The sequence below is a fragment of the Gymnodraco acuticeps genome, unplaced genomic scaffold, assembly GCF_902827175.1.
Source record: "Gymnodraco acuticeps unplaced genomic scaffold, fGymAcu1.1, whole genome shotgun sequence".
Classification (NCBI taxonomy): domain Eukaryota; kingdom Metazoa; phylum Chordata; class Actinopteri; order Perciformes; family Bathydraconidae; genus Gymnodraco; species Gymnodraco acuticeps.
Window position 1 is genome coordinate 2,337,743 of NW_022991187.1, and position 70,804 is coordinate 2,408,546.

Here is a 70,804-nt window from a genome sequence, read left to right on the forward strand (position 1 = left end):
ACAGTTTCACTTGTTTCTAATGAGGCAACACTTTTGTTTCAACACATTTACGCACCAAATGTTTATGTCTCAAATCCAATCCTCAAAAGTGTACGGTTTTTTCTTTCAAATTATTCCCAGTGCTTTAGTACTGAATAATCCGCCCTCCCCCCCGCCCCCTTTCTTTTTTAAAACAGGTTGATTATGAGACAGTTGTTTCTAATAATCTAGAAACGTCTTTTTCAACACATTTAAGCTCAACCATTCCTGTCAAAGTGTTTCAAATCCATGAAAAGGGTTAAATGTTGATTTTTTTTTAATATTCCCATTTAAAAATGTCATAGAGCAACACCTTCCCTACGACACTTTAACTGTTAAACAACATTTTAAACTAGTTGTAAAACTCCAAAAGTATTGGAAAAAGACAGACTGCAATATAAAACTCGTCAACTTACTTCAGAATTATCAATTTGTTTCACCTTTTCACAAAGTCTGGGTTATTTAAAAAAAATAGTTTGCAGGATTTTTCCTTTTTTGAATGTGTTCCTTCATGCTTGAATGTACCATAAGTTGCTTGAAATAGCAGGGTCAGATAAATGAAATGTAATAATGTGAGGTGTTCCTGTAAGGTGAGAAGAAAAGGAACTGTGCGCAGGGTGGGTGTTGTCCAGTGTTTTGGAGAGGTGACAGATCTATCTCTACCTTCCTCTTTAGCCGGACCCTTGAAAGATTTAAATCTCCCCATGGCCCTCACTCATCAGTCAGTGAAGAGATACCTCCGGCAGCATCACCAGCAGATATAGAGCACCGTGCGTAAAAACGACCTGACAGTCCTTCAGCCTGACACAATGGCATTGGTTGGGATGCATCTCAGTTTAACGACCACGACGCCTTTCTCAGTGAAGGATATTCTGAAGCTGGAGCACCACCACGATTTCGAAAATGATTTTTTGATTACTGATCAAGTTGTTCCGATGAATTATCAGCACGTGTCCCGGCCCAGGGACCTTTATGACTGCCAGGCTGAGCAGTGCGTCTCCGGGATGCAGAAGAAGCTCCATATTCACAACTCAGCAGCAGAAGAGGAGATACATGAGCAGGGTGAGATTACTCTACAAGTTATATAACAGTGTTTACATACATATATATATATATATATATATATATATAAAGTATCTACTCTCTGATGGTAGGCTACTCAGTGTTGTTCAGGCCGAGGGGCGTGCGCGGCCTTTAGTGCGTAATAGCAGGGATGAAACTACCTGTCACGTTTTTATTTTTCTTAAAACCTCTAAATGTATAAACAAAATTACTGAGAAGAATGTATCTTTTAACAAACACAGATTTACCTAAAAAAGACATTTACGTAGTTGCAATATTCGCCAAGAATATCAAGTGATCAACTCAATTTATGAGCAGGCAATGATTGATTTTATTATTACCTTTATTCATTGTAATCATGTATGACAAGCTTTATATTTAATCATGGATGAACCGTTTTAATAGAAAATGGGCACAGAAGTGTTGTTTTTTATAATTTTCACAGGTTCGTAATTAACTCATGAACAGTGTGATACATAAATATGTAATATGTATTGTTTTAAACTTAGTTTAACCATAAGATGTCGTCTTTGACACGTTCAAATAATCGAATTCACTTATTTACTAACGTTTACTTAATGCCATGTGTTGTTTTTGACTTTGCTGTGGCACAAGTAAATGTTTTTTTGGTTAAAATGTGGAAAGAATAAACATTATTATATACTGTAAAATATACTGCAGGTATCATGACGATGATGTGTACAGGGTCGTCTCTTGCAATAGTTTGTTATTGTGTAAAAAAAAACATGGACTTGAACAAAAAAAACATCTTGCTCCATCAACATATGTTCAATTTAAAAATAATAAAATTGGAAACATATTAAGTCTTTCAATATTTATATTTGATGATGAGATAACGTGTACTTTTTTTGGAAACAAAATGTTAAAGATATTTAGCATTTAGCTGTTTGTTTTTTCTTTAGCCTATTTGACTGTTTTATTTTCTCATATGCAGACATAAGCGGTCTTGACAGTTCACCTGAAAGTGAGAAAACCCTGAAGAACGGATCCCGGCCCCGCAGGAAGCCCCGGGTCCTCTTCTCCCAGTCCCAGGTGTCCGAGCTGGAGAGGCGCTTCCGGCAGCAGAGGTACCTGTCCGCCCCGGAGAGAGAGCACCTGAGCCTGGCCCTGAAGCTCACCTCCACACAGGTGAAGATCTGGTTCCAGAACAGGAGGTACAAGTGCAAGAGGCAAAGGCAGGACCTGTCTCTGGAGCTGGGGTTCCCCTCTGCAGGAAGGAGGGTGTCGGTGCCGGTGCTGGTGCGGGACGGGAAGCTCTGCAGCTCTGCACCGTATAACGTGACTCTGGGACATTATAACCCCGTGTTTGGATACGCAAACAGCGGCAGTGTGTACGGCTGCGGCTATCACAGCGTGTCACCCTCAGCCGCACAGATGTGCAATAATAATAATAATAATCAGATAGTGGATTTATCAGGTGAGGGGGGCTTCAACCACGGACACTTCCAGGCTTCATTACAGAGTGTAAGAGGCTGGTGATCAAAGCAGGGAAATGGCGTGTATTATGGCATAATCCAATGGAGAATTTGTATATATTGTTTATGTATCTTTAGGAATTGTTCTGTTGTTAAAAAAGCCTTATAATAATAAATAATGGGTGGATATTTACTGTCATCAAAAATATGATATCCTTTAATATTTTCCTACGATTATAAAAAGTGATACAATATTGGTTATACAATTCGTGTTATTTTCTAAACTAATCCACAACTTCGTTTTGCTATTAGATTATTTTAGTTATAATATTTAATTCGTGTTTTTATTTATTTATATTTATTATTCTACTGGCGCTTCATGGAACATAAGCCTGCATTTTTCGAAGGTGATACTGTCCAACTTTGACAAAAAACAACATTAAAACGTATTTTAAACGTCATTAATGTGTATATTTTAACTAAATAATACCTTAATTCAGTTAAAATGTGTAATCCTCTTAATTTCCAATTAAAGTGAACATACCTGATTAGAAGCCCTTTAATGGCCGGTTGCTGAGCTGTCCTCTGTGTGTTGTTATCAAAGAGAGCCATCACACAGCTAATGGATGAAGTGACATCTGACCTGCAGGGCTGCTCTATCAAACTGACCTCATTATTGTCCCATTCACAAATCCGCTGATAAGGCTGGAGAGCTTGTCCTGTCCCGGAGCTTTGCTTGGTAAACAAACCCGCAGACACAGTGGCTCTTTAACTTCTTCAAACTTTCAATCACACGGGAAACAGTTCCAGTCCGACCTGTCACTCACCCATGAGCCGCAGATAGGGAGGAATCCACTCGCAGTGCAAATAAGTAGTTCTTAGTTTTATTTTAATTCATGCTGTTTAACTTAGTCCTGCAAACTAGTGTATTATTTGGCACCTGTACAAAAAAAAAAGTTAAATCCACAATGTAATTTTAGGGGATTTAAATTAAACATCACACCAAAAGCACATTTTTAGTTTTGTTTTTCTAATCATGGATATATGGATTTTTACCAAGTCCATCAACCTTGCCTGATGGACTTGTGCTACACATGCCTGCCATTTGTATATATTATATAATTATATATGTGTCAAATGATATAATAAGTGAATAGACTATAAGAGTGTGTGTTGGTGTTCCACCCTTAATGGATTCTGACCTAAAGGGCCTGAGGAGGAGAATCAGCAGAGAGCAGCTGAAGGAGCTTCTCCACTCAGATAAGAGGAAGCTGCAGACAGAGAGGAGACCAGACACTTCAACCCATCAGATAGTGTGTGTGTGTGTGTGTGTGTGTGTGGTGTGTGTGTGTGTGTGTGTGTGTGTGTGTGTGTGTGTGTGTGGTGTGTGTGTGTGTGTGGGGTGTGTGTGTGTGTGTGTGTGTGTGTGTGTGTGTGTGGACTAGCATTACTATACTTGTGGGGACCTACATATGTTTACACAGTCACGTGTGGGGACTCGCCTCCCTTATGGGGACAAATTGGAGGTCCCCATGAGGGGAATCATTAATTTTAGGGTGAAGACTTGGTTAGGTTTAGGATTAGGGTTAGGGTTAGGGTTAGGCATGTTATGGTTAAGGTTAGGATAAGTCTCCAGGAAATGAATGTAAGTCAATGTAATGTCCCCTGAAGTGACGTATACATGGTATGTGTGTGTGTGTGTGTGTGTGTGTGTGTGTGTGTGTGTGTGTGTGTGTGTGTGTGTGTGTGTGTGTGTGTGTGTGTGTGTGTGTGTGTGTGTGTGTGTGTTAATGCTCTTATTCATGAACTATAGAAACATTCAATCAATCACATTCTGTCACAAAAACACAGATATGCAAAACATTTCTGAACAGAATCAAATCAAGGAAAAGTAATTACAATTAGGAACTTTAATCATTTTAGAACCAAAATCACAATCAGGTTTATTGCCAGAGTACATATGGAATTTGCTCTGGTGTACAACGGTGAATACACACAATAAGAGTCATTGAGTAGAAAATGAACCAATGTCTAACTATAAAACTATCTTAAAACGTATAAGAACAATAGTAAACAAGAATTTACAAGCTATATAAATATACAAAAAAGTAAGTACAATAAGAATATGACTGTATATTCTAAGAATGAAATATATGCCGTATACATTAAAGGGGACCTAACATGCAAAATGCACTTTTGTACGTCTTTTATACATGAATATGTGTCCCCGGTGTGTCAGGGAACTCACCAAGTGTCAGAAAACACAACCCTCTCTCTTTTCCTCCATACCCAAATCTCTAAATACGGGGCTGCAACGGAGCTGATACAGACTGATACAGATTTGATATTGTTCTGACGTCAGAAACAGGGTGTTCCGCCTATATGGGCAACTCTCCACCTATCAGGAGAATGAGAGGTTGCGTGGCATGGTAACAGCATGGTAACAGCATGGTAACAGCATGGTAACAGCATGGTAACAGCATGGTAACATGACGCTCGTGCCTCGCCCCCCCTCCTTTGCAAGGGGGCGTGGTCAGCTGCAGCTCATTTGCCACAGAATCAGCCCTAGTGAAGACAGGGCTGGAATAGAGCACATAGAGTGAAATGAGGCATGGCTAAAATGCATGATCTGTTTGGTATTTTGAAAAAAAGACTTCACAGACATGTTTTACATAGGTATAGCCCTACAATATATTATTCAAATATAGCATGATCGGTCCACTTTAAAGTGGCAAAGCTGTGCCGCTGATTTAAGAGAGGTAGCATTGAACAGAAATGTGCAAAGTTTCTGTTGCAACCTGCATGGAGAGGAGAGTCATGGAAATAGGCAATGTCGTCAAAAAATACTTTCACATATTTCCTGGATCATTGCCAACTCTAAAGGAGAAATGTAGAGAATAAGGTAGTTAATGTTCAGGTGTGTGATTTTAAATACACACCTTTAATGATATGCACACAGCGGGCATCTGATAGCTGAGAGATCAACAGCCCCCCCCTCTCTCTGTGTGTGTGTGTGTGTGTGTGTGTGTGTGTGTGTGTGTGTGTGTGTGTGTGTGTGTGTGTGTGTGGTGTGTGTGTGTGTGTGTGTGTGTGTGTGTGTGTGTGTGTGTGTGTGTGTGTGTGTGTGTGTGTGTGTGAGAGAGAGATAGAGACAGAGATTATGTATGAATGAAAGCAGGATAAATTCAGATGTTAGATCACACTGAGATGATGAGGGTCAGTTTGAATAAAGGATGACGTAAATCTGGCCATCAGTGAAACATCCATTATAGTTTACTCTAAAAAGTTTAAATCTTGCTGCATTACGTCAGCTTTAGGAAGTCAGATATGCCTCTGGTTGTGTGGTGGCATTCACTGTCTGATAATCTGGTGTTTATGATGGAGATGATTCACAGACTCAGGATCAGGTCCTCTGTCCAAAACATCCTGTGACCACTAAAGTTATGAACTCTTGACAGAGTATAATCAGACTCTGTTCACACTAATCCTCTGGTGAATTCTCTCATTGTGTGTTTGTCCCTGTGGTTTGAAGTGGCTGCTGGCCTGTGTGATGTTAGGCTTTAAAGCTCCCTCTTGTGGAAGACTCTTACATCACCTTCACGTGACAACAGGTTACTTTTAGTGGTGGAAAGTATCTAAGTACATTTACTGAATTACTGAACTTAAGTATTTGTTGAGGTAGTTTACTTAAGTATTAATATCTCATGTTACTTTATTCTTCTACTCCACTAACATTTGGAGGCACAAGTTGTATGTTTTACTCCATTACATTTATCTGACAGCTTTAAATTGTATTTATTTCTATGTTCATTGATGAAAAATGAAATCAACTAATGAATTAAGATGTATTATCTAACACCTGGCAGTAAAAAAGTTCAATAAAGTTAGCTCCTTTAGCTGCTACATTGAATTAAAACACATCATTGAGTCACTCCATGTCGGTATCGGTGACTCAAGTAATGAATTATGGCCATTCAATTAGATTAGATGGTTTGATCCAGAGCAGCATGTAAGCAAAGCATTGCACATTAATTAAATTAAAATGATTAATAGAAACAAATATATACATATCAACAGTGACATATGTATAAATAAATACACAACATTAACACATCGATTGAAGTCAGTGTACAGAATGATTGGCATAACGTAACGTTGGTAAATAAAGTCATTAGTACCAGATCTATTCAGTCGTTTGAACTTAAGTCTGTTAACATGCTTACCTCTGCTCTGAATACCCCGAACAATCCGATGACATCTTTGTAACGCCAGACAATACATGGCATGAAGACCTTGTGCAACAGGCCAGGTGCAGGTACTGTACTACACTGATAAAACTGTGACAAATCTACAGTTACAACAACGCCTGGCATCTTGTCCTCTCAGACAAAGAAGCAGCGGCAACACAACGGAAGATTGATGACACAACAACTTTCGGTGTCTCAAAGAAAAACATCATCACCACATAGTTTACACTGCGGAAGACAAATGCCTTCCCCGGGCTAAAAGGTCAGAGGTGCTACTGAGTGCTCAAATATGCAGCCGAGTATCTGTGCAAGGAGTGCTCAGGGGACAATAAATAGGAAGGACATGTCTTCGTTTTCAACTGAGAGCAATCATGTGGGTTGTCTCAGAATAAGGGCAGAGGATGATGTCTTTGTTTGGCTCCTGTCATTGAGCTGCATCTGTGTGTATGATGACAACCAAACATGTGTCTGATGAAGCTTTGAAGTGATATTAAGGTGACAAACAGTAAAGAAAAACGTCTAAACCTTCAGTGGAATCACAGAGTTGATATAATGTGGAAGCTTTAAACCTTTTCTGTGCTGTACTGTGAGGAAATCCACAATGGTTTTAAATACATCTGAATAAAAACTGTACCCAGACAGAGGGATAAAAGCCTCCTGTGCTCAACATAGTTTTGCAGACAGACGGTCACAGACAAAGAATTCAAGGTGAAAGGTATCGTACGGAGGATCTTAATGATGTGTTGACAAGACAGCAGCTAATGCTTAAGAGGAACATCAGTAGATCTTAAACAGACGGCTTTTTAAAGTAATGATCCACAACACAGCACAGGGAAATATGAGTCAGTGCAGCTTTAAATACATATATTTCTATCTCACACACAGAAAGCACTTAACATGAGAAATAATGTGATTTCAGAAGGTTGAATTGGTGCACATGTAACAGTTGTAAATACGCAGTGGGGTTTATTTGTAAATCATTTTGTATAATCACACAAAGTCTGTGTTTTATATTAAGTAATTCTGTGTTCTTCATCGTTTAATTGAATGTTCAATACCTGGGTGGAACCTCTGAAGTGTGGTCGCTGTGCTCAGGAGATTATTGTTGTGAGGACTCCCCCCCCTATTTTTTTATTTAGCCTTTATTTATACAGGTGTAGATCTCATTGAGACACAAGGTCTCATTTTCAAGAGAGACCTGTCAGTGGTAACACTACCACACAAAGTTACAGACAGACAGGACACTAAACACAGAGGCAACACTAAAATACAACATCGTAAAAAAGTAGTCATTAAAATCCATATACAGTCAGATATAGCAGGTGCAAATACCCACAGATGATTTCTCCAGCTTTTTTAAAATGAGTTTAAAATCCGTGATGGGTATCAAACTGGTCAGCTTAAGTTCCTGCTGAAGTGTGTTCCAGGTCGAGGGGGCAGAGTATGATATGGCTTTTTTCCCAAGCACCGTGCGTACTGAGGGGACGGACAGAGTGATGTAATGTTGAGATCTTAGTCTATAGCTGTACTGTTTGTGTGATATGTAAGTGGATATGTAGAGGGGCAGCAGTCCAAGCATAGCGGTATAGATGAGTTTGTACCAGTGCAGTGATCTGCGCATTGATAATGTTGTCCAGTTGACTAAAGCGTACAGCGTGCAGTGGTGTGTGAGGGGTTTACAGTTGGTTATGAACCTCAGAGCCCCATGGTAAACAGCGTCCAGCAGATGAAGGGAGTGAGCTGAGGCGTTCATGTACACAACATCCCCGTAGTCCAAGAGCGGCAAAAATGTGGCAGCTACAAGCCGTTTCCTCGCACTTGTGGAGAAGCAGGCCTTATTTCTAAAAAAAGAATCCCAGCTTTAATTTCAATTTCCTTAAAAGATTGTCAATGTGTGGTTTTGAAGCAGAGATTTTCATCTATGGTGATGCCTAAGTATCTGTAGGTGTTAACAGCTTCAATGGGGTTATGCTGTGCAGACATGATGCAGGGAAGAACAGTTGGTAACTTTTTCTTATTGGAAAACAACATGACTTTTGTCTTATCTGAATTTAACACCAACCTAAGGTGGAACAGATGTGACTGAAAAGTGTCAAAAGCTATATATTGTGTCCCTCACGTGTCCTCTTCCCTTTTTGTAAATGTTCCACGTGAGAGGAGTCACTGTGAGGGAAAGCTAATATAAGACTGATTGTTATATCTTTTGTCAGATTGTCAGTAATAAAACTGTATGCTGGCTCGGGTCATCCATGAACAACACAAAACACAACGCAGAGACTGCTTAACGACACCGGTTACACACATTCATCATATTGAAGCAGTCACATGGAGACTTGGTGTGTGGTTGGTGCCAAGGAAGCTGGAGGAGTCAGCAGGGCAGAGGGCACAGGGAGGATCATGTTTATCATACCTACATTCATGCATTTCCAAATGAAGCATGAACTCCCCGAGGAGCACGGACACTGCCAGTAAACGCCTCTGTCCCCTGGAGAAAGTCAGGATGAGCCACGGAGAACAACAAATAAACAAACACAGAGCAATGAGTGTGTCTGTTTCAGGAGCCGGCCTCAATGTGTCCAAGTCATTAGTGCTGCAGTAGGTACGACCACCCACTCTGACCCCCCCTTTACTCTCTCTCTCACTCACACACACACACACACACACACACACACACACACACACACACACACACACACACACACACACACACACACACACACACACACACACACACATACCATGTATACATCACTTCAGGGGACATTACATTGACTTACATGCATTTCCTGGAGACTTATCCTAACCTTAACCATAACCAACACCTGCCTAACCCTAACCAAGTCTTTACCCTAAAATTAATGATTCCCCTCATGAGGACCTCCAATTTGTCCCCATAAGGGAGGCGAGTCCCCACATGTGACTGTGTAAACAGATGTAGGTCCCCACAAGTATAGTAATGCTAGACCACACACACACACACACCAAATGCAGACAACAGTTTAGAGCAGATAAGGACGAGACATAAATCCATTTAACTATTGTATGAAACGTAATTTGAGAGAGACATTAAACACCATCCACCATTTATAATATTACTGTCTGGACACTAACATAAAAAAATGTTCTCCATCTGAATTTACTGTTTCCCTAACTCATAGTAAATTAGCACATTTTGTTAGTTGTTTGATGTTGGTTTATGATTATAGAAAGGCAGATGCTATTTGCACCCGGGTGTCTATAGTGAACACTGCTATATAACCGACTGTTATATAGAATGTTATGTGAGTGGCTCATAGTAAATATGGGATAAACTACAATATAATAAACATGTCATATAGTAAATACACTTTTAAGTTTCATTTGACAAAGAGACGTTATTGATATGTTGTCGATCTCGTGGATAGACTACATATTAGAGACACCTATATGCATATCATAAAATACGTTGATTTATGCTATTTATACTGTAGTTTAGGTTTGGTATTTGATCAAGTGTAGCCTACCGGATAAAATATTTCCTAAGTGGCAATTTACAGTTATGTATGACAAAATGTGCATATTGTTTAGATTAAAAGCACATCACTTAAGCATTTTGGTTTTATTGCATCAGAAAATTGTTGAAGCGATATCCATGACAACTATTTTCTTTGGATAGGACATCATTGTATAATCTTAGAAATTCCCATGAAGTCTGAAGAGGAAAATGAAAGTTTCTCAGAGCAGTATTTGGCTCCTCTTGTCCCGCCTCCTTCTCTTGCCGGGGCAGCAGAGTAAACACGCCCTGCTTGTATAAATTCAGCCGGTGTGAGAGTGTGAGGAGACACACCGCTCAACACTCTGCCACAGAGAGGCCTCTGATTTGTGGATTACTGGATGGAAATGTCGGACACAGGCAAACCTTTGACCTCCTTCCTCATAGAGGACATCCTCTCCTTAAAGGACAGGACCAGATTAAACAGCAAACACTGTTCACAGAAGATGGACAGATGTTCTCAGTGGAGAGAAGGAGCTGAAAAGTTTTCAGAGCAACTCAGCGATCAGGAGTTTGGAGAACAGACAGGTGAGGTGAGCTCCTGCAGACTTTCCATAGCAGTAATGTAATGAATAGAGGTATTTCACTTTCATTTGGCGGATACTGTTTTAAAAGATGGTACATGCTGGAATTATAGGGCTATAATGATCATTTGTGGAAATGTTGTATAAATGTATGGATTTAAGGAGAACATGTTTATTGAGAGTCTTTTTTATGTCCAGGGGTTTGCATATAGCTGATCCTGAGATTCTCTGTGAACCATCACTTTACAGCCTGACATGCAGACATGTAGTTTCCCTCCTTAATGACTTAATCACATCTTTCCTCTACAGACTGTCTGGACACATCCTGTCCCGGCCCCTCAGAGTCCAGTCCCTCCTCCACGGGCAAACAGAAGCGCTCCAGAGCTGCCTTCACACACCTCCAAGTGCTTGAACTGGAGAAGAAGTTCAACCAGCAGAAATACCTGTCGGCCCCAGAGAGGGCCCACCTGGCCGGCACCTTAAGACTCACAGAGACCCAGGTCAAAATCTGGTTTCAGAACCGGAGGTACAAGACGAAACGAAAGCAGCAAACATCAGAGTTCTGCAGGGAGAAAGCAGAGGGACTGGGCCTGAGAGACCAGCTGGTCCGAACTTCTCTCATCACCTCTTTCTGCAAAGCTTATCAGTACAGACCCTACCTGTGGGACTACAGCGGCCCCTGGGGGTCCACGCTATGGTGAAAGGGAGGGGATTCATGAAGCTATGATTTAAAGTCATGAACCTATGTTTAGTTTCCCTGATATTTAGGCTATATGTTCACTATCAAAATGAGATCGTTGTTATTTTGGCATGATTTTAACCCATGTGTTTACCACTGTGCCATTTACAATGATTTTGTTCCTACACACATTCTGTCATTTTGTATGTTTTAAACACAATCTTGAGGCGATCGACATGTCGTTACTGTCAGTTGCAAATGGTTTGTTAATTCATCATTAAATACATGTAGATACATTTTATTTAACTTGAAAGCTGAGTGTTAAGAAATACAAACAACATATTATTTGAACTTACAGTACCTAAGTTATAGACAAGTACAAGTTGAACTTTAGCTTATCCGTCATATAGAGTCATATTTTCAGTCAATCCTGAAGCTCCGTTTTACTCCAATTGTTAAATAATGATAATATAAAATATAGTTTTACACATAAATAGAACTAAATATGTATGTAAAAACTACTTGTAGTTATAGTTATATAGTAGTGGAGCAGCTTCTTTTGGTATAAACGGTAAGAGCAACACAATATTACTGACGATTTGAGTGTTTGGTGCTACCGTCATTTACATTTTTGATGTGCATTTAAACTCTGATTATAGAGTCAAACTACATAAGAACACAAGACAAGACAGAGTTATGGATTGTATTGCAAAATAGAGCCAACAAATGAAACCTGATTCCTTTTAAGAGCCTCTGTCCTGATTATATGAAGATAAACTATATCTGTGTTGCGATCCTCTAAAAACCTTAAACAGATAAATTGATAGAGAAACTGTAGATAACAAAAAAGAACAACATGAACAGATAGAAGAAGATATACAAAGATATTCAAAATGTAACATACAGTATCAAGATGCATTCAAATCAGCAGTAGTGTGCTGTAGTAACAAATGCATTTGAGTTGATGACACATTCAGTTCAAAGTTTTGGTATTGATTAAAGTCTTACTTAAATACAGACTGTGTTTTCTCAAAGTTGTATCAGAAGATGTTAAGTGCCAGCACGTGACTCAAGAATGTGATTATTGTAACAAAACCTGTTTGTTAACATGATTGCCACTTTGGGACGGACGGAGGGTAAGAGACGGTGATCTGAGTCTCATTCATAAACATTCATGAAAAAACCTTTATTAAATATATATGTATTTCTACAGAATGTTCTTTAAGTCATTGTGACAATTATTTCAATATATTCCATTGTCAAACTTGATGAAAACATTTATTTCCTAGCATTTAATTATAATCTGCCACTTAAAATGTGGTGCTGGTAAACCCACACAAACAGCAGGCATATGTTGTCAAATTCCAAAACAACAATTGATAGAAACTAAAGTTCATCAATATTTTTTACAGAAAAGTGTAACATAAGATGTAAAAAGTGTCTAGTTTTAAATATTAGAATAGCCAGATCTAGGGTCTAAGCCAGGGGTGTCAAACTCAAATACACAGTGGGCCAAAATTAAAAAGATGGGTACTAGTCGACTGGTTCAATGTTTATTGCAGAACTTATTGAAATGAACTCATTGCACATATTAAACCTGGAACTAACAAAGCTTAAATGATTGCCTTTAAAAACAACATTAAATAATCAGTTGCATTCATTTCTTATGGCTCTATCTGCAGAGTCATTTCTTATGATTACATTTTTCCACAGGCCAACAACAGCTTCAAAAAAACAATTTCCCTCAAAGAGAAAAACAAACACTCCCTGTTGTCTCAAGAAACAAAGTGCAGAAGGAAACATCCATTAAACTCAGTTTGCTCTGTGATGCTAGCTCAAGCAGATACTTGGCATCTCATCTTGGGTGCAAGTTCATCATTGTTTGGGGTCAGGCTCTGAGCTGAGGAAACCCTCAATATACCGGCGGGCCAGATCGAATAGTAATCAAACATTATCCTGCGGGCCGAAATTAAATCCACCACGGGCCTAATTTGGCCCCCGGGCCTTGAGTTTGACACATGTGGTCTAAGCTAAAGGGTCCAAGGTATATCATCTACTGCAATCATTGGCTGTCTAATTGTGGCTGTGGACCATCTCCATTATCTGCTCCCATGGCAATTTAGCCGTTAGCTTAGAGTGCCAGAATGTCCTCGAGCGGCCCTGCCCCAGGTATCACAGGCAGATGTACTTTCTTATCTTTACCTGTAGTAGTCCTGAACAAAGACTGTCATCACGAGCCCCAGACTCTACCGGATCCTTTTTAAAGATGGACATATTTACATATTTACATTTTAAGCATCGCATGAGATACAATCTCTCTTACAGTACATGAAGTGGCCAAAGTCATATTGTGCACATTTCCGAAAACATACAATACAATATAAAACAATTCAAACAAACGCTACAGATTAAAAAAACACAGTATCTTGTAAGGAAGTCCCCTTTAAAACTGAATTCAAAGTGTGCATCTGTTAACTAACACATGTATACATTTTCCTAAAGAGCTCTCTTGAGTTCTCGAGAAATATTTCTACAAAAGCTGAATACCGTCAGATCATAACTTCATGCAGGTTGGCAAGCTGACTCAGTAGAGCTGATAAGATGGCATGCAGTATTTAGGGTTTAACATATTTAAGGAGGGTAAGTGTGTTGTAACACACCCAAAGTGTGAGCAGAGGACTGATGGAAATGGTAGAGAGACTGAAGAGCTCTCAGACCAATAACCTGTTAGACTTTGTGAAGTAGTCGCCCTCATTGAAACTTTGTTTTACTTCTACAAGTGTCAGATTATCATGAACTTATTTTCTTATTGCTGTCTCCAACTTACTCTATTTTTAAGTGTGGATCATTCCCCTCACCTTTCAAACTAGAGATGGACATGAGCTTACATGTTACCATAAACTCCAACAACATCTTAGAATGTAAACGCTAAAAAAACATCAGCAAATAATCTAGAATCTTAACAATTTCCTTAAACTAAAGTGAGTTCTTATCAACAGCACCATTCATTCTAGGCCCTTGGCGTAAACAGGTAATTAGACATGAAGAGGGCAGATAGCATCTGTTTTGACGGCATTGAAAATCTGACAGTATCTCTCAGCGTCTCTCAGCGTCTCAGCCATACTCGAACACGCTCATCTGATAAAGGAGCTTGTTGCAGGGTGAAGCTGAAGGTTAGGAGAAGTATTATTTTGGCACTTGCCATTGTAATACCTGCACTTCCGCTGTCTCAAAGGGACACGGTACATTGATTCCCAGACACAGAAGACTTAAAAACAACATCCTCCCGTCTGTTTAGCTCTCTGGCTCGGGGAATGTCTCTAAATCTGTTTCTGCACCACCTGGATCAACTGGATTTGGAAAGTAAATGACTAAAAGCAGCGAAAAGGAAGGTATAAACTCACTGCCAAATCTCCTCTATACTTGGATCATAGATTCTGCATGTAAAGATTAACTGGGATATGGAAATAAAGCAAGTACAATCAAAGACACCGTTTTTATTTTTCTCATACTGCCTGCACCTCTTTTCACCCTCTGACTGAAACCAGAGCCCAGTCTGCTCTGATTGGTTAGCTGGCTGGCTCTGTTGTGATTGGACAACCACTTAGAGATGTCCTGCCCCTTAGCCTATCAGGTATGACTGCTAGCCAATAGAAGCACAAGTGTTACCTAGTGTTGTCACTATGTTACCGAAGTAAACAAAGTATTCCAATGGAGACGTTTCAAACATGGGGGGGGGTGTGTTGGAGAGAAACTCCCTCTGATGGGAACACAGGGATTTGAGCCTTTACAGACCATTAATTACATGCTCATAAATCTATTTAACACACTACAGGAAAATAGCGCCCTTTAAGCCTTTGTTATCAAGACTTCTTTGTCTATAGGGGTCTGATTGTGAGCTGCAGTGTGGTCGTTGTTCTCTTCAAGGTGGCCAATGATGCTTTGAAAAACAAGAAGATTTCCATCACAGATGAGGCCGAAAACCAAACCCCGAACACAAAGACAGCCTTTGTCAGCGTTCAAATATGCCGTGACTGTCGGACAAATTTGTTGGAGTTGATAAGGAGGGTTTAAAACAGCCCTGATCTTTTTCACATGGGAATAAACTTCTTTGGGTAGTGTAACTGGATCCCTCATGTTTCGGTACCAGTAGCGCAGCTGCCTTTCTTCTCCCATCAGAAGATACACTGCTGCTTATCCGATGGTTACCATTGATTGCAAAAAGTGTGTGTGTGTGTGTGTGTGTGTGTGTGTGTGTGTGTGTGTGTGTGTGTGGTGTGTGTGTGTGTGTGTGTGTGTGTGTGTGTGGTGTGTGTGTTGTGTGTGTGTGTGTGTGTGTGTGTGTGTGTGTGTGTGTGTGTGTGTGTGTGTGTGTGTGTGAGAGAGGGAAAAATAAACGGGGTGAAGACAGGCAGACACACACAGAGAGTAGCGTCTTTTTCCAGTGTACTTATCTGTGGGATAAAGATTTCAAGTAGTGGGACAGTTTACTTCAGATTACAGTGATTAGAGAACAGTATGACAGGGACAGAGGACATGGGATGAGGGGCCGCTCATTGTGCGCTTCAGATAAACAACCTGCTCGTGGACAAGGGCGAAAACTAAACACATCAGGGACATCAGCCTTACAGCACAAGTGTACGTGTCCTGAGGCATGCTGCGCTGGATAAAGCTCTCCACTGTCTGCATCTCCAAACAATCTGATCAGTGTTGTTCTTCTGTTGCTATACTGTATCTTGTGTGGGAAACACATTTGAAATACAGTATTCACCTTCATATAAACAGTAGAGTAAAAACAACACGGGAACAACAGTTGTCTGAGGAGGAGCATTTTTGGTCTTAATGTTGAAAAAAATCATTTAGATTTTCCATATTCTTACTTGCATGAGCTGACACTTTTCTCCAAAGGGACTTACAGTGCGATAAACCATAAAGATACACACAGCAACAACATGCAGGTACAACTGTTTGAAGTAAGCCATACCATACCAACGTAAGTGCTGTTTATTTAGCTTGAAATGGGCAAAATCTTGTAGGTGCTTCATTTGTTTTTTTTAGGTTTAAGCAGAAACAGGTGGGTTTTATATTGCCAGGTGTTGTGAGACAACAATAAACTCAGAGCCAACAATTCTGGGCTTATTATGACTTAGTGGATCCAAACATAATACCTGGTTATCATTGTCTTTGTGAGGATGGTGATGCCTGCTGTGTGTCAACCTTTAAATGACACCATACCGCCCTCTACTGGAGCTTAAGAACTCCTGCAGGATTCACTATCAACTAAAGGGTAAATCCACACAAATATATTCGTCCAACTTACTGGTTTTAAGCTATGCATGTAGATCTGGTTTTAAAATATGTCTCTCCGTTATTTACCCCACTTCAATCGAGCTGGTATATCTTGATTGGTGGCTTACTGTAGTAACTGTAACATTTGTATTCAATAGGAGCCTTTATCATTTGCCAAAAAACAGATAAGTAGCGCTTGATTACACATACAAAAATTACAACTATTTTAAATATATGAGCATTGAGCATATGTGGAGACACATCAGTAGTGAGTGGAAGGTATGATTTAGTTGCATTGGAAAGGTTGTGATTTTTAACTAGATGTGTTGAATGCTTGGTGGTTGTATTTTTTCCCCAGTATCAGTGAGAAAGGACATAATATAGATTATCAAAGCAAGCTCTTATTTAAAGTTGACTCTTGCTATTTTTAGGCAATATTATAGGTCTCAGTAATATACAAATATATAAAAAACATGTGTATGAAGTGTTTTGCTCAAAATACCAAACAGATCACCCATTCTAGCCATGCCTCATATCCCTCTATTTCACCTCCTGTTTCAAAAGTGCTGATTTGGGGTATAAAGCTTTAAAAAAATAAAATAATTGATAAATAAAAAAAGAGGGGGCTGAGCTCATGCGGGACCCGGCAGCTACTGTCTAAACTAAATGCTGCCGTGATGAAACGCCATATCATGGATTATCAAGGATTCTCTCTGAAGCAGTTTGGAGCTCAAAGGCTTTCTCTCTTGCCGGTTATACCACAAGGTGAGTTCCTTTTTATTTCCTGCTTCTTCACACACATGCTCTCCAGTACAGGTTAGCTCTGAGTGTTAGCGATGCTAATGTAAACACCGAGCATATTACGTCCAAAACAGTCGGGCATTGTTTCTGAGAGCAACGTTTCTGATAGGGCCGTGGGTGTAAAGCCAGCCTACATTTCTGATATTACGTCATATCGGACGCAAATCTGGATCAGCTCCGTTGTAGCCCCGTTTTTAGAGATTTGGGTACGGAGGAAAAGAGAGAGGGTTTTATTTTCTGACGCTGCGTGAGTTCCCTGGCACACCGGGGACACATATTTATGTATAAAAGACATCAAAAAGTGCATTTTGCATGATAGGTCCCCTTTAATGTTCAAAAAGGTCTTTATTGTTCCTCATACTGCCCGTGCTGCAGCAGTTTTCTGGTTTGGGACAGAAACTCCCTCTAAATGTTGGGATTTTAGCCTTTGCTGACTTATTTCATGCCCAAAAAGGGAAATGGACACCCCAAAAAGCAGGGCCTCTTTAATGATTTGCAAACATACTAAACCCGAGGCTCTGTATGAATGTGCCTCTGAGTGGTTTTAGGCGAGTACCTCTTGCATGTCAAATGATGATGATTTCTTTGTGTATTGTTCCCTGCCACATTTTCCTGACAGTAAGAGTGCTTGGCAGCAGTGAGGTCCTGACTGAGAGATATGTGTCTCTCCTGAAGCTGCTGCTGGAGGAGGCCGTGGCAGCTCTTTGTTTTCCCCCAACCATGCCAAGTCATGTGGCATTGTTTCTGATAGCAATGTTTCTGATTGGGCCGTGGGTGTAAAGTCAGCCTACATTTCCGATATGGGCCACAAATCTGGATCAGCTCCGTTGTAGCCCCGTTTTTAGAGATTTGGGTACAGAGGAAAAGAGAGAGGGTTTTATTTTCTGACGCTGCGTGAGTTCTTCGACACACCGGGGAAACATTTATGTATAAAAGACATTAAAAAAGTGCATTTTGCATGATAGGTCCCCTTTAAACAAAACTCACACAAACACAGCCTTCTTCACTTGCATGTTTATTTCAGCTCCAGTGTTACAAACTGTAGCAGCATTGTCACAATGAAATCATAATTGCATGCCCGTACTTCCAAGCATTCGTGTTCTGGAGATGGCATTCTCTCATAAATCATCCCGACTCCCATTTCAAACATTTGAGCGTGATCAGCGAAACAATTATTTATGGAATGAGCCATATAGAATATCATCTCTCCTGTGTCCTTTAAAATGTGAGCATCTATGAAAAATAACATTATTTTGACACTTTAAAAGTACTTTGCAACAAAGGGTGGGAGTGCTAACATAGCCGAATGCAATTATTCATTTTGTGGAATTAAGTCAGATATTTTCATTTTTTTTCGTTATTCATAGGATTCACTTAAACTCAGTAGAGTTGTGTTAGTGAATCCTACTGTGAACTCACTTATATTATAATAAAACATCATGAAGCTATGCTAATTAATACACTTATATATTCAAGCCAATTGAGAAAACATTATTCATTCATGTGAGATCACAATTATATTGAAATTAAGTATTTTATCAGTCTATAACAATCACATAATCATGTTATTCCCCAAACATATTGAACATTTAACACATTTTCTCAAGTACTTTAGGAGGTTATAGGACGTCTATTTCTGACACATTCAGAAAGCCGCTAAATAAGTTCAAGTGAGGAGGGATTTCTACACAAAACTAGGGGGCAAATAGTTCGCATGAATATTCATAAGCAGGAAGGCAAACATCATTATATAGACATGTTGGAAATAAGATGCATAGAATACAATGCAGGTCTTTGGCATATTAATAAGTACACTAATGTACATAAGCAATCTGCTCCTAAAGTGTTTGTGAGACCGCTGGAATCCGATGAACTTTCACCAAAGGAAAGAACAGCCTGTTTGATTAAAAACAAATAAATCTGGATGCTTACATCAATGTCTGGAGGAATGTCTTGACTTCTGAGTGGAAAATAGTTGGAGAAGGCAGTGAGCACACAGGACATGTGAAACTCCAACAGGATGAGCAGGAATAAAAGAAACAGCGTTGCCTGCCTGCGGATTGGAGCTGTTCCTCTTCTCAAGGCGATAAAGAGTGCCTCACAGTTAAGTTATTATGTTACATTATGGATCACAGACAGTCTGAACTTTATACTCAGTCAAAGATATATTTTGAAAATATTTGATATACAATCTATGACCTTAAAGTCAATATGACACACACACAAATTCCAAACATTACACCAGATCAAATGCAAGTGAAAGTAGAGACGCTATCTCATTTCTGAAAAATAGTCATCCTCCAAATATATAATCCTGTTTATGAATATATATATATATAAAACAAGCTGCCTTCTTTCTGCAACATGTATGGTTCTTTCAATGACACTGTTATTGTTCGTACGTCAGCGGCATTGTTTGCTTTAAAAGAAGGCAAATAAATGGCCCTTTACGGCTTTTATGAAAACACTTAAAAGCATATCAAAGTGTAACCCAAAAAATGAGCAGCTGCAGACCGGCATTTGATATTTTGATGTGGAAGAAACCAACACAGCATTCAGTTTAGCAAGATCAGATTTGACCGGTTATTTGACCGGTTCAGGAAAGAAAAGTTAGCTTCTTTGATGAAACTTAAAGGTGGGGTAGGTCATTTTGGAGAAACCAGCTGAGTGCGCTAGAATTTGAAAATAGAACAAATGTGCCACTTCCTTACAGAGCCCCTCCTCCAACACACAGGAACGAGCACATGACCAATGAGGGCACCAGATAAGTGTGTGCACAGATGGAAGGCTGACAGGCAGGTAGGCCATCCAGTTACTTTAGCTGGGCCGGCTCAGATGATTGGTCGTGCTTTTTACAGCGCCACGGCTTCCACAGATGATATTTTGTTATGTATTTATTGTCAAAGCATTTAATATATGTATTGCTATCGGGATGTTAAGAGCATCCCATGGAATATAACAAAAAGTGTTTCTGAAATAAATTGCATACCCCACCTTTAAAGCAAGAAAAATAAAACCAAGGACAAAAAGGTTTTTTAAAAAAGAATCATAATCACGAGGCACTTGGAAAGCACAACTGTTCCGTTGGCCGTGTAATGAAAATGAGGAATGTGTAGTTGTGTTTTTTGTTAATAAATACACAGTGAAACAAAACAAACAGCGTTGAGTTTCTTCCGCATCGGTAAAACCCTCTGCAAGCTAAACTAAATAAATAAGAAGTTCCAATATTAAAAACTACAAACATCGTTCAAGACAACTTTATTATACGCTCTCCACATGTGGAAGAGGGAGAGCGTCTGTGGAGTGGACGAGGAACGAGATGAACTCTCCTATGTTTATCATCTCTGATGCATATCCTGGTTGGGCAACTAACTTTAAAGACACCCAGACTTAGACAAGTGACTATAAGGTGATCAAGTTTCAGCCAACTTCCCTGTGTGACAACATCTTCTTTCCTCTAACAGCGAGCTCCTTTCGCTTCAGGTTGGAGTCTTCTTCATTTCCTAGATCGAGGTCCTGCCTCATGTTCCATCTGCTGCTTTGTCAGGAAGTACTTGAAGAACTCGTACACCGACCAGGCGATGGCAGTGGAGGGCACCTGGTATATAATCCGAGCTTGGGCCCCCTTAAAGAAGGCCGGCAGACCCCCGAGGCGGTACACTGTCCTGAAGGTGTTGGCCATCCCCGATAACTGTCCGCTGACGTTAACGGAGCTGAGCACTACGTTCTCTTGAGTGTTGAGGAGAGTTTTACAAACATCCAGCGGAGTGGTGATCGCTGCGGCGATGGCTCCCGCTGCGGCCCCCGACAAGATGTGACTGCCGGGGTGGTAATGTCTGTGGGGGTTCAGCTGCTCCTGCATCAGCTCGTAGATCATGAAGTGCACGGCCTGGAAGGGGATGTTCATGGTGAGCTGCGTGCTGTAGCTGCGGTAGAAAGCCCCCAGTCCCTCCTTACGAGTCACCGTCTGAACACAGTCCCAGAGCCCTCGATACGGAGAGTTGTACATTTGCATCCTCTGCTTCACCACTGAGCCATGGAGAGACAAAAGTACTTGTGTTAAAGGTCCCCTGTTATACTGTTTTTCATCAATATATTATAGGTCTCAGATATATACAAACATGTGTCTGAAGTGTTTGGCTCCAAACACCCAAACAGATCATTGCAGCATTACCCATAATCCCCTCTGTTCAAAGTGCTGAATTCTCGGGTCTGTACTTTAGATGAAAATAAGGGCCCCTCCCCACGCCCCATCTGAAGCCATTTGGTTAAAAATAATCACATGGTGCTCTAGGAGGGATTCAGGGGCATAGTGGTTGTGTGGGGGGTGGTTCGGGGGGTTACCTGGTGGGATTGGCTAATGGTTACACAAGCCAACAAACGTTATGACATCATCAAGTGGGCCCAAAAATCGATCAGCTCATTTTCAGACAGGTTTTTATTAGGGCTTCTGTCAGTCGATTAAAATATTTAATCGCATGATGTCCATAGTTAAATCGCGATTAATCGCAATTGAATCGCCCATTTTTTAATACTCTTATCAACATATGAGTGGACAAATATGCTTCATGCAAATGGTTGGTTTTATAAGGTGCAAACAATGTGACAAAGATTATACGGAACGAATATTCGAAACCAAAGGACAGGCGAGCGAGAGAGAGCGCGAGAGGAGTCGCGAGCGCGAGCGCGAGAGTGAGAGAGAGGAGAGAAGAAGAGAGAGAGAGAGAGAGGAGAGACGATAGAGCCGAGAGGAGCAGAGAGAGCAGAGAGAGATGAGACGAGAGAGATAGAGAGCAGAGAGGAGAGAGGAGAGAGATGAGCAGAGGATCTAGAGAGAGAGATAGCGAGAGAGAGAGAGAGAGAGAGAGAGAAGAGCGAGAGAGAGAGAGAGAGAGAGAGACAGAGAGAAGAGAGAAATAGAGAGAGCGAGAGGAGAGAGTAGAGAGGGAGAGAGCGAGAGAGAGGAGAGAGAGAGAGCCGAAGATAGAGAGCGAGAGAAGAGAGAGAGCGAGTAGCGAGAGAGAGAGGAGAGAGAGAGAGAGAGAGAGAGAGAGAGAGAGATAGAAGAGAGAGAGAGAGTAGATAGAGAAGAGAGAGAGAGAGATCGTGGAGAGAGAGAGGAGAGCGCGAGGCGAGACAGAGAGAGACGGAGAGAAGAGAGAGCGGAGAGAGAGAGAATAGAGAGAAACGAGAGAGAGAGAAAGAGAGAGAAGAGAGAGAGGAGAGAGAGAAGGAGAGAGAGAGAGGCGAGCAGAGCGAGAGGAGAGAGACGGATGATGGAGCGAGAGTGAGGAGAGAAGAGCGAGACGAGGAGATAGAGAGCAGGAGAGAGGAGAGAGAGGAGAGGGCAGAGAGGAGAGCGAGCGAGGAGAGAGCGAGGAGAGAGAGAGAGCGGAGCGCAGAGAGACGGAGAGAGAGAGGAGAGAGAGAGAGAGAGAGAGAGAGAGAGCAGGAGAGCAGGGCGAGGAGGAGAGAGGAGAGAGAGAGAGACGAGCGAGAGGGAGAGAGAGGAGAGAGAGTGCTAGAGAGACGCGAGAGCGGCGAGAGCGGAGAAGGAGGAGAGCGCGAGGCGCGGAGAGAGAGGAGAGGAGGAGAGAGAGAGAGGAGCAGAGGGAGAGAGAGAGGAGAGAGGTAGGAGAGAAGAGAGAGAGCAGTAGAGAGGAGAGAGAGCAGAGGAGAGAGAGAGAGGAGAAGAGAGGAGAGCAGATAGAGAGAGATGAGAAGAGAGAGAAAGAGCAGAGGGAGAGAGAGCAGAGGAGAGAGAGTTAGGGAGAGAGAGGAGTCGAGAGAGAGAGGAGAGAGAGAGAGGATAGAGCGAGAGAGGAGAGAGAGGTGAGAGAGAGAGAGCAGAGGAGAGATGAGAGCAGAGAGAGAGAAGGAGACGAGGGCATAGAGGAGAGAGGGGAGAGAGAGAGAGAGAGAGAGGCTAGAGAGGATGAGGATAGAGGAGAGAAGAGAGGAAGAGAGAGGAGAGAGAGAGGAGAGAGAGAGTAGAGCGAGCGGAGAGAGAGCGAGGAGAGAGGAGAGAGGAGGAGAGAGAGAGGAGAGAGTAGAGAGTAGGAGAGAGGAGGGAGAGAGATGAGGAGCAGAGAGAGAGAGAGAGAGACGGCGAGAGAGGAGAACGCGAAGGAAGGCGAGGAGCTCGCGAGAGCAGGAGAGACTATGGGAGAGGAGAGAGCAGAGAGAGAGGAGAGATAGAGAGGAGAGAGCGTCTAGTCGGATGCTCTCTGATCTCTTCTTTATCATATATCTCGAGCTTCTCTAGATATCTATATCGTCTCTTTCTCTCTTCTTGTCTCTCTGCTCGCTCTCGCTCGCTCGCTAGTCTATCTCTAGCTCTCTCCTATTCTCGCTCTTGCAAAGTCTATACTAACCCGGGGACTTATTTGCACTGAGCCAGTTGCTCAAACAGACAAGCCTGTTTACAGTTGTCGGCTAAATGCCGCTCCTCTGTCTTCATCTTCAGCCAAAGCATGACTGAAGTTCTGAAGCGCTGTGAAGTGCAGTCGACATGTTGGATGCGATCCGAATTATCTAACGCAGCCCCTCGTCCTCCACAATGTTAAGCTGTAGCCACCCATTTAGCTATCGCTGTTGTTGTCCAGACGTCTCCCTGGCAAACTTTCAAGCGTGGTCTGCCGCGAGAGAGCGGCAGGAGTGGGGCTGTCAGCAGGGGCGGACTGGCCGTCTGTAGAATCTGGAGAACCACAGAACGGCCGGTCGTCAAGTACCGTTGACGGCCGGCTCGGTTCGCTGGCGGCCGGCACCGCCCTTACTTTATTATGTTTTTAAACGACCTCATCGAAGTTGCGCCGACAGAGGTACGCCGTTTCCCCGCAGCGAGGCTTTCCCCCCGTTGACAGTTCACTAGCACCCCTCTCCCACCATCCAACTAACAACAACAACGTCAAGCCTTTGGGCTCTGAAACTACGGGGTGGGCCGAGGACAAATACACATGCGTTAATCGCACGTTAAAATAATTAGTGCCGTTAACAAAAAAAAGTGCATTAACGCGTTAACTTGACAGCCCTAGTTTTTATATAAATGGATCAGGACAAAAAGAGACAGAATCTTTTTTCCTGAAACTTTCAGAATCTCTTTACACAGAGGGGACACACACACACGTTTATAATAATACATTACATTTATAAAGTGCTTTTCCTGGTGCTCAAACGCTTATATACACACAAGACATGAAAAAGGGGATTTTGCATAATAGGTAAACTTTAATATTATTTCCCATATGCAATTTAATAGCTATTTTTAGGCTTTTAAAAAGATAAATAAGCTCTTTGTTTCGACCAAAAAAAAAATTGTAATACTAGAAGATGACTTGTATTTGAATGTTTCTAATGCATTTATAATCGTGCATCACATAGACCTATAGAGTAACCCTTTGTCTTACCTTCAGCTGGGTTCATGACGGCGTCGTGGAGAACAGTGGCCACACTACCTGCCAAACCTGGTGAAACAAACACACATTGTCTAAATGAATGACTTTGGTTACAAGCGTTTTAACATCAAGTACATTTTTTACAAATTTGAGCCTTTATTCAGTACAAGTGAATTATTTGTTTGAGCCGTTTGAATGCATGAAAAAAAGGTTGGTACTAGCACATCCCAGATAGCATGTTTGGATGTTTCATATTTGGATGACTTTATCCTCTCCGTTGTAAACAGGATATAATGACTTATCCCACAACCCTCCTCCAGGCGTTGTTACTTAGCTCAGTGTGAAAGCAGTCGGTCCGAATATCAAGATATTGATGTTGAAACATTTACCATTTGCCAAGTGGCTGTTGCCTTCGCTCTGCATGACGTCACTGAGTGAGCGTTTGACCCGCTCATAGCAGGCGAAGTAGATGGCATGTGCGGGCCCCGCTCCGATCATGGTGATGTTGAGGCCCCTCAGCGGTCGGAGGACCCCCTCTGTCTGGATGATCCTCTTCAGAGCCTGATACACACTCTTGTACTGTGCGTTTGGCGACGGCTGCAGGCTCTGCATCCGTGTCTGAAAAAAGAGAGATATTTTAAACATTGTGACTCATTTTCAGGTTCATACTTGTATTTTGTGTCTCTACTGTGACGAAAAAGGAGGGGACTGAGCTCATGCAGGAGATGCTACCGGCAGATACCGTCTAAACCAGGGGTGTCAAACTCAAGGCCCGGGGGCCAAATCCGGCCCGTGACTTCATTTTCTGTGGCCCCACAAGAGCGTGCAAAGAATATTATGTTTATTATACGGTTACATGGCGATTTACAGAAGCACGTTGCCCATAAACTACATGTCCCACAATGCATCTCAAATTAGACTTTTTTCTCAGAATTTGACTCTTTTTTATAAATGTTACTTTTTTTCAGAATTTGGCTTTTCTTTTTAAATCATTTTGTGACATTCTCACTGAAGAGACTTGCAATTATTTGCCCCAGACTTCTGCTTTCAGACGTAGTTAATGATGAAGTTATTACCCTATCTGATAATAATCCAATGCAGAGGTAATGATGTAATATAATACATTATATATATATATATATATTTGTATATAGTCTTAAAGTTACAACCGGCCCTTTGAGTGCAACCCTAATGCTGATGTGGCCCGCAATTAAATTGAGTTTGACACCCCTGGTCTAAACTAAATGCTGCAGTGATGAAACGCCATATCATGGATTATCAAGGATTCTCTCTGAAGCAGTCTGGAGCTCAAAGGCTTTCTCTCTTGCCGGTTATACCACAAGGTGAGTTCCTTTTTATTTCCTGCTTCTTCACACACATGCTCTCCAGTACAGGTTAGCTCTGAGTGTTAGCGATGCTAATGTAAACACCGACCATATTACGTCCAAAACAGTCGGGCATTGTTTCTGATAGGGCCGTGGGTGTAAAGCCAGCCTACATTTCTGATATTACGTCATATCGGACGCAAATCTGGATCAGCTCCGTTGTAGCCCCGTTTTTAGAGATTTGGGTACGGAGGAAAAGAGAGAGGGTTTTATTTTCTGACGCTGCGTGAGTTCCCTGGCACACCGGGGACACATATTTATGTATAAAAGACATCAAAAAGTGCATTTTGCATGATAGGTCCCCTTTAATGTTCAAAAAGGTCTTTATTTGTTCCTCATACTGCCCGTGCTGCAGCAGTTTTCTGGTTTGGGACAGAAACTCCCTCTAAATGTTGGGATTTTAGCCTTTGCTGACTTATTTCATGCCCAAAAAAGGGAAAGGGAAACCCCAAAAAGCAGGGCCTCTTTAATGATTTGCAAACATACTAAACCCGAGGCTCTGTATGAATGTGCCTCTGAGTGGTTTTAGGCGAGTACCTCTTGCATGTCAAATGATGATGATTTCTTTGTGTATTGTTCCCTGCCACATTTTCCTGACAGTAAGAGTGCTTGGCAGCAGTGAGGTCCTGACTGAGAGATATGTGTCTCTCCTAAAGCTACTGCTGGAGGAGGCCGTGGCAGCTCTTTGTTTTCCCCAAACCATGCCAAGTCATGTGAAAACCACAAAGCATGTTTTTATTATATTAACATATCTGGGGCTGGCTCAGGAGATAGGCCACATCTATCTTCCTCAGCATGTCCCCATGTGTTTCCTTCCTTTGGCTCAACAATAAAATATCAATTACATTTCCGCTTGATACAGATTTGGGAATTTGGGGCACGCAGATCTTGGTAGCACAGTTTAGGTTTAAATCACATTGTTCTGTTGAAGACCAATTGGACATTAAGGCCAATGAAAAGCTGCAGAATCTGTTGATCTAGAAATTATCTCAAGGGTATTTTTCACTGAGTGGGTACAAAGTAAACCACGAATAGTTCCAACTGTATTCCAGATCAGAGCTCTTTTTTTATTATGAACTACTCAATGCCTTATGATAAATAAAATATCTTGTTTAGACAATAATAATAATAATAATAAGTACGTTGTCTTAGAACCAAGACCTAAGCTTGAAGTCAACGTTTACGGCCCGTCCACACAGCGGCGTGCGTTGAAGCTTCCAACGCTTCTGCCCATTCACTTTGAATGGGGTGACGTCACTTTTAGCCGAACTGCATTTTGGGAAGCGACGTGGAGCGTTGCTGGCGTTGCTCGCTTCAAAAGTTGAGCAATGTTCAACTTTTGACGCCTCGACGGAGGAGTCAGCCAATCGAATCATATGCCAGTACAAGCTCTAGCCAATCAAACCGCGTGCTTGTGTGTCTGGGGCGGGAGATTCATGTGATTGGTTGTTGGTCGAGTGTCAGACACGCCCGCCGGCAAGCGTCAACGCACGCCGCTGTGTGGACGGGCCGTTCTAGACATGAACCAATGGTTAAGTGAACATCTAAATGTGTTACTGATTAGAAAAAAATCTTTTCATTATGGTTTTAAAAAAGCTAACACTACCACTTTTTGCCTCCTTACAGAACAATCATGCTGCTCCTTGCATTGACACTGACACTTACATTTATTAAAAATAAAATATTTGGCTGACATGATTATGGAAATGAAAACAGGTGATAAATTGTTTTAATTGTGTCAAATGCATCCTATATCTGTACGTCCAATCTTACCTTATTTTCCGAATACAAACCATGCTAATAATGACTGTTGGGGTAAAAACAACCAAGAATGCATAGAATAAAAAGCTGAAGATTCCAAAAATGCTTAGCTTACATCATTCAGTAAGTAAGTATTCAAACGTGGGTGTAAGTGGTCTAAAATAAGACTTTAAGGAACTGAGAGAGAACTTAAAAAAAAAAAATAGTCCTGTGCGCTGTACTACGAATCCAGTTCAACAGACCCTGGATATGTTTGAGTTATCTGGCTTAACTAACCCTAACAAACGTGATCTCGCTAAGCGGTTCTACGACGCTGTTATCAACTCGGTAACTCAAGCCAGGGTTTCTCTGTCCGGCTGAGAGCACGTTCACATGAAAGGGGCGGGGGTAGCAAATATGAAGAAGTTACACTTTAAACATCCATGACTTAAACACCTTATCCAGGATACAAGCCACATAGTTTCACCTGCAAGGTGAATACAGAACAGCTGGTACAACAACAACAACAACAAAACGACAGTGTTTGATGCATACATTAACCAATTATGATATTACTGCCCCATCTAAAACATGAGTGGACCTGACTTTAAATTGCATTTGACTAGTGTTTCGCCAACCTAATGTGTTTGTGCATACGGCAGTTTAAACTGTATATCCTTTTTTCCTGTAATATTACTTGATAGCTTTAAACTCTGCACACTGAGCTCTGATTGGTCAGCAGGCGGTGCTTTCACTGAGTTGATCTCCAGAGCAGGTTTGGTGTTCAGCATAAGTTACCATGGAGATCTACACCGGTAAGAAGAGAACCAGCGTCGTAGGACCGGAAACCCAGAGTTAACCCTGAAGTTAGCTCGCTAACCGCAAATACTACTTCGTAGTACAGGCCGAACTTCAGAAGAATGATGCAGAGTATATTTTCATTAGGCTCTCAAAAGAACCCCTTGTGCTCTTTCTGCATGAATATGTTGGCCCACAGTTGGACAGTGATAACAGAACCATTGAAGCATACCTAAAAAAGGACACCCCCATCCACTACATAGCACATCTTCAGCAGTCCTGTCCTTATGGCGGTTTCCTAATCAACACTGCAGAAGAGTTACTGCGTACACACACCCTTCACTGAGAGAGGCGGATTCCCAATGTGCACAGCAACGATAAGATCCCCTCCTTTCATCGACACTCCCTGTCGCTGCATCTCCTTTTTCACTGAGAGGTGGACAGGTTCAGTGGATTGTTAGCACTATCCACTGATGACCCGGTCTTATTAAAACCAGTCATTGGGCTAAACTCAAGTTAGAGCTGGCATACCTCGATATTGATATTGTGACGATAGTGTAGACCTGACCATTCGATTTATTACCTAATAAGATTGTGATCATTTACCATCAGAAATGGGTTTATAGAGTGGGTAACGGTAAAACGTGTAAGCTCAGGATATTTCCTCACTTGACTGTAATTCAACCTTTACAACCAGGAAAAGACAACATGCTATTGTTCAACGTCCAAATATCCAAAATGACACACATCTTGTCTTAATCTCAAATGACAAGATGGATATACTATCAATATATCGCCCAGTTCTCTTACTGTCTCTTATGTGAAACATCAATTCATTCATTAATGAAACACAGACTGGAAATAAATGCATTGAGGACTCTTATGCCTTTTATGCAAGGTGTTTTCTATACTACATTGCAGCTGACAAAATAATGGAAAATAGGAACCATTCTTAATTATTCATCAGCTTTAATACACAGAAATTGCAAAACAGGTTATTTGTCAACTCCAGACATGCACTGATCAAACTGAATGAGTACCTTCAGCTGGAAGGTGCTTGTGTAAACTTGGAAACTTTAAAAAGGAAATAGTGGTTTGAGTAATAGGCACATGGGTTCATTTGGAAAGACTTTGACACTGAAACGAATATCATCTCTCTCTCTTTTCTTTCATTATGTTAATGAAGTTTTCTGTGCTACATCAAGCTAATCGTTAGGAAACAGGGGCTGAGCAGAAGAAGAGAATTGTAGGAGCAAAGTTCACATTCAAACCAACAGTTTACGATTTACTTTGCTAATTTTTAACAAGATTAAAACTAGTCTAACATCTAATTCAGTTACATAAACTTGAACAATGGCATTCAATGAACACATTTTCTCAACCCAGTTCACACAGAGCTGAAGTTAGAAGGAGTTTCAGTTTCATTTTTAAGAAAACAATACAATTATAATGAAATGTTTCATAAACATGTAACCTCTGTTTGCAGTACTTGGTTGGATACTATACTGCATTGTGTTGCACTGATACTCACTGGAAGCAATGACAATTAAACTCAATCTCATCCAAAAAGCAAAACAAATGTCTTGATCATAATAGAAAAGCTATCGAGACCATTTATAATGTAGATGTTATCTTCTAATAATGGGGACTTCAACAGAGAGGCAGTTGACTTATGTTTACTGGTCAATGAATATATGAGTTGCCACAGAAGTATACTTTGAAACAGCAATTGAGGGGTTTAGCAACATTGTAAAGGTCAGTGTTGACCTTTTTAGATTGTAGATATCTCGAGGTCATATATGTGGTTTGAATGTTAAGGCAGTCTGACATGTTTTACAGCCGAGTCCGTTACATGACCTTCACTACGTAAGAGTAATAGGGGCAAGTCTGGGTAACGAACATGTTAACCCGTTTACACCATACACAGAAAAACGAGCTCATGCTTAAAATGAGAAGAAATGTGTGTCAGACATGCTTAAATGTGACAAATTAATTATGTTATGTTAGCAAAGTTACACCCAGACAGACGGCTAGTAAAACTGCTAGGTGTGGCTAATTGTATTACCATTTAATTCATGCTAGCCTGCTCAACTAGTTTGTTCAGTTGAAGCAAGCATGCAGGCGTGCTTATATTAGCTAAGGCTAACTAAGGATGGGCATATGGTTGCTAACGCTGGTTAGCAACCGATAGCATGTTGTGAATTAGCAGCCCTTTGTAGCTAGTAGTTGTAAAAGCAAAACACATGTGATTAGCTGTGTGTGTAGCTTGCCTTGACAGAGTCCACGGGGTACATCACCGTGTGCTCCAGGATGCCCGCCACGGCTCCTGCTGTCATGTGGGTCGCCACTGAGACATGAGGTGGCAAGCTCTCGTAGTCCCCGTCACTATCAAAAGGCTCATCGTCCTCTTTGCTTTTGACCTGCGACATGTCCAGAGCTGCCACCACCTGGTCCGAGGTCAACTCCATGCGTGGAGAGATCTCCCCCGTCCGTATTCTCCACAAGATAACACTCAGAGAGCAGTCGGCAGCATGGATAACCACAACATCATCGCTACTTACTGGAGTTCCAGCGCCCGTGTGACGTCCCCAAATCGGAGGCGTGGCTAAGATTATTATGGACCAATCAGATGTAGGATATGGGCGGGCTCTTGTTTCGAGGCGTCCAATTAAAACTTCCCGTGGTGGATTCCTCTGACAATTCACTGCGCTGCTGTGCATCCCTGATTGTCTCTGTTTTTGAATGGGTTTGTCAAAAGTGTTAATCTCATAGTCCTGCTTGAATAGATAAATAGGTTTGGTCCCCTTATCAGGCAGTTTGTTTTCACTATAGATGACCTGCAACTCCCCTTACTCATAAGGACGGATCCTCAATTGAATAGGCAATAGTTATGACTGCTAGTAAAAACGATATGTAAATATTCAGATCCCCAGGCAAGTTAAGTAGCCTAGCAATGACCCACTTTACAGTATTGTATTTCAAGTAGCCTACACGTGCTTCAATGTTTAAAACAATTAAGAGAAGAGAGGGTTTGTCACCAAATATTACTAATAGGCTAAGTACTCTAGCTTTATTAATTATGTTCAAAAGTCATATTAATAAAAGGCTAAATTGGATTTTTGTTGCTGATTCATTAACATTTTAACCTGTTTTTAATATTTGGTTGGTCGAGATGAATTACATTCTAACAACTATTGTAATGTGTATTGTCTGATTATGTTATCAAGAATAGTGCATCCAATTTTATTAACTGATCTTATTACAAATAAAATCTGAAAAACATGCAACTTAACTAAAGCTGCGCAAATACATTTTGGGGGCAAAAAGTCATACGTTTTCTAGAGTTAGTTTCCAGCACTGGGGTAAAGTATATCCTCCAAAAAGGACCAGACATGACAGAAATCTTACTTTTAAATATATTTAATTTATATTAGTTGTTATTTGTCTGGTCACTTGAATTGCATAGTAGTTTGTTGTTGTTGTTGTTGTTGTTGTTGTTGTTGTTGTTGTTGTTGTTGTTGCTTGTTTTAAGGAATGCAGCACCATATAACGTTTCTAATCAATGGTTAAAGGACTGTGGTCTGGTCATTTGTTCAAGCAACCTGTATTTTTTGGAAGGATTATGCAACAATGGTTAAGAGATTATTATTTTTAAGGATTATCCAAAAGGACTTTTTGAAACCACTTGGTGTGAAATATCTGAACAGTTAAAAAAAAAAATGTCACACCACATGACTCAGTAACACCCACTAACATCTGCCTCTTGTTTTGGGGAAAGGTTCTAATCCACATTCATTCTCTGGACAATTGACTCTACAGTCATGGGAAATAAATATTAAGAAAAAGTTAAAAATAATAAGTGAGCTTATGCAACAACCACGTCACAACACCCACTCACTTGTAACCCTACTTAATTTAACATACTGATCTGCACGAATCATCCCTACACGCCATGTGAACAAATAAGGAAAAGGGAACAAGGGGTGCACTTCTGTTTCTAAGTTTCAGCTCCTTAAAATAACATTATCATTACATTTTTAAACATGTACATAATGCTGCTGCAAAGGTGCAAGTGAATTACATTTTCTGTTTCAAATAGTTTGTTAAAAACGAATTATCTTAAAGTGGCTGAATAAATGTCTGTACAACGTTCTCATCACATCTCTTATTCTTAATAATTTATACTGAGGATTTCCTTTCTGTGTCGTCCGGTTTCTTGTTACAGGCCAATAGTTTACATTTCAACTTTACCATCAACAAGATGCTAGTTTTTGTTGAAGATATCAGCAGATTCAACCACAACATAATAGGAATTCAGTGATAATCCACTCTACTTATTCCACCACAGAGAGAGATCTGAGCCTTTGATTCAATAAATGCTTTATATATCCTGGTTAACTCACCATTGAAACCTGAGCCTACTGCAGTGCCGCTGTGGGTGTGTCGGATAACTGTGTTACACATCAGTGACTCAGCATTATAGGAGCCTGCATCTTAAAGAGCCACCTGTCAGAGTATGTTTTATTACAGATAATAATAATACAATTTAATTTATATAGCCCTTCTCATCTGCCAAGACAAATCTCGAAGCGCTTACAAATCTCGAAGCGCAAGATAGAGTCCTGTTCACTTGTCCAATAGGGAAACTATAGTCAGAGAGAAGCATTAAGGTCCGCTATTATACTTTTTCATTAATATATTATAGGTCTCAGATATATACAAACATGTCTCTGAAGTGTTTGGCTCCAAACACCAAACAGATCATTGCAGCATTACCCATAATCCCCTCTGTTTCAGCCCAGTTTCCAAAGTGCTGATTCTCTGTCTGTTACTTTAGATGAAAATGAGGAGCCCCTCCCCACGCCCCTCTGAGAGAGATTTGATTACAAAAAACACAATGGTGCTCTAGGAGGAGATTCAGGTGATAAGGTGGGGGGGGGGTTACCTTGGTTAGTGATTGGCTAATGGTTACACAAGCCAAAAAAATCGTTATGACATCACAAAGTGGCCAAAATCTGATCAGCTCATTTTCAGACAGGTTTTTATAGAAATGGATCAGGACCAAAAGAGAGAGAATCTCTTTACACAGAGGGGACACATGTAGAAAAGGTGGATTTTGCATAATAGGGGACCTTTAAGTATTTTTTATTGACGTTTTCTCAAATGTATTTTAGCTAAATGTCACACTCTTTAGTTGTATGCTGTTGTGCAAGGTGGTTGGGACTGGTGGGAAATTAGTGATGCACTTTCCCCTCTTGGCCAATCAAGGTGTGACCTTTCCTCAGGGTTTAAAAGAGGTATGCACCAGTGTTTGTTTTGTGCAACATCATATCAGCAGATTTTGTCGGGGATTAACTCTGTTTTTTAGGACCTTTCGAGACTTTAATGCCATCTGTGACTTGAGCTTTCTGAAACCTATACTTTGTGCCGGCCTCCCCATTACTCAATATGCTTTATTAGAAAAATACATATATTTATTTGATTTGGCTAAAAAGAACATTGTTCTTATTATACATATTTAGACTTTGGGCATGTGTACTGTTTTTTCAATATATTTAATCATACATATAATATGTGTCTCAGAAAAAAAATATTGTTATTAGGAAATGATAGGAAGTTGTAGTGCATATCAAATGTAAGCACAAATACACAATGTTAAGAAAATGTGAAGTAATTAATATAACAATCTTTTTTGTCCAATTAATACAAACATAAAAACAAATCCTAACTTAGTGTTTAAAGTGTGTCTCTTCAATTACTTTAGAGCAGGGGTGTCAAACTGAAATACACAGTGAGCCAAAATTAAAAAATGGGTACTAGTCGAGGGCCGGACTGGTTCAATGTTTATTGCAAAACTTATTGAAATGAACTCATTGCACATATTAAACCTGGAACTAACAAAGCTTAAATTATTGCCTATAAAAACATTAAACATGAAATAATCAGTTGCATTAATTTCTTATGGCTCTATCTGCAGCTTTTCCGGAGTCATTTCTTATGATTACATTTTTCCACAGGCCAACAACAGCTTCAACAAAACTATTCCCCTCAAAGAACAAAACAAACACTCCCGGTTGTCTCAAGAAAAAAAAGTGTAGAAGGAAACATCCATTAAACTCAGGTTGCTGCTCTGTGATGCTAGTTCAAGCAGATACTTGGCATCTCATCTTGGGTGCAAGGTCATCAATGTTTGGGCTCAGGCTCTGAGCTGAGGAGACCCTCAGGATTGAGTGAAGGTGTGCGTGCAATATACCGGCGGGCCAGATCTAATAGTAATTAGAAATTATCCTGCGGGGCGAAATTAAATCCACCAAGGGCCTGATTTGGCCCCCGGGCCTTGAGTTTGACACATGTGATCTAAAGAATGTCAAACTTGTACAATTAAATTACTCAAAGTATTTCAGTACTCCTAAATGCGATGTTTTACCTTATATGTATAGAACAACCACCACCAAATATTAGATTTACTACCAAGAAATAGACAAGTGTTGTTTTAGTCTGATCTCCTTTTGAAAAAACAACCATACATACCATAAATCCTTTATTACTGAATTTCAATGTGACAACACTTATTTCGCATTCATCTGTGCAAACATTACACTACAGACCGTATTCGTATAAATAATGGGGCATGTGCTTACATTTACAATCCCCTCACAGCAGTGATATGACAGCTTCTGAAAATGAAGCCCAACGTAAATATATGCCACGGTATCCGACGTTAAAAGTCCGATGACCCAACATAAGAATTTCAGCAGGGCTTTCGGAGAGATGTATTCTCTCTTTCTCAAAAAAAAAGACGTTTTTGGAGCTTTTCCCAACAGTGAGAAGACATGTATTGCACTAGTATAGCGATAAAGGATACTTGTCCTGTTGAGAAGGAAACATTTGGGGAAAAAACTAAAAGACCATTCCAGATGGGATGTGTTTCTCAACTGCATTACAAACCCCTCTTTCTGATAATTATAGATTGGATTGCATTTGAGTTTCCTGTAGAAATGGCAAGTGCTTGTACCATAAACCAACTATAAAAGAAACCAACAAAAATAGATATGATCATACAAATCAAAGGCATAAATAAAGGCAAATGTCCAATATGTCCAACTTTTGTGTAATTCAAAGTTTAGACTCCACATTTGCTAGTGAGCAAAGAACCGTTGTGTTTGTTCGGACATGAATAGGAAAACACCTGGAGACAAGAACAGGCAACAACGTGGATGAAAAAACACGTCATAATTAAACAAAATAACAAAAATATTTTCATGGCTCAGGTAAGCCGGAAGACTTATGTAAGATCTTCCTCATATGTCCAATTTGTACTACAATCTCTGTTGCAAGCAGACTTCAAACGCTCACGAACAAGCAAACAGCTCAAGGAGATCTGCTTTGGAAAGTCACATCCTGTCAAGACTTTTAGAGAGTGATGGGGATTGTGGGCGAGCCGAGACCCTCCTCCAGCCAGGGCACAGAGGAGGGGGTGCAGTGCTGTGCCGCGCGCCGGTGGATGCGACGCAGCCGCAGCAGGTACAGCATGATGGACAACACAACAATGAAGAAACAAGCCAGGAATAAATAGTGGTTGTTGACGAAGGAGAAGCTGTGCCGCCAGTGAGAGTGCACTCCTTTCAGACCTTCCTGCTGGATGTCCCTGAGAGGAAAACAAAACATAAACATTAGACCTAGAGATAATGTGTTCACAAAAGTTCTGTTCAGTGCCCTGCTCATGTGTTTAGGTCAAGAAAGTTTGCGTTGTACTCTGCTCTTTATCCAATAGTGTTTTATTTGTTGTCTCGATCGTCACTTTTGCTGTAACAACACCCCTTTCCCCCTATGTGGGATAGGGGTGTTGAAATTAATCTTTTCTACGATGCATCGCGATGCGGACGTGGACGATTCTGCATCGATGCAGTGACGGAACATAATCGATTATAGCGTAGTAACGTCGCTTCCTGATTTTCCGGCCGCGGCTTTACAATAACGTTTTTTTTCTGTCACTTGAATATCTAATCAGTCGGTGCCGCAGAGATCAGGGAACAGACGTGACAGCGGCACAGCGACACCAAACACGGAGCAGTCTGCTTTATCCACCAACACAAGAACACCAGTCCAGAACCAACAGCAGAAGGACCCGCTCTGGATCACTCCGTGTCGCTGCGGCTCAGACACACAGGGATTTATGTTTTAAAGAAATACTGGCGTTACAATCATGTCAGGTTTTTGGTGGATTTAGTTAAGTCGTGGATTGCAGAGTATGAATGTCCTCTTGCTATTTTCAGACGATACGTGCAAAGTTTGTGAAGGCAGGAGGAAAGCTTCCGCGATCACCGTCTCCTCTCAGTTCCTCCAAACCTCGCCCTGAAAATAATGAGTGACAGGCTGATAGTGACCTGATAGAAACGTAATTATTCACTTCAATCACTGATTGAGATACGATGAAGCTAACTTAGTCTCATACATTCATGGGATTTATGTAACCGTAAGACAGAGAATGTAAGTGTGCACTATTTTAGTTTTATATGCTGTTGTAAATACTCCTGTTGTCTGCTGTGTTCAGACTCAAGTCCTGTGTGTGATGCCTCATTCAGGACATTCAGTGTCCTTTTTTTAACAGAAGGCCGTTGCTTGACGCTGCAGCTAGACTGCAGAAGCATTATTTTTTTGTTTTTGAGGATGGAACAATTTCACACACAGATAGTGTATAGGGAGGCTAGAGCTATGCAATTGATTCATTTTGGTTTATAAATTAATGTCAAGACATTTATGTTATTGATTTCTGAAGCACTTTCTAAATAATAAAAAGGGAGTTCATGTGTATTTACTGCATGTATTCATTAATGAAAAAGAAGCCATGTGCAGTAATATAGAAAATTGAGGATGCAACGCATTGGTATGAATCGTGATGCATCGAGATATCGAATCGAAGACAGGATAATCGTAATCGAATCGAATCGTGAGACCAGTGAAGATACACAGCCCTAATGTGGGATGAATAAAGTCATACTGATTATAACCTTAGTAACATGTACATGTATAAGGCTTAAACCTGCAAAACTGCAATCTTATTCCAAGTAAGCTGGATCAAGAGTAGCTAGTCCATTATTAAATCGCAAACAATATTACATTGAAAGATACCAGTTTTGTTGGACAATCACTTTAATGTATTTGTAGTTCAGTGTCATCCACTTGCTGCCAACGGCTTGGTGCTCTGCTCATTACCAGACAATCCTGAGTACTGATCATTGTTTTGATGATCCACTCAGCTTTAGCCATGAGCTGTTATCAAAGATAGCTTAGAAGACTAGTCAGTCATTCCTCCACTCACATGGCAGGACAGATTCTTAACAATCATTACTTAAAGTCAACTTCATTGTCAATCTTTCAGTTTGTGTGTACAGACTAAGACAAAGCTTGATAGTAAGTAAACATGAGAGAAAATCCAACTTACCTCAAAGGCAGAAAGCGTGTCCTGTAGAGAATAGCTCCAAGCGTCCATTGGACCTCTTTATCGTAGACCAACAGAGCGGTCTTCAGGTTTTTATAGTTGGCTGGGAAAGAGAAGCCTGAGTGCAATACTTCATGCATCCACGCTGATTTGAAACACTGGTACCTGCAGGCATAATAAGAAAAAAGTCATAAATAATCTTGTCCAAAGAAGCAGGAGTATTTTGGGGGGATTTGACCAACTGTTGTTAGCGGTTTGATAATCCTGCGTGACTTACTTCAGCCTGTGAAGATCAGCATGTGTGGCGTACAGGCCAGAGTCAAAGCGCTCCTTCAGAGTCTTCCACTGGGTGGAGCAGTAACTCTGTAAATGTTTAAGGACAACATCAGGACACTTTTTCATTGTAGGACATCAATAAAAAGTACCTTGGTTCCAAATTAAAAAAAGGGAACAATTAGTTATATATATCTGCGAGAGTAATTGCAAATTCAAAAAATGCACAACAGGAATACACGTCTTGTTTTAGTTTTGCATAAATGGACTACAACTGTGGCAGCTGCTCAGTCCGTAGATACTTAGCTCGGTCACTGGTTCAAGTCCCAGTATGGGCAAAAAAAACATGTTCCTGAGCCCTGCCAAAGCTTCATTGAGCACTGCACTGAACCCTCTCCTGATCCTGGGTGCCGAAACATTGCAGCCCCTTCGCTCAGACACCTCTCCATGTTTGTGCATTTTAGGCCTAATCTATATTAGGTCCTGTTTCATGCGTGTATACTTGGACAATTTGTGAAAACAAATTCAGGTTCTTTACTTGAGTAAAAGTACTAATGCCTATGTAAAAGTACTAATGCCTAATGTACTAATGTAAAACTACTCAATTTAAGTTAAAGTATTTAAGAACAACTAGGAAAATGTACTTTAAGTATTGGGAGTAAAATAACTAATTTCAGAAAAAACCTATTAAAATATTTCACATTTAAGAATCTGGAACTGAAATATTTTTTAACAAATAAATATTAATTCCAATTAATTTTCTTTTAAACATTTTTTTTTTTTTTTTTTAAATGAATCTATAACTAATAATCATATATTTAAAGTTCTTTCTAAGTATTGCGTGTCAAAATCTGAATTTAGAAAGTAACTAGTAAATAACTCAACCCCAAATGTCGTAGAGTAAAAGTATAAAGTACTATAAAATGAAAATGATTGGGTGAAGTACAAGTACCTCAAATGTGTCCTTAACTACTAGTTACTTCCACCACCGATACCAACAGAGTGAAATCTAAATGTTCCTCTTTTAGGGATAATAGCGTCTCCTTCTACTCTGTGTAACAGAATGACAACAAAAGACCCTCTCCCTGTGGAGCTTTACCTTAGCACCCTTGGAGTATTTGGAGGAGTTATAGTCCCCGCCCATTCGCAGCACGTCCTCGGTGCAGTAGTAGAACTCGGAGAAGCCGTAGAACTGGCTGTTGTTGTAGTTGATGGCCGGCTGGTAGATGCCGTTGAGGGAGGTCAGGGTCTCGTTGGTGCGGTTGAGGAACGGCTGCAGGATGTGTCGACACTGGTCAAAGTCTCCTGTGCCTCGCAGATGGAGCTTCTCTGTGGACGAACCGATCTCATCCTGCAGGTCAGCGGGGAGACACGGGTCGAGGAGCGGAGAATCTGCCGTCTCACCCGCATGCTGATCCAACAGCCTGGAGAAATCAGCAGTACAGTTTAAGTACACATAATGCTGGGTATTAAAAGTCCCCTATTATACTGTTTTTCATCAATGTATTATAGGTCTCAGATACAAAACATGTCTCTGAAGTGTTTGGCTCCAAACACCAAACAGTAGGGATGTAACGATAACAAAAACTCACAGTACGATAATATCGCGATAAAAAGTCCACGGTACGATATTTATCGCGATATTGAAAAATAAAGAAAAACATTTACTTGATTTGTACAGCATTTTAGTAGATAGTAGTATTTTAAAGTGTCAACAATATAATAATCAGACCCTGCAATAGGATAAATCAAGTTTCACTTTAGTTTTTCAAGTAACTCAACTCTAACTCACTCACTCAGCAGCATCAAGGTTATCTTTTAGGAATATGAGCATGTCCACATTTCCAGGTAGAAGCTGGGATGTTTGGGCGTTTACAATATCCCCTGCTGTGGAAAAAACTCTCTTGCTTGGTACTGATGTTGCTGGGACAGAGAGATGCTTTGGCCATGGGTGACAGCAGTGGGTCAAACTGTGCATTGTCTCTCCACCACTTCAAAAACAGTTTTTGCCAAGAAGGTGAGGCTTATTGACAGGGCGAGATATAAATATACTGTTGGTACTTGTCAATGTCTCTAGGTATGTAAATGTAGCCCTGTAAATACGATGTCCTTTTGTGTTATCTGTTTTATGTTCATGTTGTAACCTACTTGCTGCCATGTTGGACAGGTCTCCCTTGAAAAAGAGATCGATGATCTCAATGGGACCATCTGGTTAAATAAAGGTTTAAAAAAAATATATATATTTAAATCGCGGTAGATTTTGTCAGTCTCACGACGGTTTTGAGACATTTGTTTACAGCGATATTCGATATATCGTTACATCCCTACCAAACAGATCATTGCAGCATTACCCATAATCCCCTCTGTTTCAGCCCTGTTTCCAAAGTGCTGATTCTCTGTCTGTTACTTTAGATGAAAGTAAGGAGCCCCTCCCCACGCCCCTCTGAGAGATATTTGGTTAAAAAGAACTCAATGGTGCTCTAGGAGGAGATTCAGGTGATAAGGGGGGGGGGGGGGGGTTACCTTGGTTGCTGATTGGCTAACGGTTACACAAGCCAAAAAATCGTTATGACATCATAAAGTGGCCAAAATCTGATCAGCTCATTTTCAGACAGGTTTTTATAGAAATGGATCAGGACCAAAAGAGAGAGAATCTTTGTTCCTGAAACTTTCAGAATCTCTTTACACAGAGGGGACACATGCTGATGTAGAAGAGACATGAAGAAGAGGGGACACATGTTGATGTAGAAGAGACATGAAGAAGAGGGGACACATGTTGATGTAGAAGAGACATGAAGAAGAGGGGACACATGTTGATGTAGAAGAGACATGAAGAAGAGGGGACACATGCTGATGTAGAAGAGACATGAAGAAGAGGGGGACACATGCTGATGTAGAAGAGACATGAAGAAGAGGGGACACATGTTGATGTAGAAGAGACATGAAGAAGAGGGGACACATGTTGATGTAGAAGAGACATGAAGAAGAGGGGACACATGTTGATGTAGAAGAGACATGAAGAAGAGGGGACACATGTTGATGTAGAAGAGACATGAAGAAGAGGGGACACATGTTGATGTAGAAGAGACATGAAGAAGAGGAGACACATGTTGATGTAGAAGAGACATGAAGAAGAGGAGACACATGTTGATGTAGAAGAGACATGAAGAAGAGGAGACACATGTTGATGTAGAAGAGACATGAAGAAGAGGGGACACATGCTGATGTAGAAGAGACATGAAGAAGAGGGTTTTGCATAATAGGAGACCTTTAAGAGATATTTACAAGCAATGATCTGATTATAGGTCTCACTTGTTTCGGGTGGCAGTATTTTTGATGATACTCTCCTCATATCTTTGGCGGGCTGCATTTCCTCCGAACCCCAGGAAGGTGGACACATAAACACGATAAACATGCTCTGTGCGGTGTGCGTCACAGCCTAAGTTAAACTCGGCCAGTAAGTTCTTGGCAACTTCCTCCTGGGGGAACAAAGACAAATCAGGCTGGGGACCCTCACGATGCACCCAAGTATATCCAAAATGGTTTCATATTTTTGAAATGACGGTAGTGCTCACATGCAACATCACTTTGTTATACAGCATGTTTTAAGGGCACATTTAGTTACGTTTTAAATGGTCATGCCTAGTATATCAAAACATCAAAGAACAAAGGCTGAAACTATATAAAAGATGACAGTGAAAATTCAATTGTGCATCATGTGGTTTAAGGGAATAATGAGTAAAAAGGAAAAGCAGTGTATGCCAAACCTGCACATAATCACTACAACACAAAATATATCACATGGGCTCCCATTACATTTAACGATCTCTCTATATATATATATATGACGTATTTTGTTACATGACTTAACGATCTCAGTCTGTTCTCCTGCTATAGGGTCATGCAGCAGGCTTACAGTACGCCTTCAATAGTGATGGATGGAGAGCAGATCGTCTCCAGGGGACAAAATGAGGCATACAGGGTTTTAAACCAGGGAATGACAGAGGTTGGAAGGAGGGAGAAGAACAAAGGGTGAGTGACAAAAACCAAAGACAGCACAAAAAAAAGAATTGGTTGTGGATAATAACCTGCTGTGGAGAAGCAAAGCTTACAGTTTTGGGCACTTCGTATGCGATCTGTGTGGAGACCCCGCCCATGTCCAGGACTCCGGCGGTCCTTTTCCTCACCAGCGCCTCCTGCTGCTCGCTGACATTCACCTCAACTACAGCTTCCCCATCTGGAGAGGGTGACAGGAGAGAGGAGAGTCAGGCAGGGAAGGTATATCATGTGACTGCCGATATGTTTGGGTGGGAGACTTTTTAAAATGGCACACCGTTGAAACACTACATGCTTGTTTCCTTACCGTTGTGCACATGGTTAAACCTTCCGAGGACGAAGTTGATTCCAATCCATGCATAGACACCTAAATGCCACAAAAAAAAGACAAATTGTTTAATCAATATGTTTTAGCAGCATCTTTAATCTTAATATCATTTAAATATATAGAGACAATTAAGATGTACAGTGGAAAATCATAAACCCCTTGTTTTAGGAAATGCATTTGAATTTGTTATATACAAGTCAAATAGTTCCACACCAATGAAGTGGATGATCAAAACAAAATGCATTGTATTAAATAGGGATGCTCCGATTGATCGGCCGCCGATCGATATCGGCCGATACTCACTCTCTGCCGATCGATCGGTGCTCTCTAAAAATGCAGATCGCATGACGTAAAATGATGACGTAAAATACATGACACTTTTCTCTGTGCGCGGCAAAACAAGCTCGCCAAAATGGCCTCACCAGTCTGGCAGATTTTAAGGTGTCCGAAAATGACAGTAAAATAGCGGTGTGCAGCGTGTGTGAAGCAGAAATCCTGCAGCTCCGCCCGCTGTGACGGACCGGTGAGCGGAGCAACACACACTGAGAGTTAGACCTAACACACTTAGCCATTTCATCTACCTCTGGAACTAGCTAAACTAGTTATACATATATTTATTCTTCACTGTCGGGTCACTCAGTACTGGATCAGTGAGCTGCATGAGACGATACTGACAGGCTGTCGAGAGAGAGAGAGAGAGAGAGAGAGGGTGAGAGAGAGAGCGAGAGAGAGAGAGATTTCTCTCGTGTTATTTTCCAAAGTTAATGTAAACTTGAATAATGTACTTCATTTGAATGTAATAATTATGTTGGTTGTGGAAGCGCCAGTGAATGAGCCCCATTAACTGAGTTTTAAACATCACTTTAAATCAGGGATGGGCAACTTGGATGGTGGTGGGGGCCACATAATGTATGTACTGGCCACCAGGGGGCCGCAGATTCACTTGGAACACATACACACAAATTCCATGTGTTGTATGTAATTATTAACAAATTAAGTCTGACATCTTTATTTACATTTTACAATCTTTCAGGGAACATCCTCTAATAAGCTCACTAAACAAATATCAGTTCACAGAAATTTAATTTAATTTTTACAAGTGGCATATTTGTATTGAACAGGTTATTTAACAGTGGAATAAAACTATTTTAAACTATTGGAAAGCACGGAAAACGTGTGCATTGAGATTAAACATTAAGATGTCATGAACACTAACCCAGACATTAGTTGTCTAACTTGAACCTAAGACACTTGTAGCCTCTGCTGACGCACAACAAGGGGAATGTCCACACAGACACCCGTCAGCCCGCACTCTGCTGTTCCTCAGCACCGCCCCCCCCTCCCGCTGAAATTATGAATGAAAAGCGTATAGTAATCATAGATAACACGGCAGGGTCCGTGACAGTTTGTTTTCATCTGATTTCAAATAAACAAAGTCTTGGTTTTTAGAATATTAAACTTGTTTCGCCCAGGCATAACAACAGCCGGTGTTTCTTGTGAGTGTTTCCCGGGAAACAGACACAATACACACAAACGCGTCACAGATTACTTTTGCGGTATTTGGCTGCCGAACGAAATCATGTAGGTAACTAGGAGTCTAGTGGACGGTATCAGTACTACAAGTAAAACATTTCTTTTTTTCTTTTTAATTAATTACGTTGTTTATAAATTAATCTGAGGGCCGCAAAAAGAGGAGGTGGGGGCCGCCATTTGCCCATCCCTGCTTTAAATGGAAGATCCCCATAGGCCCCGCCCACTCGGTCGGCGATCGGCCCTAAAATTGGCGATCGGAGCATCCCTAGTATTGAATATCTCTGAACATAATTAAAATGTTTCATAAAGTGATGTATAAATAAAACTGCAACACATTAAAGTTGAAATAATCCTTTTTGAATCCTGTCTACCGTTATTATTCCTTTCATTTACCTTCCTGTTTTCCAGAAATCACTTCCACATGAGAATCAGAGAAAAGGAAGTTGAAGTGGACTGGGATGTCAGTTCGCAGATCCTCAAGAAGTGCTTCTTGTTGACTGAGATTTAACAAAAGCACAAACTTTATTAGAGAAAAAGCGTGGTGTGTAAAACATCAAAGCGTTCACTTACATCACGTGTTATCGGAGGGTTAACATTATAAGGTGACGATCATTTAGCCCGACTGTACCTTTCAGGAAGGATTCTCATTCCAGCTGTGCACAGGATGTACAGGGGGGTCTCTTGGTGCTTATTTTTGGGAATGTGTTGGGCTGCAAAGCTCAGCAATGGATAGATATAATCACTTGCTTTCTCGGGTGTTTTAGCCAATTCAGAGATACCTACAAAGACAAAAGATAACGAACAAACATATTTAATCTGGGGTTTAGAATGAGCTAGCATGTTAGAATGTGTCTTCAAACAAACGGTGGTAACACTAAAGTAATTCTTACATATTCTACATAAAATATGATTTAATATGGCACTAACCTGGTTTGATCTTCATGACCACTGGTTTGCGGTGTTGATCTCTCATTTGCTGAATGTCCAGCAGTTCATGGGGATTGCCATTATGCCGGGGCCAACAGTACACAAAAACCCTGGAGCCACTGCTGCCACAGTCCACCACCAGGCCGTAGTTTAGATCGGGATTACTTGTATCTGTTGCATCCACATCAGTCACCCTTGCCAAGTGCCTTTTGGACAAGAAGAATTGTTAAGACGATACTGCCTGTGTTTAATGTAACAACAGATTTGGGGAGCAGCTATTAGTTTACCTGTGAAAATGGTTTTCTTCTCTGAGCCAGCTGGCGTGCCCCTTTGAGAGAAGCAGCAGGTAAAGCAGTCCAATGAGGCCGAGCAGCAGGCCGATGAAGAGCAGCTGTCTGAGGGAAGGTGTCAGGAGCCGAGGAAGAAACAGGGAAGACAGGCTGAAATGCCATGAGGCTGGGAAAAGGCACGAAAAGCTGATCCTGCCAACAGATAAGAATCAGAAACGGGATTATTACCATGTAGGTTGACACGTACGAGGAATTCGACTTGGTGTGGTGATGCAAACATAAAAGTAAAACAAACATTTAAAACACAGATAGAGAACTATTTTAAGAAAACTATAAAAATAATAGAAAATATAGTAAACTATAGCAGTATTTACATGGAAATAGAATGGAGTCCGTGAAAAAAGCATCCTTAAAAGTGTCAGAGATATGAGAAAGTTCACAATCTATCTACATTCCCACAAATGACAGCTGACAGACCCACCTTCCCATGATGAGGATTGTCTTCCTCTTGTTAGTGCAGTTGGTTTGGAGATGTAATCAGTCAGCTGAAGATGTGAGATGTGGCTTGATCCACGGCTCCATCCCGTTTTCCTCACTTCTCACCATGACCTTTTCAGGGAGAAATGTCGATGTGTTAAATGAGAAGTACTCAGATAATGCACTTGAGTAAAAGTAGAAATACATCATGTATATAATGCAGATTGGCCCATTTCAAAAAAAATATATAATATGTTTTGATTATAATGATTGATCATTAAAGTGTTCATCACAGCTGGTAAAGGTTGAGCTAGTTTTAATGACTTTCTATACTGCAGGGTAGCTTGTGAATGTTCTCCACGTGTAACTAAAGTCTTATTTAAATGTTGATTATATTTCACATTATTAATCCCAATGCTAAATTCCTTTACACCACTGTCTGAGGGTTTGTTATGAGAATGGCCTAAGGTCGCACAAAACTGTCAGACTTGTTCTCATAATTGGACAGAATGTTCTCACGTGGTTGGTATATCTTGTTGCCTGTTGAATGACCCATTTTAACGAATTTAAACAGAAATCAACCCGATATAATGGAAGCTGGACAAACACTGTAAAGATTAAGTACGTAGCGTCTGTGGAGCTAAGTGTTTGGCTGTAGCATCGAGCTAAAATAGCTAAAAGTACCACATTTCTACACATCGTCAGTGTCAAAACAGCACAGTGATATGTTCGAGGCATTTAAAAGATGTCATACTTACTAACTCATAAGTGAAAGTCCCTCCTTTATTGGAGAAATCGACATTTCTGGGCAGCCAGATGCTAGCTGCTGGCTGCTGGCTAATGTTTTAGCGAGTATGTGGCAGGTCTCCGGTGAGTGACGTGGTTCTGATGCGGTGCGTTGGATTTTGTCTCCGCGTTGCCCGGATAATAACAAGCAGCAAAACCCCAAACCGCCCACCATTACTTCTTCGTATTTTCCATTTAATTTCGGGTAACAAACATGATTAAGATGCACTAGCCCCACCTAGGAGCTGGCATGTAGATCAGGAACAAAATAACTAAGAAATCAATTTTTTTGGAGATGCTGTTTTGTTCAACTTCAAAATGTAGGAAACACCCAATAACAACATTTACACTAGAAAAATGGTATTCTATCATTAAACAATTGAAATTGGGAAGGGAACTTGGACTATTAGACTGGATAGCCTATGACAAAGAATTCCAACCAAGATATGACTGTAGATTCAAGCAATGGATAGAGATAAGGGTTTAACAGCCATATGCACGGTTATCCAGAAGGGAGAAATTAGAAGCTTTCAAGACCTGGAAAACCTCTTTGACCTAGAAAACAAAGACTTATTCAGATATATGCAAATGAGGGACTACTATACAAACAAGGTTAAGAAAAATGAAGATGACATACAACCTATTGTAAAGATTATTGCACGAGTTTACCATGATGATATTCCCAAAGTTGTGTCAACCCTATATTCATGCTAGCCAACAAAGATTCAACACTCTATGTAAAAACTAAATGGGAAACATATCTAAACGAAAGGATCTCAGATGAGATGTGGTATGATATGTGGAAAATGCACCAGACCCCACGGATGGAGAGAATTTCTGTGGAAAAAACAAATTCGTTTCTTTTACACACCCAAAATCACTAGTAAACAAACAAACACTCAATAATCATGCTGGAGACTTTGTAAACATCTGGAACCTCACCATACAGATGTGTTTTGGAACTGCAGTAAAATGCAACCTTTCTGGGACTGTGTACACTCTGTTATATGCAAGGTATTAGGCTATATATAATCCCTCAAACCTGTTTGATATTATACCTGGGACATATGGAAGGATCTGTACATGTCGGAGATCAATACCTGATCAAGATCCTCCTAGCTGCTGGAAAGAATGCTATCACTAAAAACTGGCTAAAGGCGGAAACACCAAGCTACAGACAATGGGTTAATATTATTGGTGCTATCCTAATAATGGAGAAAATCACATACAAGTTGAAAGTAATGGAAGACACATTTCTTAAGGGCTGGGGAAAATGGTTACGGTACATAACAAAGGAGTCATAAAAAACCAAGCAATATTTGATAACTATGTAGAGCGTCTCCGTACAGGCACTGTTCTCTCTGAAATGTAATATTTGTTTGTGTGTAATTTTACCTTGTGAAAAAATCAATAAAAGAAAGTTTTTTAAAAAAAATGCAGGAAACATAAACTCCGGTTGACTTCCCAGAAAACAAAAAAAATCTATATTCTGATCAGGCATTAAGCTGTCAAAGATAATGTGCCAAATAAAGCAAAAATACTGCGTAAAACATTGTTCTCGTCTATTTGGATTGACATCCCTCCTTCACCCAAAAAGGTCCCTTTATCAAAACATAATTATATAAGTACTAGATAACATAAGTATCTTTACTGTTCTAAGTTACACTGTTCTAAAGTAAATAACTGAAATGCAGTAGGTGCCGTTAAATACATTTGCAAGACTTTGTACTTGAGGTCTTAGAAAAAGTGTCATATGAATGTATTTGTATTTCATATGTGATGTTTGTGTACTGGATGGACATTGTTTTTCTGCATCAATTCATCATTAGCTATGAAATACATAATAATACAAATATGTATTCAAGACAAAATGGAGAATTCCCGGTTTGTAATTAATTTAATGCACTATAAGAATGAACAGTTTTGACGTATTGAGTACATATTTAACATATTGCCCATTTACTGTCAAGGCAAAAGTTTTAAAGTACAGTTGAAGTGATACAAGTTGAAAGACAAATGTAATTGACACTATACAAAATGTGTGTATTTTTATTTGAATAATTTAAAGCATTATTCATCCCCCTTTAACACTGCTGCTCCATTATTGGAAGCTGACCATCTCTTCACTACAACCAGACAACTTTGACTTTACTGGACATCTTACAGTCCACCACCTCCAAGTTACTGATTTGCCAGCAGTAACTCACATCTACATTCTTAAGTCTCTTGCTTCGTTGCATAATGCTTTTCACTGTTATCATTTCCACATCAGTCCGCAGCATGTCAATGCGTTGTAACCGTGCGAGTGGCATGGGAGGTGAGTCTGTGGCTTCTGCAAAGAGGTTAAGGTCCAAGTCCAAAACGCTTAGTACATCCTGTAACACGCAGTTCAGAGGGCAGGGCAGGGACACCAGGGAGATCTTCTCCAGCAAAGGAGAACCAGCCAGGAGACACTTGAGCACTTTCTTCAGGGACATCCAGGACATGACAGGCTTCATTTGGCTGTGCTCGTAGGAGAAACTTGCGAAAAAATAGAGAGACACAAAGAAGAACAATTATTTGAACATGAAGTTATAGTACATTACTAAAAATGTAACATTAGTTCTTCATTGTTTTATGCTGCAACTTGATTGGATGCTGTCCGACTGGTTCAAAGAAAGTGGATCTGGTTAATTGAGTGTGGAAATAATGTGATTTAAAAAGCACTAAAGTTAGATTCAGGAGATTAAGGAAAATTAATCGATTTGTGGCAGGTTTTTATCCAACAGTTCATCCAACAACTCCCAAACAACCGTTTCTAGTGTACAACCTAGTGTAACTTAAACGTAGCCTTACTTGAGTGTGAGAGAGCAGAGGTGAGGCAGCTGAGGAAGATCCCGCTCTTCACGCTGATTCTCCTCCTCATCTTCGGCTTCCTGTGGTGTGCTGGGAGGCTCTGCAGAGATGTGCAGGTCTCTGAGTCCGGGACAGGCCTTGATGACCTCCAGCAGAGGAGTGTGAGGGCTGGTCTGCACCCCCTCCAGGGTGAGAGAGACCAAAGAGGAGCCTGCGACTTGCAAGACAGGAAGGAGCTCCACCAGAGGGCCTGGGTAGTGCACTGTGAGGCTCTGCAGCTGGCCTGAACACGCCTGGAGGCCTGCAGCCAACAGAGAGCCCTGGCTTCTTCCTCTAGTATCTTCACCATCATCAATGTTCACAGATATGGAGCAGAGGTCGGGACATGCACGACTCAAACTGCCCAGAGAGTCACATGATAAGCCCTTGACGTCCTTCAGGCGTAGGATCAGGCGTTCATCACTTAACAAAACTCCTTCTCTGCTTTTTTCTTCTGCTTGAGGGCGACTCAGCCCTTCATCTCTACTTGTTTCTTCTTCGTTTTCACTACCATACCCTTCCCACAATGTCCTCTCCTCTTCATCTTCGTCGCCTGCTACTGCTCCTTCCCTCTTTTTCCTCAAACTGTCCTTACTCTTCCTCTCCCTCCATAGATCCCACAGCTGGGGAACTCCTTCTCTGCTAGTGAACTCCTCTGTCTGTCCAAACTGTTTTTCCTGGATGAGACAGCAGGCCTGTGCAAGACCCTCCATGGCCACTCTCTCCAGGTAGGGCAGGGAGAGGAGGAGGTAGGCTGCTGCCGCCACAGGATCTCCTTCTTGTTCCCCAAAATCAATATCCAGAGCCAGCAGACTGCAGAGGGGGAGAGGAGACAGAGGTGCCGGGGGAGAAGAGGAACTAACAGATGGAGATGTAGAGGGGCAACCAGGTGACCTAGAGGGACAGCTAGAGGGTGAAAAGGAAGCCCCACCACCAAGAGGAAGTAGTGCAGCTGGGGAGAGGAGATGACAGCGGGATATGTCCAGATGGCGCAGGAAACGACAGCGTTGGGCAATCGTCCTGATTACACATCTGTCACAAGGTGTACCGGCCAGGGAGAGTGAGCGCAGGACAGGAAGACAGCCGAGGGTCTCGGACAGGACCTTAGAGGACAGCTGCTGGGCTGCAGACAGGTCCAGACTCCACAGAGCCTGAGACAGAGAGAAGGACATTATAGGACGAATAATAGGTCAAGTGGATAATCCTGGGCTTACATTTTTCCGAAGCCAGGTGACATTATGTAAGGGAGAATGACACAATTCCCAAAAAGCAAAGATAATGTCTCAAAAATAATGTGTCATAACAAATGTGCCAATATTGCGCAAAATAATTTGGTCGTAATAGTTTCTCTCGTCTATTTAGACCACCTTCCTTCGTTCACAAAAAAGAGGTCAATTATCATAACATATTTATCAATATGATATTTGATTATCTCAACAGTTAATACATAATATATTGAATAAATAGCCCTGTAAGTCAAAGTATATCTGTTAGATATTCTCATCATAAATTAAAAGCTCTAAATGGCTCAAATAAGGGCCCAGACACAAGATATCAAAGGAACAATATAAACTTTGACTTTACTGGTCAAATTCTGATAATGTGTCTACAGCTCTGTGGGTGAGGTTTTTTTATTAGCGGTGTATATATTTGTTTGATATAACCTACTGTCAAAATGCAAAATAAATCTGACCTGGCACCGTGCAGCAATGTGGGCGCAGAGGGCAGAGTTGACCAGGCCAGGACACTTCTCCAGAGAAAGGCCTCGGAGCTGGGGGACCAGAAGGAGGTGGAGGGCGGCCCGGGACATCTGCCTTCTGGAGCCCAGCAGCAGCGTCAGGTCCTCCACCAGCTCACCCGCTATACGGAGGGAAAAACAAAGAAATAGAAACAGCCGGGGAAATATTTTAGCAGGAGTAGAAGTGATTAATAACCAGAGGTGGAAAGTAGTGGAGTACAAATACTTAGTTACTGTACTTAAGTACATTTTTCTGGTATCAGTACTTTACTCCACTACGACTTTCTACTTTTACTTCTTACATTGTTTTACACAAATACCTGTACTTTCTACTTTTCAAAACAGGCTGGTTACTTTAGTTTTTAATCTGTGTTGGGTGGCATGATCATTATTATTTAGAATCATTGCGTGCCTATTGATTTGAACACGATCCGTGTATCCATCATTTCCTGGGTTAGGGTTAGCCCTAACCCTAAAGAAGAGGGATCAATGTCTCGTCTCGAGTGAATTCGGTCTGAAGCAACTGCAGCGCCTTATTATCCCAAAGATGGATCTTTAATGTTCTATTAATATAAAGGGAGGTCAGGTACTCTTTAAAACAGCTGGTAGTTATGGTTTTTACTTAAGTACATTTTGAAGCCCATACTTCTTTACTTTTACTTGAGTAAAGAAGTTTAGTCAGTACTTCTACTTTTACCAGAGTATTTTTAAACACGAGTATCTGTACTTCTACTTGAGTAAAGGATGTGTGTACTTTTGCCCTCTCTGTTAATAACCCTGTAAATAACCTAATCTGTAATTAAGTAAAGCTACAAAAAGCATGCATGTGAACTATTAAGTAATAACACCAGCCCTTATTCAACCTCTGATTCTGCACAAGAAAAAATTCCACCAGACTTTTATTTTCACTTAGCTTCAAAAATGTTCCTGATACAGGAAATCAGTATATTGCTCCACATTGGAAGAGTACATAAAAGAGCAACATGTATCGTTGTTGGTTAAACTCACGCAGTAGGTTGAAAGGCCCCATTATGTATCTGAATGAGAAGTGATCCAGGTAGTTGTCGGCGTAGTCCTTCACCCACACTTCCTTCATGTTTTCTGCCAGGCTGAGCAGACACAGCCGAGTCAACGACAGCACAGAGCCGTCTTCATCTGTTTTCCTGCAGCTCCCCATCCACTCTTTATTTCTCTTCCTCCGGGGCCCAGCTTTGACCCCGCCATGTTTACCTGGAGCTCGAAACAGAGGCATTTCCAGACAGGAATTGATGCTGTGTCTGTGTGATGAGGGGGCTTCCTCTGTCTGCTGGAGGGATGAGGGGGAAAGAAAAGAGAAGAGAAATGACATGTTTAGGGGAAAAACACGACTGTTTCAGATTTACAATTCCAATTTCTTGAAAATCACAGAATGATTCTTACATTTAATAGCTTGTAAAAAAAAGAATAAGGGGGAGGGGATCTTGTTTTGATTGAACATTGGATTATAGTCATCCATATTCAATCAGTGCTGACGAGTCAAAAGTATATAATAATCAGCAAGATCAATTGTGTAGTATTATATTGTAGACTTTATTGATCCAACATTGAAGTGACACATTAATGCATCACATTATAATCATTAACATAATACATATTATTCAGAAGTGGGCAATTCTGCATTACAAGTAGACTACTTTGACTTTTGGTATATTAATTTGTTTATTTTTTTAAATACAGGACTTTTAACAAATCATTTCTACCCTGTGGTATAAGTACATTTGCTAAGGTAAGATCATTGTAGTTAATTTCCATCTCCACTGTTGTTCATAACTACTTCAATCAGCTGAGAAGAGAAATACAGTAGTAAGGTTAGTAGAGTTGACCGAATGAAAGGAATATAACGGTAAATAAACTAAAGTGTACTATCCAATGAAGGACATGTGTTGTATTGCATTAAGACCTACCTGTTGAATCACCTTAATGTCACTAATCCAATGCTAAGAAGCCAGGAGTGTAAAGAAAAAGCTGAGTGTTTGAAACAACCTTTGCTCAGCCTGATTTACAGCGGCACTTCCTGGTTACAGTACAACGATATTACCACCCTGAGTTTTGTCTGTCAGGCACACTTTTCTATTCACATATTCGGACGACAGCCTTGACCCACAATCGTGTTCATAATCCTAAATCAACTCCACAAAATCAGTCAGTAATATTGAAAAATGTATATCTTTATCCTTAGGAATATGCTGTTTTAAAAACGTCTTAAAAACAGATTGTTTAATATTCATTGGCGGTTCTTTTCATGTCATTTTGACATGTTTTTCTTTTATGTTTGGGATTATGTTTGTGATTCTCGGCCTAAATCAATACAGTGAAACATAAATAGTGTAGCATTTACCTATATAATATTAAGCCAATCCGAATTCAAACTAAAATAACACACTTGGATACCAGGCAGGCAGTATCATTTCAGACATGATTTTAACATAATCACGGTATACCGCTGAACTTCGAATCATGGGGTAGCAAGTTCGAGTCCCTCTGCAGTCAGCATGTCGTTGTGGACGAAGGTACGTTTTAACCGTTTGTTTTTTCGTTCTAATTGTGAAAAAAAAAAAAAGCAGAAACGGGTCGTTTTTTGTTTTTCAATGTTGCCCCAAAACGACGAAAAAACGGAAATTCAGCTAGTTTTTTCGTTTTTCTGTTCAAACAAATATACATTACATTGCATTTAGCTGACGCTTTTATCCAAAGCGACTTACAATAAGTGCGTTCGACCAACAAAATACAAACGTGAAGAAAACAGAATCATATAAGTACATCAGGTTTCATAGAGCAAACACGTTTCAAGTGCTACTCAACTGGCTTTAGGTAAGCCAGTCCTTTATTAGTATATAAGTGCTTTGTTAATAGTTCTATTGCTCGAAGTGGAGTCGAAAGAGATGAGTTTTCAGTCTGCGCCGGAAGGTGTGTAAGCTTTCTGCTGTCCTGATTTCAATGGGGAGCTCATTCCACCATTTTGGAGCCAGGATAGCAAACCCACGTGTTTTTGCTGATGGGAACTTGGGTCCCCTTCGCAGCGAGGGTGCAGCGAGCCGTTTGGTTGATGCAGAGCGGAGTGCACGTGCTGGGGTGTACGGTTTAACCATGTCCTGGATGTAGGAAGGGCCAGATCCATTCGCAGCATGGTAAGCAAGTACCATTGTCTTGAAGTGGATTCTAGCAGTTACCGGAAGCCAGTGGAGGGAGCGGAGGAGCGGCGTGGTGTGGGAGAATTTAGGAAGGTTGAAGACCAGACGAGCCGCTGCATTCTGGATGAGCTGCAGAGGTCGGATGGCACATGCAGGTAGACCAGCCAGGAGGGAGTTGCAGTAGATAGGCGTGAGATGACGAGAGCCTGGACCAGAACCTGCGTCGCTTTCTGGGTCAGCTGGGGACGTATCCTCCTGATGTTGTAAAGCGTGTATCTGCAGCAGCGGGTTGTAGCAGCTATGTTTGTTTTCCACTCAATGTTTCGTTTCCATAGGTGGGTGTGTCTCCAGCGCCTCCTTGCTTCTGATTGGCTAGTGTGCCCTATGCTTGCGCTGTACTCTTCAAAATAAAGTTTCTTCGTCTTTGCCTTTAGACTGCGTTACAAACAGTGGCGGTTCTAGAATATTTTACATGGGGGGGCAAAGGGGGAGCAAGAGGTCATGCCAGGGTGGCATGGGAGGGCGGACAGTACGTGGTATTTTATACTGTATATAACCTATTTATTGTTAATTCATGCCCTAACACAAGTGTTCTTAACACACAAGAGAAACAAGGTGTTCAGACAAACAATCGGGTGCCCTTTGAGTCCCCCAAGCTTACCTCAACCATTTTAAATGAAAGGAAACTACAAAATGTATTTTAAAGCAATGAATTAATGGAACAGGTTTTTTTGCATTACAATGTCAAACTAAATATATATTTAGTTTTTCAAAAATTGGTTTTCTTAGTATTAGACAGACATATTTGCATGTCCTCACTAAGCATTATTACATATTAATTTAATATCAAACAAATCAAAATGGCCAATTATCCCAAAATGTTGCAGCTAATATAATCATATGCTTGTCAACTTTAACTGATCAAAAATAAATTCTGAAAAAATACTTGAATTATCTATGAAATTGCAATATTGTCCCTCAGTTTGTTTCAACCCTGTCACGCCATACCATTTACCCTCCTATTAAAATAATGGATCAGTCCATGTGTGATCTGCATTGAGGGAATTACATCACAAAAGTGTCCGTTTCTTCTCTTACCTATATTTCAGTTTTTGTATTTTCAGATTAAGATTGACAAACTCAACATTTCAATTTATAATTAAGTACACACATGACATCACCCATCTCTTCAGAGAGCTGAAGGTGACCTGTGCAGCAACACATTTCAATCAATATTTGTCAATACTAAGAGCTGCTAGATTGTGCTGCTGTGATGGAATATGTAAGGAGAATAAGAACATACCATGTGGTCCAGCTGGAGTTTCATCTGCCTCCTGATCCCTGCCTCTGTCCCTCTTTCTGACCCTTCATCTTTATTCCTCACATACATTTCTTCTTCTTCACTAATGTCTTCATCTCCTCCTCCTGCTCTGACTCTCCTGGTCTCTTCATCTCCTCCTCTTCCTCCTGCTCTGACCCTCCTGGTCTCTTCAGTGAACTCTCTTTTCCTTTTCCTCTTTCTGTTCGTCCTGATCACTTCTCATATGTCTTTGTGTTGTTGTTGAATCACTCCTATACTCTGGCCTGCAAGAGTCTACTTGTGAAAAGCACTGGTACAAATGCTTGTATAACTTTACACGTTAGGGCCATGTAGCCTAGCTAATATGTAGCATATCATATAACATCAGAAAGTATTGATCAAGCGCACACAGGCAGCTGTGTTTGGATCCAGTTTTTACAGTAAAGGATGTATCCTGGTTTCATTGATCTGGCCTCATGGCTGTGATGTGTAGTTTACGTGGATGTAATAGTAGGCTATCGCGTAGTTTAGCAAAGTGATCGATCTCCCAGCTAACGCTGTCTGCGTAGTATTTTGTAATGTCCCAAACAGCGCCCGTCTGTTAAACGCCATCAATTCAAACGGCAGCGTTTTATTAATATTTAGTTGCAAGCTCTCGTCCTTAGTAAAACAAAACTAGTGGAAAGGGAAATGTTCCCAGGGGAAGCTGATCCATAGGTGCTGGGACAGCTCGCTCCCTCTCTGCAGCGGTGTGAGCCGCGGTCTGTGTGAACGCCGCTCCGCAGTTTAATGCAGGGCCGTAGCTGCGTTTTTAACGGGCCTAAAATTATATTTAAAATGATTCACTTATAACTAATGTAATGCTTGTTTTGTTGCTTGAGAAGCTTGTGTAAATAGTGTAGGTTTGTTTTAGTACAGTTTTAGGGAAACAAAAGTTAGGGGGGCAGCTGGGGGGGCAATGCTCTACAGTGGGGGGGCAGCTGCCCCCCTTGCCCCCCCGTAGATCCGCCCCTGGTTACAAATATACGTATATTATTATATTCATACATACAAGCAGTGGCGTTTCTAGGTGTACAAAACTGGGGGGGCAGAAAGAGGTCGAGAGAGAAAGAGAGGGGGGGGGGGGGGGGGACAGAGAGAGGGAGGAGAGAGAGAGGGGGGACAGAGAGAGGGGGGGAGGAGAGAGAGAGGGGGAGTGTCAAATTACATACTGAAGACCACAGGAGCAACACTGTGAGCGCATACATTTACGTACACAGCATGGGGATGTCATAGTAATGCACCTTCATACATGGAGTAAAGGTCACCATCACAAAGTAATTCTTAACAATAACAACAACCGTAATGCTTTAGCATTAAAACACCATAGACTGTAAATATAAGGAAAACACAGACACTCATCATCGAGGTCACAATATCAATCGATCCAGCAGAGGCAAAACACAGAAGATCAACAAAATATATGACATAAATGAACTTACCAAAGCTGAAGGCTCACTTGAAAAGAAAAGCGGCACGGCGGTCCTTCCTCTGACAGAATGTGTCTATCACTTTGGGGATGAAGTCCTGTAGTTGCTGGATCAACTGGCTTTCAATTGAAAGCATGGCCAATGCGTTAAGTCGCGGCTGTCCCATGGTGTTGCGAGTGAAAGTCTTTATCCTTTTGAGGGTGGAAAAGTTCCTCTCTGACTCGGATGTCGTCATCGGAGTTGTCACTATTATTTTGACCAAAATAACAGTCTCAGCAAACGTTTCCACCAAGTTGTTCTCGTGAATGGATTTCAACAGAGACAGGGCAGTGTTTCCAGTGTGAAGCTCACTGTGGCGGTAGAACGTGGTCAGCTCAGACTTCAACTTCTCCTTGTTTCCCAACGCAGGCCACAGTTTCACGGCGCAGTCAAGCTCAGGTGTAGGAAATGACAGGACATGCTGTGGGAAGAATGAGCTGTCAACAAGCTTTGCAGCGATCAAATGGTCACTCTGTGAGAACCTCTGTTCCACCTGTGAGATGACTGTGTCACAAGCCTCCTTCATCACCGGCGCTGTGCTGCTGACTCGTCGGCCTGGCTCGTCTGTTCCATCATGAGCAGTGGCGGCCAATGCATCAGTTTTCTGCCTCATTTTCTGAACATTTTCCTTGAAACGGCAGAGCGCGCTGTTGATCCCAGGTGCATCGATGCTTCGTTTTTGCAGAGTGTTGTATAGAACATCCACTTCTGGCATAAGCAACGAAAAAAACTCCAGGAGCTGCATAAATGCTCGGTCCCGCAGTTTCTTTGACAGGCCGTATGCCTCACTTATGGTGACCGCATCCCATCCTGGTTGTGCGCGTATATGCTTCATACACTGAAGTAGTGCATCTCGGGTCTCCCAAACCGCGTTCACAGTTCTGCTTTTAAAGTTCCATCTCACAGCCGGTGGCCGTGGGATGCGTCTCTGTGTTGCCTCGATCTGCAAGAGCTGCAACACGTTTTGGAGCACCGGAGAAAAAAGTGGAAAAAGCAGTTAGATCTGCAAAAAACACCTTCAGGATGCTCATCCTTGCTGAACACAGTTGCTGCAGGGTCAGGTTCAGTTGGTGGGCGTAGCAGTGAACAAACTGAGCGTTTGGGTACGTCTCCTTCATCACCGTCTGTACCCCGCGCACGTTACCGCTCATGACGGCCGCCCCGTCATAGGTCTGAGCGATTAGCTTTTCTTTCAGCTGCAGGGTTTCCAGATTAGCCTTGATGCTGTTAGAGAGACCTACACCAGTTTTGTCCTTTACTTCCACAAACTCCAAAAAACGCTCTGTAACTGTGAGGTCAGGCATAATGTATCGCAGCACAATCACCATTTGCGATTTACAGGAGACATCGGTTGTCTCGTCGGCCTGAACGCCAACAAATGATGTGTTGTCCACTTGCTTGGCTATTTCCTCCCTGTACACATCATACATGCAGTCCAAGAGTTCATTCTGTATGGTGCTTGATGTCCCTTTGAAAACAAGCTGAGCTTCGTAGTGCCGTTGAAGCCTCACACATTGTCTCGAAAATTGACCTGAATATCCCTGGATTCAGAGAGTCCGCCGACTCGTTGTGGCCCCGCAGTGCTGTCTCACATTTCCCACACAGTTTAATACAGGTGATGATCCGACCAAGCACGTACCTGTTTTCTTCCACCTTCCTATTATGATCATCAATGCCGCGTCTGTAGGCGCTGTCAATCTGAGCTGCAACATTCACCCTTCCAAGTAATCCCAATTTTACGGCATTTTCCAAATGACTGTTGCTGCTCTCATGCTTCATTGTCCTCTCCGAAAGATGCTTTAAGTCCTTGTAACCTGTCCTCGACCAAGTACCTTGATCTTCACCAAAAAGCAGGCAAGGAAAGCAAAAGAGGGAATTCTTCTGGATGCTCGCCGTTAGCCATTTCTTTTTAGCAAACCACTCAGCGTTAAACCCACGTTTAACTTTGCCCGCAGTCTGGACCATTTGGAAATCCGGTGGATGGTGGGCACCGAGGCGCTTTACCTCCAGTTTCTCTCCGAGACTAAGTGTCTCAAATGTGTGCTCCAGTAAATGGTCAACTTCATTCATTTTCTTTCAGTTTTTTACTTCTTTTAATCGCTGGTGATGTTAGCTATATGCTGCTCTCTCGTCTCCTCTTCAAACTACACGTGACGTTTCGCAGCACTGCACACGTGAGTACTTACAGCCAATCAATTCTGAATTATGTGAGATGACGTATGGTGGGGATGGGAGCACTCTGCCCCTACGGTCATTATTTTTTTGCCACACACATTCAATAGAAAAATACTCTGAGCATGCGCAGTGTAGTTTTTACAATCACCGTTCACTTAGACTGTGAGAGGGAGGGGCAGGATCGGGTTTTGTCCCACATGGCTCTAAACAGCTCAAAACGGCACTCTAGACACTAATTAGAAGAACACAGACTAAAACAGAAATGTACAGACGAATCAGATTATTAAACATGACCTTAAAATATATTTTATATGTTTTTTTATTTATTTTTTAGTATTTTTTTGTAATCATTATTTGTAATACTTTCTTCTGACACTAGGTGGGGCTGTGCCCCACCTGCCCCTAATGACCCGCCGCCACTGCATACAAGTACAGAAGACAGTCTGTCCGTATGTCTGTCTTTCTATGTATATGTCTGTCTCGATGTCTTTCTATCTCGATGTCTGTCTGTCTGTCTTTCTGTAACTATATTTTAGAGTTTAAAGCGTAGCCACTTTTACTCCACTACATGTATTTAAAACCTTTAGCAACTTTACAGATTTGGATTAATTATGTGAAATGCAGTAGCGTGGCGTGGGGAAAAATGTAGGGGAAGCCCATTTTTTGGGTCGGGGGGTGGTCAATAACGTAACCAGATGAGTGATTACAGCGCCCGGTATCATTTGACACACATTTGTATCACACAGATGCAGGACTTGCACACGCCTGTTATCTAACCGACAGGTCCGCACGCACTCTCCAGCTGAAACTCTCTCCTTATTAATTTAAGCATTTTACTTATTAATGTATGCAGACAATCACACAATCTATGTGATTTTTGGATTTACCGTGCCTCTCAATTGCCCGTGACAGGTTGGCAAAGTCGATGAATCCTGAAGTTGCCCAAGGATTGTTCAGGGAGCACGAATCCTTGTCAAAAAGAAGACATGGCCAGCCAAATAGACGCTGAAGTTTAGCGCTTCCAGTTAGCCACTCCGTGCGGACATAATTGTCCTCATTGAACGTCCGATTCTCTCCCTTTTTCCTCTGTGTACACACAGCTCGAGTGCGGGCATTGGCCTGTCATCTGATTTAATTTTTAGTTGCTGCTGTAGCGGAAGTTTAGTAAAGTTATGTTTGATTAAGTACGCCAAATCTCCACCCTCCATAATGCTTCATTTGCTTGATAATTTCTAACGGCGGTGATGACAGTTACAGTATTAAAACTGATGTTGATGTGATTTGATTGGATGGCAGTGTCCAATCAAATCGCCAGCCGCCAGCCGCCTCTGAAGGGAAGCAAGAGGCGGCTAGCTTCCCTTGGCATGGCCCTGACCAATCACAGGTTGGCAGGGGCATCACGTGGGCCTCATCTGATTGGTCAATCCCTCCATTTTTTTTCACCAAGGGAAGCTAGATTCGGCTGGCCTCCTCTCGGGAGTGCAATCTACTGTTTCACCATAACATCTAGAGGGGCGCTGTTTGTTTCACTCTTTGTAAAATACTCAATGAGAATGGGGGAGAGCCGGGCCGGCAGCAACACACAGCAAAGGAGAATTATCGAAACAAAACAAAGTGTTTGTATTTATTTATTTAAATTATAACTACAATCCGAAAAAACAGGGGAAGCCTGGCTTCCCTTGGCCTCCGGGAGAAAACGCCACTGGTGAAATGTAATCAACACTTAAATCAGACTTTAGTTCCACCTGGAGTAAATTCACAAGCTCCTGCAGTATACAAAGTCATTCAAACTAGCTGCACCTTTACCAGCTTTGAGAACACTTTCATGATCAATCATTATAAAACATATCATATATTATTCTGAAATGGACCAATCTGCACAATGACTACTTTTACTGTCGCTACTTTCACTATATTTTGATGAGAATACTTTTCTACTTTTACTTGAGGAACATTTTGAATGCAGGACTTTTACTGTAACAGAGTATTCCTACTCTGGTACTTCTACTTTTACTCAAGAACAATATCTGAGTACTTCTACTTTTACTCAAGTACAAGATCTGAGTACTTCTACTTTCACTCAAGTACAAGATCTGAGTACTTCTACTTTTACTCAAGTACAAGATCTGAGTACTTTTACTTTTACTCAAGTACAAGATCTGATTACTTCGACAACCTCTGATTAATGGTTGATTTCCAAATGTTCTGTTGGTGCGTGGATGATAAAATAATAGTGTTTGATTGTATTGCCTTACGTGCAGCTATTTGCCTGTGTTTAGAAACATAATTAAACATACCATGGACACACATTCAAACAATTTTCCATTTATTAAACATTGCAGATGAACAATTAACAAGTAATACAGCTAAAGAAAACTACAACAATCATTTTCTGTATGATGATATCATGGAACCTGGAATTTGAACACACACCACTTAACAATAAACAATACACTTAACAATAAACGACTGAACTGCTGTCCACTTTAGGGTAGGGCCCTTAAAGCATCCAGTGCTGCAGACAGTCCAGCAACCTGGGTATACACTGGCTCCTGATCCCTGCACTTGCCTTTACACATATCTTCTTACAATGCCTATGAGATCCTTTATCCCGTTTTGGAATGGTGCTGCTATTGGTTTTTAAGCAGCTCTCTTCCGGCGCGTCACACCCCGCGGGGCGGTGACAGCCCTCTCTGTGATGCAGCTGTTAGGCATGATATCAGCTGGTCACGTGGTGATCCCCCTGGGTCTCCTTCACAGTGAGGAGACTTCCAGAGGTGGTTTATTTGCCTGCGTATCGACCCCGTGCGTCAGAGGAGACGCATGGTGTACATTCCCTCCTTCCGTGGGTTGGGATTTAACCTACTGGAAAAATCTCCACGTCAGTGGGGGTGCCACTGAGCAGAGTGACGTCACACACCGCAGTGTTCACAGACGCATCTCTCGCAGGCTGAGGAACGTGCATGTCGCAGGCAGTGGGGGGACAGTGGCCGGGTCACATGTCTCTCCATATAAACGTGCTGGAATTACTATATGGAAAGTAATCCAGCAGGATTAAGATGCAGGAGCAGGCCTCTCAGACGGAGGAGGAGGACCTGAAGGAGGAGAATATGCAGGAGCAGGCCTCTCAGACGGAGGAGGAGGACCTGAAGGAGGAGAAGATGGAGAAGCAGGCCTCTCAGATGGAGGAGGAGGACCTGAAGGAGGAGAAGATGCAGGAGCAGGCCTCTCAGACGGAGGAAGAGGACCTGAAGGAGGAGCAGAGAGTCTCAACCAATGAGGAGCTGAACATGAAATATTTAAAGCTCCTCAAGTGGTGCCGTAAGACCAAAAGAGAGATGGACGCTTTGTTCAAGGAGAACCCGGATCTCACAGAACCTCAAGAACCTTGTGAGGAAGTAAAGGATGGAGAGATAGACGCTTTGCTAGAGGAGAACCCGGATCTCACAGAACCTAAAGAACCTTGTGAGGAAGTAAAGGATGGAGATATAAACGCTTTGCTAGAGGAGAACCCGGATCTCACAGAACCTAAAGAACCTTGTGAGGAAGTAAAGGATGGAGAGATAGACGCTTTGCTAGAGGAGAACCAGGATCTCACAGAACCTAAAGAACCTTGTGAGGAAGTAAAGGATGGAGAGATAGACGCTTTGCTAGAGGAGAACCAGGATCTCACAGAACCTAAAGAACCTTGTGAGGAAGTAAAGGATGGAGAGATAGATGATTTGGTAGAGGAGAACCGAGATCTCACAGAACCTAAAGAACGTTGTGAGGAAGTAAAGGATGGAGAAATGGACGCTTTGCTAGAGGAGAACCAGGATCTCACAGAATCTAAAGAAACTTGTGAGGAAGTAAAGGATGGAGAAATGGACGCTTTGCTAGAGGAGAACCAGGATCTCACAGAATCTAAAGAAACTTGTGAGGAAGTAAAGGATGGAGAGATAGACGCTTTGCTAAAGGAGAACCAGGATCTCACAGAATCTAAAGAACCTTGTGAGGAAGTAAAGGATGGAGAGATAGACGCTTTGCTAGAGAAGAACCAGGATCTCACAGAACCTAAAGAAACTTGTGAGGAAGCAAAAGATGGAGAGATATACGCTTTGCTAAAGGAGAACCAGGATCTCACTGAACCTAAAGAACCTTGTGAGGAAGTAAAGGATGGAGAGATAGATGCTTTGCTAGAGGAGAACCAGGATCTCAAAGAACCTAAAGAACGTTGTGAGGAAGTAAAGGATGGCGAGATAGATGCTTTGCTAGAGGAGAACCAGGATCTCACAGAACCTAAAGAACGTTGTGAGGAAGTAAAGGATGGAGAGATAGATGCTTTGCTAAAGGAGAACCAGGATCTCACAGAACCTAAAGAACCTTGTGAGGAAGTAAAGGATGGAGAAATGGACGCTTTGCTTGAGGAGAACCAGGATCTCACAGAACCTAAAGAACCTTGTGAGGAAGTAAAGGATGGAGAGATAGACGCTTTGCTAAAGAAGAACCAGGATCTCACAGAACCTAAAGAACCTTGTGAGGAAGTAAACGATGGAGAGATAGACGCTTTGCTAAAGAAGAACCAGGATCTCACAGAACCTAAAGAACCTTGTGAGGAAATAAAGGATGGAGAGATAGACGCTTTGCTAAAGGAGAACCAGGATCTCACAGAACCTAAAGAACCTTGTGAGGAAGTAAACGATGGAGAGATAGACGCTTTGCTAAATAAGAACCAGGATCTCACAGAACCTAAAGAACCTTGTGAGGAAATAAAGGATGGAGAGATAGACGCTTTGCTAAAGGAGAACCAGGATCTCACAGAACCTAAAGAACCTTGTGAGGAAGTAAAGGATGGAGAGATAGATGCTTTGCTAGAGGAAAACCAGGATCTCACAGAACCTAAAGAACCTTGTGATGAAGTAAAGGATGGAGAGATAGATGCTTTGCTAGAGGAGAACCAGGATCTCACAGAACCGAAAGAACCTTGTGAGGAAGTAAAGAATGGAGAGATAGAGGCTTTGCTAGAGGAGAACCAGGATCTCACATAACCTAAAGAACCTTGTGAGGAAGTAAAGAAGGGAGAGATAGATGCTTTGCTAAAGGAGAACCAGGATCTCACTGAACCTAAAGAACCTTGTGAGGAAGTAAAGGATGGAGAGATAGATGCTTTGCTAAAGGAGAACCAGGATCTCACAGAACCTAAAGAACCTTGTGAGGAAGTAAAGGATGGAGAGATAGACGCTTTGCTAAAGGAGAACCAGGATCTCACAGAACCTAATGAACCTTGTGAGGAAGTAAAGGATGGCGAGATAGACGCTTTGCTAAAGGAGAACCAGGATCTTAAAGAACAGAAGGAACCTTGTGATGAAGTAAAGGATTATATGGAGATTGAGCGGAACGTCTTGAGGGATGACTTGGAGAACCTGCACCTGAGATATGGAAATCTCCTCAAGACGCAGATGAAGCACGAATTAGAGATGGACATTTTGAGAATGGAGAACCAGGATCTGAGAGAACTGAAGGAACCGTTTGCTGACCACAAGGATGTGGAGATCGTCACTTTGTTGAGGATCAACAGAAAGCTCCATGTGGAGAAAGAGGAGAAGGATCTGGAGATCGCCCGCCTGCGAGAGGAGAACCGGACACTGAAGCTACGATTTGAGGTGGAGGAGAAGTAGGAAGAGGAGGAGGAAGAGAAGGGGGCTGTGGAGGAAGAGGAGGGGGCTGTGGAGGAAGAGGAGGAGGCTGTGGAGGAAGAGGAGGGGGCTGTGGAGGAAGAGGAGGTTATTAGAACAGTTATTAGAACAGTTATTAGATCAGTTATTAGAGAGGATAAGAAGTCCACTTAAATGAAATGTCATGTCACTGTATCGGGTTCCCCTGTGTCTCAGGGTTCCCCCGCATTGTGACAGGATTTGGGATCATTAAGCGTTCCCAGATTCTGTCCTCATGAAAAAAAGAACACCCCTTCTTTCTGCTCTGTGGGTTCTGATAATAATAATAAGGTTGTGTGTGTGTGTGTGTGTGGTGTGTGTGTGTGTGTGTGTGTGTGTGTGTGTGTGTGTGTGTGTGTGTGTGTGTGTGTGTGTGTGGTGTGTGTGTGTGGGGGGGGTTAAAGTCCAGGACCATTTGGGGCAGGGGGGTAAGGTGGGAGGCAGGGTGGAGAGGTCAGGGGAGAGATGTCAGAGGGGGGGAGGGAGGGAATGTGAATTCATGTTTTTAAAGCTTTCCACTAATCAACTGTTTGCAATGAGAGTTAAAATGGTATTTATATTTATTCTCAAAAGTATCGCAAAAATAAATAATTATTGAATTTATTGGAAGTGTAATATATTTATTGTATATTTTTGTTCTTATGTATGATATTTTCTCCTTTATATACAAATATGTTAGTAATCTATTTGATGAAATAAGTGACAGAGCACTGGAGGTCTGATTGGATCATCTCGTTATTTTGACGGGACTTTTTCCTTTTTTAAATTGAAGAATTAAAGACTTTTACTTTGAAGTTCTTGATGTTTGCTTTTTTCGTTCTATAATAGCGCCGAGTTATATTCACACACACACACACACACACACACACACACACACACCACACACACACACACACACACACACACACACACACACACACACACACACACACACACACACACACACACCACACACACACACACACACACACACACACACACACACACACAGACACTTGAGGACGCTCAGTGGAAAGCATCTGGCTTAGGATGGGTTTACTCTATCAAAAGTGATATTGAGGGAATGGACAAGTACAAAGCAAGGTTTGTGGCCAAAGGCTATAGCCAGAGGATGGGGATTGACTATGGAGAGACTTTTTCCCCCACGGCCAGCTTGACGAGTGTAAGAGTGTTGTTACAGAAAGCAGCACAGGAGTACTTGCTACTGCATCAGATGGATGTAAAAACAGCTTACACGCTCATATAGATTCTGAAATATATATCGAACAACCAGAGGGTTATGAAGAAAGAGGGGAAGGTCTAGTGTGTAAGCTAGAAAAATCTCTTTATGGTCTAAAACAATCCGGTAGAAATTGGAACAGGATTTTGCACGATTGTTTAACTGAAGACGATTTTGCACAGAACCCAGCAGACCACTGTGTCTATGAAAACTCACTCTGGTGTACTGCCCTAGCCCTACTGAAGAGATGGTGGCAGACATAATGACAAAACCTGTAACTAAGCTGAAACTGAAGAAGTTTGCAGGAATCGTTTTTGGAGTTTAAAATGTGTGAGGAGGTCCACATTTTCATTTTGTTTACATTTTTGGAGTACAGCAACCTGAGAACAAGTGGGGGTGTTAAGGGAAATGTTTACATATGTCCTCAGTTATTGTATGTATAGACTAGACTCGAGATTGTGTCTATTCTGTACTATAGGGATGTAATACTGTTATTGTACCAGTGTGAGGCACTGTAGGATTACGTGCTACGTAATGACCAGTCTTGCGTCATGTAAATGAGGGTGTGTTCACCTGATGCACGTGTACACTGTCTATGTTTGTTCTCTTCTAAGTTAGCTCGGCTGAGCGAAGGAATCACCTGTGAAGCAGAGGAATAAATCATGCTCAAGGGCTAAACAGTTCATCGTCTCCGTCTCCAATATTTCTCTCCGAGTTCAGCGTGAAGAAGCTGCCATCCTAAACCTCAACAAAGAAAGACTGGTTTACTCTCCTGTTTTGCCAATCCAGTGCTTAGACAAAGGCAAGGCAAGTTTATTTATATAGCACTTTTCAACACAAGGCAATTCAAAGTGCTTTACAAAAAAATGAAAGACATTAAGAAAATGGCATTTAAAATCAGTCATTAAAAAGAAAAGCTAATAAAATAAACATATAGCTATACACCCCTGGCCGACATGTCCTTAAAATGAAGTCCGAGTTTGAAATATATCTCAAATAATGTATGCACTGCCATTTCCCCACATAAACATAACAGTCTGCAATTAAACGGTTGTCTCCTGTGCGCTCCTCTTCCTCCTTGGCGCACCGGCTTCTCGTGCGCACGAGAGGCTGAGACCAGGCTGAGCCGCCGAATCCCTCAGAACATCATAAAAGCCATTTTCAACGGTTATCTGGTGAAAGATTAACTAGGCTACTGGAGGAAATAATATGACTGGTATAGGTGCGAACATTAAACACTTTTTGAAAAAAATATTATGATAAAATATTTTATATATTTATAATTCTGAAAATATTACGATAAACTCACAGCTACAGGGGGCTGGGAACCCCTTGCCTAAACTTGATCAATCTGAAATGCTGCATGATAAGTAATTTCACTTTTAATACTTAATACTATAATTGATTCTAATATTTGTATATGTGAGTATGGTTTTAAATGCAGGACTTTAACTCGTAACTGAGTATTTTTACACTTTAGTTTCGTTACATTTACAACTCAATAAAGCAAGAATCCTTCAGGTAGTACAGTCTATTTGAAGTGGAGCGTAGGCCTTGATGTCAGTGAGACTTGACAACAGCCATCTTAATGTCACTTCTTCTGCTACCTCAGCTTCTCAGCTGTCTGGCCCAGATGGTGAAGATAGTCTCTTAAAAAAGCTGTAGACTGGGCTGTTTACGGGCTGGAAGAACAGTTTGTTAATGCAAACATTGTACCAGTTTCTGATCGTCAAACAACTGCACACCCAAAAAGTATCCAAACAGACTTTGTTGTATTGTTTATTTCAATATCCATAGTGTGACCTATCAAAAAATACGTTTAACATGTAGGATTTGGTGTCATAGACTGATATGTTGTGATAAAAATGTAATATACTTTAGTAAAAAAGAAGCACAGGACAAACATATATTAAGCAATCCAATTAATTTCCCTTCAATTCCCAACATTCATAACAAAGATTATATCACATATATATATATACACAAGTAAAATACATTAGGTTGACAATCAAATAAATCAACAATCTCTTTAGTAAAACATGGATTTAACTAGTAGATAAGGTTAGTAATACAAAGCTGTATCAAACATAACTGATATACATCATAACCATGTTGAGTTGCACTGATTTGAGGTAATTGGAAGCACAGAGAACGATCCTATAACTGGAATGGACACTTTTTAACTCATTTGTGTATCATGAGCCCTTCATTTCACCACACATGGCGCTGCAATCAGATGTAAAATGTAATAAACTGAATGAATCATACTGAAACTAAAATATTTCTATTAAATGGTTTTGTGCCATTATAGTTTAAACACCTGAGTGGAGTGTACAGTGTACAAACTAAAAGAGCAATGATTACAACTCAAGTCAATCCCAGTCTTTGATCATAAATGATGTTTAAGCTACACAAGCATGAAAATGAAATCGCCAAACCACTGAAGATAATCATGTCAGGCTCTGCAGCTACACTGAACAAAGTCCTATACGTTAATATGTCACTTAATGTTATCGAGATTTCTCCAGTTCAAATTTCTCAAGGCAACACAATGAGATATCAGCATTCAACAGAAGATAAGTTGCAGTTGGCACGCTGCCATCAGTAGTACTTGTATATGTGTTTAAACAAGCAGTTCAGGTTAATAAAAGTCTACAACAATGTGAACATGCACTGCACATAAAAAGTGACAAGTTAATCAGCAAAGGGTTGATGCGTGATTGTGGTGTTTTAGCACGCATAAATGAAGAAACACAAGTTCACAACATTTAATAAGTCCCTTAGTTCCTGTTTTAAAGTCCAGTAGTTCCCCCTTTACAGCTTCAAGCTCAGCGGACCACACTTTTGTATTGCAGTAGCAGTAAAACATGGTAATAATTAATTTCCTACTTTCGTTCCTATCATCAAAAGCAGACAGTGCAGCTGTGCAGTTCATGCAAAACTAGGGCATTTCCTTCTGATACTTCATTGGCTGCACATATTGTATCACTCAGATGTTCATGTTTTTCGGTAGTAAGCATTTACTGTTTTGTAAATGGTACAACCTTTCTCCCGGCCACAAACACTTCGACTATGTTGCGATCATCACCTGTCGAAGAAGTCACAGAGACAAATACAATTAAAAGGGGATTATCACATCAAAGTGTAAAACATTTGGACAAATAAACAGAAATTGACACTCACCCAAATTCAAGAACTTCTCCAAAATAATCTGAAATTGAAGTGACAATAAATTAGCCAACACTGAAAGCAAATGTTCTGCTTTAATTCATTTATGTGCAAAAAGATCAAGATTAAACCAGACTACCAACCTTTGGTTCCTCGATCTTGATGAGGTCGATAGGTCCATCAGCAGCAGCCACATTCACCCTCAGGGCATCAAAGTCTTTGCCGACTTTCGAAATTCCCTGTCCGGTCATCCAGGGACAAAGCTACGGAGAAAATGCATCACAAAAGAAACTGCTTTATTTTCTCCACACCCGTAAAAATTGCAATCAGTCACCATCAACAATATCTTGTTCCCACAGTCCTTCATGTGTGCTGAGTCAGGCGAGAATGTTGATGGAGAATATGAGTGTGTGTCTGAAAACAGGTCATGTTTTAATTGAACAAAGACACTTTTGTTCCTGAGATGGTTTCACCTTGGCTGCCTCCCAGTGTGGCGAGCCTGAACACTTCCTCGAAGGTCAGCGTGTCGTATTCTGGGTCCTGGATGGTCAACACTTTGGATGTGTCCAGAGTTCTCCTCACAGCGTCCAGCATAGAGGCCGAGTAGCCTCCCGCCACGTCTGATGAAGCACCACAAACACCCCCCTGAACATTAATACAAGCATGCATGCAGACATACGATTACATGTTTTAAAGAGTAGAAGAGTAACAGAAAGCAAATGTAAAAAAAACAAGTGCACAACATGGAACAAAAATAAAAGGTAACATTGTTAAAAGTAGGTAAATATGTAAAAAGGCAATACTGAGGTAGCTGCATCAACAGTGCTGTTACAGCATGGGCATTGAAATAGCTGTTATAGTAGCAGTAATGAAGTAGCAGTACTACCATGAGTAAAGCTGAAGTATATACATTGCATTTAAATGAATACCGACCCGTATGTA

General features: G+C 41.3%; 6 protein-coding genes across 10 annotated transcripts in view; 2 read left to right on the forward strand and 4 right to left on the reverse strand.

The window, feature by feature from the left end:
- Window positions 1–733: 733 nt before the first annotated feature.
- On the forward strand, window positions 734–3,065 carry nkx2.7 (NK2 transcription factor related 7). The gene is made up of 2 exons (XM_034238437.1): window positions 734–1,080; window positions 2,036–3,065. Exons 1-2 carry the CDS (start codon window positions 828–830, stop codon window positions 2,578–2,580), a joined length of 798 nt encoding a protein of 265 aa, XP_034094328.1. The 5' UTR covers window positions 734–827; the 3' UTR covers window positions 2,581–3,065.
- Window positions 3,066–10,575: 7,510 nt separating this feature from the next.
- On the forward strand, window positions 10,576–12,710 carry nkx3-1 (NK3 homeobox 1). The gene is made up of 2 exons (XM_034238397.1): window positions 10,576–10,823; window positions 11,129–12,710. The coding sequence occupies exons 1-2, from the start codon at window positions 10,637–10,639 to the stop codon at window positions 11,518–11,520; spliced, it is 579 nt and encodes a 192-aa protein (XP_034094288.1). The 5' UTR covers window positions 10,576–10,636; the 3' UTR covers window positions 11,521–12,710.
- A 5,877-nt stretch (window positions 12,711–18,587) lies between these two features.
- On the reverse strand, window positions 18,588–31,502 carry slc25a37 (solute carrier family 25 member 37). The gene is made up of 4 exons (XM_034238366.1): window positions 31,176–31,502; window positions 25,372–25,600; window positions 24,995–25,051; window positions 18,588–21,617 (listed from the first exon to the last, which is right to left on the reverse strand). The coding sequence occupies exons 1-4, from the start codon at window positions 31,371–31,373 to the stop codon at window positions 21,085–21,087; spliced, it is 1,017 nt and encodes a 338-aa protein (XP_034094257.1). The 5' UTR covers window positions 31,374–31,502; the 3' UTR covers window positions 18,588–21,084.
- A 3,931-nt stretch (window positions 31,503–35,433) lies between these two features.
- entpd4 (ectonucleoside triphosphate diphosphohydrolase 4) lies at window positions 35,434–47,133 on the reverse strand. Of its 2 annotated transcripts, none has more exons than XM_034238435.1 (13): window positions 46,990–47,133; window positions 46,236–46,363; window positions 45,752–45,946; window positions 45,465–45,670; window positions 45,166–45,316; window positions 44,931–45,034; window positions 42,984–43,043; window positions 42,733–42,857; window positions 41,933–42,099; window positions 39,720–40,044; window positions 38,625–38,710; window positions 38,351–38,512; window positions 35,434–36,553 (listed from the first exon to the last, which is right to left on the reverse strand). In XM_034238435.1, exons 2-13 carry the CDS (start codon window positions 46,241–46,243, stop codon window positions 36,319–36,321), a joined length of 1,824 nt encoding a protein of 607 aa, XP_034094326.1. In that variant the 5' UTR covers window positions 46,244–46,363; window positions 46,990–47,133; the 3' UTR covers window positions 35,434–36,318. The 2 variants fall into 2 exon arrangements, with proteins under 2 accessions (XP_034094326.1, XP_034094325.1); XM_034238434.1 differs by having other exon boundaries at window positions 42,709–42,857.
- Window positions 47,134–48,895: 1,762 nt separating this feature from the next.
- si:ch211-214j8.12 (uncharacterized protein LOC100000539 homolog) lies at window positions 48,896–56,121 on the reverse strand. 4 transcript variants are annotated; one of them, XM_034238407.1, is made up of 5 exons: window positions 56,103–56,121; window positions 52,638–52,935; window positions 51,585–51,751; window positions 49,853–51,042; window positions 48,896–49,537 (listed from the first exon to the last, which is right to left on the reverse strand). In XM_034238407.1, exons 1-5 carry the CDS (start codon window positions 56,103–56,105, stop codon window positions 49,144–49,146), a joined length of 2,052 nt encoding a protein of 683 aa, XP_034094298.1. In that variant the 5' UTR covers window positions 56,106–56,121; the 3' UTR covers window positions 48,896–49,143. The 4 variants fall into 4 exon arrangements, with proteins under 4 accessions (XP_034094298.1, XP_034094299.1, XP_034094301.1 ...); XM_034238408.1 differs by lacking the exon at window positions 56,103–56,121 and adding an exon at window positions 53,573–53,686; XM_034238410.1 differs by lacking the exon at window positions 56,103–56,121 and adding an exon at window positions 53,573–53,651 and having other exon boundaries at window positions 52,638–52,932.
- Window positions 56,122–68,469: 12,348 nt separating this feature from the next.
- Window positions 68,470–70,804, reverse strand: part of gda (guanine deaminase) — a 9,866-nt gene continuing 7,531 nt past the window's right edge. Inside the window, 5 exon segments of the mRNA XM_034238155.1 lie at window positions 68,470–69,782; window positions 69,878–69,905; window positions 70,006–70,089; window positions 70,091–70,125; window positions 70,336–70,482. Coding sequence (XP_034094046.1) covers window positions 69,715–69,782; window positions 69,878–69,905; window positions 70,006–70,089; window positions 70,091–70,125; window positions 70,336–70,482 — 362 coding nt within the window. The 3' untranslated portion in view covers window positions 68,470–69,714.

Coding starts and splice junctions, on each gene's coding strand:
- entpd4 (XM_034238434.1), bottom strand. Junction 45,317..45,464: donor GGTCATGAAGATCAAACCAG/GTTAGTGCCATA, acceptor TTGTCTTTGTAG/GTATCTCTGAATTGGCTAAA. Junction 36,554..38,350: donor ACACGCTTTCTGCCTTTGAG/GTAAGTTGGATT, acceptor TTTTCCTCTCAG/GGACATCCAGCAGGAAGGTC.
- slc25a37 (XM_034238366.1), bottom strand. CDS start 31,373: ATGGAGTTGACCTCGGACCAGGTGGTGGCAGCTCTGGACATGTCGCAG. Junction 25,052..25,371: donor CAACAGCCACTTGGCAAATG/GTAAATGTTTCA, acceptor TTGTTTCACCAG/GTTTGGCAGGTAGTGTGGCC. Junction 21,618..24,994: donor CGTCATGAACCCAGCTGAAG/GTAAGACAAAGG, acceptor TCCATGGCTCAG/TGGTGAAGCAGAGGATGCAA.
- si:ch211-214j8.12 (XM_034238407.1), bottom strand. Junction 51,752..52,637: donor GGGGCCTTTCAACCTACTGC/GTGAGTTTAACC, acceptor CCCTCCGTATAG/CGGGTGAGCTGGTGGAGGAC. Junction 51,043..51,584: donor ACATTGCTGCACGGTGCCAG/GTCAGATTTATT, acceptor TCTCTGTCTCAG/GCTCTGTGGAGTCTGGACCT.
- nkx3-1 (XM_034238397.1), top strand. CDS start 10,637: ATGGAAATGTCGGACACAGGCAAACCTTTGACCTCCTTCCTCATAGAG. Junction 10,824..11,128: donor GGAGTTTGGAGAACAGACAG/GTGAGGTGAGCT, acceptor TTTCCTCTACAG/ACTGTCTGGACACATCCTGT.
- nkx2.7 (XM_034238437.1), top strand. CDS start 828: ATGGCATTGGTTGGGATGCATCTCAGTTTAACGACCACGACGCCTTTC. Junction 1,081..2,035: donor AGAGGAGATACATGAGCAGG/GTGAGATTACTC, acceptor TCTCATATGCAG/ACATAAGCGGTCTTGACAGT.